Below are 72089 nucleotides of genomic sequence, written 5' to 3' on the forward strand. Positions count from 1 at the left end.
CTCCCATACCTTTTGATTTAAAGTAATAGAAATAGCACTTTTTAAAAAGTGGATACTGCTATAGGTTCTGTGTCATATCATATAGCATGTACAGTGTGCTTATCTAGACAAATGAGTAAAATATACACTGTGGCCCGGTTTGGGAGCTGTAGTTTACTTTCCATCCCTATACACAAAAAAGAAATGAGTGGAGTTGGCTCTTTTATCCTTTTTTAGTTTGAGTGTGCTGCCTGATAAAGGCTCCTTTGACGGAAAGATGATAGAGAACTGGACTGACACATTGTCTTTCAGTTTCCACATTTGCTGATAAGACACCCAAGAGATAGCCCAACGTGACAAGATCTAGTCCTTAATGGAATTACTGCTACTTTTTAAATTTATAGTCTAATAGCAAACAGTGTTTTAGCAGATTTGGGCATGAATATTTCGGAGGAATCGCTGATACTTAACATGCTTCTTAATACTAAGATTAGGGAAAATTTTGGGGCGCCTGGGTGGCTCAGTGGGTTAAAGCTTCTGCCTTCGGCTCAGGTCATGATCCGAGGGTCCTGGGATCGAGCCCTGTATTGGGCTCTCTGCTCCGCAGGGAGCCTGCTTCCTCCCCTCTCTCTCTCTGCCTGCCTATCTGCCTACTTGTGATCTCTCTCTCTCTCTCTGACAAATAAATAAAATCTTTATTAAAAAAAAAAAAAAGATTAGGGAAAAATTTGAAAATGACCACCTGGAAGAACACCATCCTTTGGTTTAGTTTTTGCCTAAAGTAAGGGATATTAGATTTGGTATTTTGTTACTTGTTCTATTTACCCAACTCTGAAACCTACATGTAATTGCTTTGGCATGTAAGCCTTATTTCCTTGGTGAAAAGACACAGTACTCTTTTGGGGTAAATGCACAGAATGCTTCAGTCATTTCACTGATCTTTTTAGTAAGAACTTAACTCTGGAAAACTTATTTTGGTGATTGTACAATTAAAAAAAAATAAAAGGTTCCATAGCAGATAAAATAATCTGAAGGAAAACGACCCTGATGTTTTGTTGAGTAGAACAAAAACTGTCAGGGGAGCTACTTGATAATATTTGTGAATTGTTCAGATAACTCGAAGTCTTACCTATATGTAACATATCAGGATGCATTTATTACCCTCACCTTGTTAAAGTCTCCCCTTTACTAAAGGAAGGTAAACCCCGGAAACTGTTTTTCTCTGACTTACTTGCCAGCAGTATTCTACCTGGATTTTGTTAACAAGAGACGTTTGGCATTTGAACAAGATGTAAAGATGAAATACAAAGGGAAGCTATTAATCTCTGATTTTTGCGTGGTAACAGATTTGATTAATGGGTCTGATTCTGGAATCCACAGCATCATGTAGGAATATGTGAATCAAGGGAGACTACATTCCTTTTCCTTGATATTTACATCACAGAAATAATGCATTTTCAAAAATTGGGAGCTTATGTTCTGAATATGTGGGTACATTTGTTCATTGTAAGATCTTTGGAAATATAAGTGAAACTCATGAGGGAAGGAGCCTCTAGAATTACCTAAAGTAATAAGAATCTTCCAAGTGCTGGAGGGAATCTGGCTCTCTACCTTGAGCTGAAGCTCTTCCACGAATGAAACTACAGCTGGAATATTGACTGGGTATGACTCCTGACAACTGTTCATGATCAAGAGTTAATTGACTTTAGTTTCCAGTAACAGAAACTGTGAAAGTATAGTGACAATGCTTTTGTTGGAGCTGCCGTTTGAAACTGAAGGGGATCTGAATATGCCACCTCGAAATATGACACTTTGGAATGTGGATTATTTTGTGCTAACGGCAGTTGAGAATTAACAGATTCAGAAAGGTCTTGGAGCTTCCCTTATCTGATGAAAAGCAGAAATTACTAAGAAATGAAGATTGCCGTAAATCCCCACCCTAGGGGAATTTTATGGCTGTGGAGAAGACAGAAAACAGTGAAATGATTCTGCACAAACAAAATGACCTTCATTTTCTCTGAGTTTCTCCATATACTTACCTTCCCACAATTTATTGTCCTTAGAAGTCCCAAACCCCTTCTCTCTTATCTAGTTACTTCTCCAGAAAGTATCACCCTTCATTAAAATGGTATATAAACTCTCAGGTCTAACCACCTCTTTAGATTTTCATTTCTTTTCTGTGAAATTCCCATAAATGAAAGAATATTAACATCAGTAAAATGTATATCCCCTTTCTCCTGTTAATCTGTCTTTTGTCAATTTAATTCTTAGGCCCCCGTCATTACAGTTAATAGGGTGGAGGAGAGGTTTTCCTTCCATATATTACCTCCATGGAAATAAGTGAGTAATAATATTTTCCTTTTGCATGATGAAAAATTATAAGATAAGACAGAATGATGTTACATTTTTACAGAGTTGGTAATAAAATTATGAAATGTAAAAAAAAAAATAACCTTATTTTCTAAGTCATTAGTTGATTCAAGAATCCAATCTTGCCCTTATAATCTTTATTCTTCCATATATTCTCATTCCTGGATTTTTATGGATTGAGATAAAAAACATGGGCATCTAATGCTTTTTCTGCTAACCAAATTCAAAGCAGACAATAGAGTAGAAGGAAAACACTGTTGGAAATATTTTTGTGCCAACTCAGAGCAGATTAAAAAATTTAACTTTGATTCTCATTATTTGGTATGTTTAATTTTACCATATTTTATTGGGTTTTGTTGTTGATTGTTTTAGCAAAACATAATTTAATAAAAGATTTGCCTCTATTATGTTCAGTTAGGAGTAACCAACTTGGAAAACAAAATCAACCCAAACTAACATACTACCTGGGTGAATTTTCCCCTTAAGATATATATCTGAAGTGTTCTATGATTATTGCTATCTAACAGGTAGAAGTAAGCTCTGTCTGCCCCAGATTACAAGATTTTTTTTTTCTTTCCTGCAAATTCTAATCTGAAGCTTCAGCTTTTAATCTTTTCCTTCACATCCAAAACAAAACAAAAACAAAAAGACCTATAACAGTGCTAAACACACAGCAGTGGTTCAATAAATGCTTTATGTTTGTCATTAATATAACATTTAAATTATTTCAATGCTGAGGTGGTACCTTCTTTTTAAATTTTTTTGCAACTGCCTTTATTGCTTTGATATGCTGGTTACTCATTCATTTTGAATTGGAATAAATTATGATTTCTTTAGCTAAGCACATTCTAATCTATTACTTAAGAAACATTTAATATATGAGGTACCTGGGTGGCTCAGTTGCTTAAGTGTTTGACTCTTGATTTCAGCTCAGAACCATGAGATTGAGCCCCAAGCCCTGTGTCAGGCTCATTCAATGCAGAGTCTGCATGAGATTCTCTCTATCCTTCTTCCTCTGTCCCTCCCCCCATCTCTGATAAATCTATAAGTAAGTAAATAAATAAATAAATAAGCATTAATAATCATATGAATATGTTTTTTGTGTGAATTTGCTGTTTTATATCTATTTTTTTCTTTTCTCATTTGAATGCATTGCTATATTCATCAGAACAACTGCTGATTTTTATAAGAGACCCACACTTTGCGTGTATAGTATTTGGCTCAAAAAGCTTTTAATTTGTTTTCTTGAAAAAGTTATCATTTTATTTTTTATTTTTTTTTAAGATTTTATTTATTTGACAGACAGAGATCACAAGTAGGCAGAGAGGCAGGCAGAGAGAGGAGGAAGCAGTCTCCCCACAGAGCAGAGAGCCTGATGTGGGGCTCGATCTCAGGACCCTGGGATCATGACCTGAGCCAAAGGCAGAGGCTTTAACCCACTGAGCTACTCAGGCACCCTGAAAAAGTTATCATTTTAAATAGGACCAGCCAAGTGAAGATGAACAAAATAATAGTAAAAAACACTTCCAGATGATCTCAGGGCCTTCAAGAAAATACAGTGACATTGCTTCACTATACCTATGTCAACACTGGATGAGATAATTGTTACAAATCTTATCTGATCTCTGTTCATGAAAAATCTCTGATTTCAAATATTTTCCATCCTTTGTACTTGTAAGGACAGATATCCAGAATATACGGCCTTTTGATTTCCATCTATGGGCTTTAGATGTTGAAGGATGTTTGGTTTGGGGAAATGGAGAACTAAAATGCTCTGATTAGGAAAGTGAGAGTTTCCAGCTGCCAGCCACAAAAGAGTCATCGAAAGATACAGAGAAGAATATAGAAAATAAGAACACTGTGGCCAGAGAGAATTCCCATATTAACAAATGGACAGTGAGTTTGAAAATAGTGAATTCCTTGAGTATAGGGGTTATGTCTTAATTATCTCTTTATCTCTGGCTCCTAACCAAGTGCTGGTCTTTGCCTAGGACCTAAGTAAATGTTGAAATGAGTTATCTGAATTAGCTTATTGCATTCATACAATGGTCCTATTAGGTCAGTAATATTTCCTGTTTACATATGATGATATCAAGGCTCAAATATTTAATTAACAGAGACAGAGCTGGAAGGGATTGGGATTTAAATGTAGTCTCCAGGAATCCAAAAACGCACAGTGTTTCCACTGTACCAAGATTTTTCAAAATATCTTCAATCCTACAGTAAAGTTGAGAAAAGAACAGTTCTGTTGGGGAATATATTTCCTTTTACCTAAGTTCTTCAGTTGGGTCTAATAATTAAATTGATATGAAGCAGATCAACAAGAAGAAAATAAATGAAAGTTTAATAACATGTATACATAGAAAGACCCAAGAACTGAGCAACACCTCAAAATGACTAAACCTAGCATCTTAAATACCATCTTCAGCTAAAGACAAAGGCAGGTATTAGAGATGAGGTGTTCATAATGGGAGGTTGCCAGGAAAAGCACAGTCAGCAGAGATAAGGCTGTTACACAGATTTCACTTATTGCTTTCTCCATAGATAAATTTCTAGAGATTGAGCCATTCCCTCTTCCAGGTATAGTGAGGGAGACACCCTTACAAATGGGTATTTCCATTATAAATGTAAAAGTTTCTTACAAAGGAGTAACTTCTACAGTTTTCAGACCTTCTCTGCAGTTTCTTAAAAATAACCATCTTAAGGTGGAATCTGAGTGGCTCAATGTTTGTAGAAGATGCAACTTTTGATTTTGGGGTCATGGATTCAAGCCCACATTGGGTGTAGAGCTTATTTAAAAAATAAATAAATAACCAGGGACACCTGGGTGGTCCAGTCAGTTAAGTGTCTGACTCTTGGTTTCAGCTCAGGTCATGATTTCAGAGTCTTGGGATCGAACACGGTATTGGGCTCCATGTTCAGCATGGAGTCTGCTTGAGATTCTCTCTGTCCCTCTCTCTCTGCCCCTCCTGCTTTTTGTCTCTCTTGCTCTAAAATTTAAAAACAAACAAACAAAAACAAAAACCCACCAAGAAACAAAAAAACCTAGCTGAAAATAATCAACATGCTGAAGAGCCATTTCTTGGGATGGAAGAATTTTTGGTCCTTCAGTCCCATGGTTACAAATTTTCAGGAAATCTTGTACAGAGTATTGTCCTTCTTGAAATTTCATATGGCATATTAAAATGTTAAAATCTTTGATACAATTTTTATTTATTTATTTAGACACAATTTATTCAGCATCATGATCAGACCATAGCATTTAACAATCAATAGCATGGGTGCAAAAAAAAAAAAAAAATTGGCATTAAAATCCCTTGAAATGCTTTAAAATTCCCACAGAACAGATAAACTAAAATAACCTTTTATATAATTAGTCACAAATACACTCCTTGAGCTTTTTGCCCATACACATATGTATTTTCTAAAATACATTTTCTTTGTAGCAGCTAGACCCTGCATTCACTGTGCTTGGCTAGGTTCACAAATCCTGTAACCTGTAGCTTTCTTTTCACTTCTCTGGATCTCTCTCCTGCTAAGCTCTGTTTCCTGGAAGTAATTAAAACTTTATGCTATTGTCACAGCTACTGCTGCTGCTGGAATCACCATAGCTGCTTTGGTTTCATGGTTTGGCAAAGTATTGGCCTCCACCATCATAAGGCCCAGGGCTTCTGCTTCCAAAATTCCCTCCTTTCATGGGTCCAAAATTTGAAGATTGACTTTTGTCATTGCCGAAGTCATTATCATTTCCATCACTTCTAAAATTGCTTCCTGCATTACCAAATCTGTTATAGCCATCCCCACGGCCACCATATCCACTGCCATCGTGACTGCCACCAAAGCCACCTCACCACTGAAGTCACCTCCACGATCAAACTTGTCTTTCCTACCAAAACCACCTCCATAACCACCAAAGTTTCCAGAAGCACTTCCACCTCTTTGGCTGGATGAAAGATTAGCCATATCTTGCTTAGATAGGACTTTCTTTATGTCACAGCTGTGGCCATTCACAGTATGGTATTTTTGAATGACAATCTTATGTACAAAGTCATGGTCATCAAGTGTTACAAAAGCAAATCCTCTCTTCTTGTCACTCCATTGGTAAGTCATGATTTCAATCACTTCAATTTTCCTATACTGTTCAAAATAATGATGTCCTTCAGTGGCTTTTTTAATGCCACCAAGGAAAATCCTTTTCTCACTTAAGTGGGCATTTGATCTTTGAGCCTCTTCTCTCTTTGGTTCCACAGCTCTTCCATCCACCTTGTGTGACCTTGCATTCATGACTGCATTCACCCCCTCCCCAGTGGCATACTTGACAAACCCAAAACCTCTGGGGCGCTTGGAGTTTGGGTCTCTCATCACCACACAGTCCATAAGTGTCCCCAATGGCTCATAATGGCTCCTCATCAGATTCTTCAAAGCTCAAACCTCCAGGGAAGAGCTTCTGCAGCTGTTCAGGCTCCTTAGGAGACTCTGACTTATATATGACAGTGGTGGGAAGGGAGTGTTTACGGATGCCTACACGGCGGCATCCATAGGCAGAAAGCTCTGATAAAACGTTCAGTTGAACTATTGTTTAAATTTTGTTTTTGTTGGAATTTCTCAAGAGTGACTTATTGCAGTTTTTATGTCTTTTTAATTTTTTAATTTTTGTTTTATTTTTTAAAAATACTTTATTTATTTGAGAGAGAGAGAACAAAAGAGAGCACAAGCAGGGAAGAGGAGCAGAGAGAGAAGGAGAAGCAGGCTCCCACTGAGCAGGGAGCCCCATGTGGGGCCCTGTCGTTGGTCTCTGAGATCACGACCTGAGCTGAAGGCAGACACTTAACCAACTGAGCCACACAGGTGCCACTTTATTTCTTTTTTAGATGATACATGTTTTGAAGGGTGGGAGGAAAAGGGCAGGAAATGGTAACTATCCATAATAGTAAAAAAAAATTATATCACTGGTAAAAAATATGATGAAATATCATAGTCAATACATTTTGGAAGAAATAGGCTTGGATTATAAGAAGCTGTTAAGAGTATAAACTGATAGCTTTTAAGTTTTCTGTACTCATAAGGGTATTTATATAGAGCTTAACTAGTTACCTATACCCATATTCCCTAGAATAATAGGACCTATAATTGGAAACATACTTTCAGTATTTTTTATCATCTACTACTTCCCTGAAATAAAATGGACAGAAGAAATGGATCATTTTCTCTTCACTTGTTCAAATACTTGTCATTCAAGTGCTTGGGTGGCTCAGTCGGTTAAATGTCCAACTCTTGGTTTCAGCTCGGGTCGTGATCTCAGGGTCCTGGAATCAAGCCTGGCATCTGGCTCTGCACTCAGTGCAGAGTTTGCTTGATATTATTTCTGTCTCCCTCTGCCCTACCTTCTCCCTCCCCACTGCTCTTTCTCAAATAAATAAATAAATCTTTTTAAAAATATATTTTATTTATTTATTTGACAGAGATCACAAGTAGGCAGAGAGGCAGGAAGAGAGAGAGGAGGAAGCAGGCTCCCCGCCGAGCAGAGAGCCTGATGTGGGGCTTGATCCCAGGACCTTGGGATCATGACCCGAGGTGAAGGCAGAGTCTTTAACCCACTGAGTCACCCTGGCACCCCATAAATAAATAAACCTTTAAAAATACTTGTCATTCAATTATAAATTACAAACATATATTTGGAATTACAAAATATGTTTCCATTTAGGGAGTTTATTGTAAGTGTTATATCATTAATGGATACTTCCTGTCTTTGTCAACCTGGAGTCAAAGAGCCACAATGAGAGGCAAATGAGTGTTTATTTGGGGTTAAAGCATTGCAATTTGGGGAACACAGATTCAGGGGGTTGCCCTCCTGAATTCAGGAGGTTACCCAAATAGTGTTCCTCCTTCTAGGGTGAAGGCACTGATTTTTGTTTTGTTGTTGTTTTTTGTTTGTTTGAGGAATAGGAAGGGGGTTGATTACATAAGTTGAAGAAAAGAAAAAAACAGTTTTCTCTAGACATTAACAAGTTAACTCAGTTAGACATCAACTGGTGACTTATTTTATCTTCAGAAACCCCACAACTATCAGTGTTGTGATCAAAATGTTCCTTCTCCTACTGACTCCTCAAGTAATTGCTTAAAACAATTGCTCTTTTAACCAGGCCAATGGTTTGAGCCCAGATCAGACAAAGGTGGGTAAGGCAGTCTCTCTGCAGTGGCTGCTCCGGCTCCATTTTGAAGTGGCTCCTGTCATGACAGTTTTCACAACTTAAAGTTCAAACAGATTAAGCTGTAGATGAAGTTAGAAATGCTGCAGTCTTTAAAGGAGGCAGTTGGAAGCAAATTAATTGACTCCTAGATTGGTAAGTGGACTGTAGAAATTGTACCTTATAAATGGTTAGTTATCTGTAAGATATTAAAGTAAAATATCCTCTTTTATAAATAAGGTGTTTGATAGTCATATATACTCATCACTGATAGGCTATGAGAGAGAAGTTAGTAATATATACTTATAATGAGGTATTAACATACCTCCACTTGATGTTAACAACGAAGTGTTCATGCTTTATTCTGAATTCTTATTCTGTTAAGTTGATTTGGAATAAGCAACTATAATAATAAAGATTAGGCAAATCACACAAAACCTATATGAAGATTCTGGCATTTTCATTACACTATATACAGATTTTTCCAGAGAAACACTATCATTTTTATAAAAACTTCCCGAGTTTGAAAGAGAAAATAATACTACATATTTTACCTTCAGGAGAGGTACATAATGCACATAAGTATGTTAAATAAACATTCAATGTTTAATGTGTGCACAATTGCTCTGTTACAGGAATTGAAGAGTAAATAAGGGAAATTAATAAACAAATATTGCTTGAGCAGCTAGTGCTTTTTAGGTTAACATGTTTTCTTTGGGAGATGCAAAAAGTCCCATTTGAAAAATACCAAAGAGGTTTGGTTGCAGAAACAATGTCAGGCCATATTACAAACTCAATCCATTATTGCCAACAGATGAAATAAAAAAACACAAAAACAGCACATTATATGGTTAGATTCTAATAGTATGAACATGTGAAGAATAAATACTAAGGAATTTAGGATTGTGAGCTATGAATGGGGGTTGAGTAGCAAGAGAAAACCTAAAATCAAAGTGGGGCTTAACTTGGATTTTGAAGGTGAGAGTATTGTTTTCTTTGTGGGAGGTATGGAAAACATTGGAAGACAGGGACAAATATGAAAGAAGCTTTCAGGGATATGAGTGAATGTGGCTTGTGGGGGTAAGGGGAGAGAGATGGCAAAGAGGCCTGCTGATTTGATAGGAAAGAAGGATACTAAGATGGAAAAACAGATTGTAAGTACGTATTACAGAAGCTCTTCTAGAGGAAGTTAAATGAGAGGCAAATGAGAGGCAGGGAAAATCTAATAGGATCTGAATTTTAGCCATTGAACATTTTTATTCGTGGATAAGGTACATTTCATTCATTCAGAGGTTTTCTGTAGTCTAGACTGGGGTTTGGTGGAGCATTAGACAATGGATTGGTTTGAGAAGCTATTCTGGAAATTGGGGCTTGATGTGATGGGGGGCTGCGGTAAGAAAGTGCTATTGTGTGCAAACCGATGGACATGAGGAAGGGACAGATGTGAGAACTCTTCCAAGAGGAATTCTGCGGGACTTATAAATTACTCACGTTAATAAAATAGCGAATTTACTGAAAGTAAGTGCAGGATTAGATAATGAAGTTCATTTCTCCTTATGTTATCCAAAGAAAATTTTTACCTAGCATAGCAATGACTATAGAGATTGGATGTCTGGGTGGCTCAGTCAGTTAAGCGTCTGCCTTCAGCTCAGGTCATGATCTTAGGGTTCTGGGATCGAGTCCCAGATCAGGCTCCCTGCTCAGTGGGGAGTCTGCTTCTCCCTCTGCCCCTTGCCCTCCTCACGTGTGCCCTCTCACTCTCTCAAATAAATAAATTAAATCTTAAAAAAAATAAAGTACCAAGGATTATGTCTGAATGCTATTAAAAGCATGTGAACATTCCTCAACAACAACAAAAAAATCCATTTTGCATAGCAGCAACAATAAGTACCTGCGTATATATAAATGACAAATTTATGTAAACCTTTATGGAGTAAACTGGAACTTTAATGAAAGATGTTAAATAAGATCAAAGTTGACTAGAGAGAGATAAAAGGCTCATTAGGTATCATAACATTATCAATTCTTCTGAAAACATTAGCTCTATTTTGTGTAATTCCAATGAGAATGCCAATAATATTTATTTTCCATTTGAAGAGTTGATTCCACAGTGTATATGTAAGAGTGGGGGGGGCACCTGGGTGACTCGGTGGGTTAAGCTTCTGCCTTTGGCTCGGGTCATGATCTCAGGGTCCTGGGATCGAGCCCCGCATCGGGCTCTCTGCTCAGCAGGGAACCCGCTTCCCCTTCTCTCTCTTTGCCTGCCTCTCTGCCTACTTGTGATCTCTGTCTGTCAAATAAATAAAATCTTAAACAAAAAAAAAGAGTGAGTAGGGGGGACATTTGTACTTGGAGTATGTGTATATACAAATATATACATTTGTAGCAACTAAGGGTGTATTCTTTTGGTTGAATAATAGGAAAAGTGAAAAATGAAACAGGGACGTCTGGATGGCTCAGTCAATTAAGTGTTCAACTCTTTATTTTTGCTCAGGTCATGAGTTCAGTGTCAAAAGATTCTCTTTCTCCTTTTCTTTCTGCTCCTACCCCATGTCTCTCTCTCTCTCTCTCTCAAAAAAAAAAAAAAAAAAAAAAGAAAGAAAGAAAAAGTAAAGAAAAAAAAGGAACAGAGTAAAGAACCCAAGATAAGATCCATGCATGTATATGAATGACGTGTATTACAGGTCAGTAGTGATTGGGCAGACTCTTCAAGAATCACACTTTAAAAGAATTAATAAGGTCTTTATTTCATACAATATGCAAGAACAAGTTCCAGATAGGTTAAGGACAAATGTGATAAACATAATTTAAAAAATCTTAGCAGAAAATTAGCCTTGGACTAGTGAAGGATTCTCTACACCAAATAAAGAAGGATACAAAATTAAGAGAAGCTTTGAAAAGTTAATAATATTCAGACTAAAACTTGTTTTCACTCAACCAAAAAAAAAAAAAAAACAACTATTAGAACTAACCAATGAATTCAGGAAAGTTGGTGGATTCAAATTAATATATAGAAATGAGATACATTTCTAATGAACTAGCAGAAAGAGAAAATAAACAACCCCTTTTGCAATTGCATCAAAAAGAATACGATATCCAGAAATAAATTTAAGCAAGGAGGGGAAGGACCTGTATCCTATAACCATAAGATGTTGGTGAAAGAAACTGAAGTTGACACAGAAAATGGAAAGATGCCATGCTCATGGATCAGAAGAATTCATATAGTTAGAATGTTTAATTTGATTCTACCGTAGTATTCTCAGATTATCATTTCATATTTGTGTTTGATTGTTTACACTATGTTATTTCTCTCGTCCTTCAGATAGTAAGCTCTAAGAAAGAATATGTCTGTTTCACCTGTGATTGAATACCTAAATCAAAGCCTGGTATAGTCATTTCTAAATATGTATATTTTTGAATAAATGAATGAGAACTGTGAGCCAACCAATATTGGAGAGAAAACAAACAACTTTCACCTCCATACATCAGCGAGAGCGAGTCCTGGCTAATTCCCTGAAGGCTGATATTTTTCTCAGTAAGCTAGATGAGTCTTTGTAGGGTGAGTGATCCAAGACTCAAGGCTTAAGGGCTTAGACACCAGCCACATAGGACTGCTTCCTTGCTTGTTGCAGTCCTTGTGGACTGAAGTTAGAGGTTCATTCTATGGGATCATGCAGGAACAATAGAGTCACTCAAAGTATTCTTTTGCCGTGACTCCACCAGAATTACTGCCACCCCTGTACCTTCTTTTTTTCAAGTATAGGGTCAGAACACTGGATTTCATATTGCCTGACTCTTGCTCTTTCCTTCCATTAATACATGTGCCTTCTGAGCACCCTGGGCCCTTAGGCCAAGTCAGTCCATTAGCCATGTCCCAGGCTGTGAGAAGACATTAATTTGTATCTGCGTTGTAGCCTTTGTGTCCATAGTCCTGAGCATCAAACTCATAATTTCCCCAAACTTAGCAAATTTGCCTTTCAAATAAAAAAGCAGACTATACTACTGCCACTCTATTTCTCACATCTATTTCACAGACAAAACCACCAACCTGAGGGAATTAGCGGGACTTGTTCTAATAGACAAGGGGATGTGAAAAATTCTCTCTTTGCAAAAAAGAAAAAAAAAAGTTACCTCTTTGCTCCGGGCATCGCTCATCTCATCACGGTCTCATCCGTGCGGTGGCTTATCCCCCCCCCCCCCCCGCCCCGAGCTTTCTTCACCCGCTACCTAGAGTTGCACCAGTTTATGGATCTGTTGTGTTGCACAAAGGAATAGAGGTACTAATAACCTGGGCTATTATAGTAAATAGCCTATATGACTAGAAAGATCAGGTCAGACACATTCAAACTCAAACTGTACCTTGAACATGGTAATAGAATCCACAGCCATATTGCACGGAGCACTGGGTGTGGTGTATAAACGATTTTGAAACACTGAAAGAAATAAAATTAAATTAAAAAAAAAAAGAATTCACAGCCCAACAATTATTTTAACTTTACCATCCTGTGGAGAGATCATACTATGTATTTTGAAAACAAACCTCCAAAGATTTTAGAAATTTAGAAAGTAGTACTTAAGGATGGTAAATGAGAACATTAGTTCTTTTTACTCCTTCCTCCCTCCCTCCTTTCCTCCCTCCTTTCTTTCCTTCCTCTGTCCTTCCTTCCTTCTTTCTGATTTTATTTATTTGTCAGAGAAAGGGAAAGAACACAAGCAGGGGGAGTGGTAGGCAGGGAGAGAAGTAGGCTTCCTCCTGAGCAGGGATCCCAATGTAGGGCTCAGTCACAGAACCCTGGGATCATAAACTGAGCCAAAGGCAGCTGCTTAACCAAGTGAGCCACTCAGATGCCCTGTATTTCTCTCTCCTTTCTCTCTTTCTCTCTCTCTCTCTCCTTCCCCCTCCCTCTTCTCTTCCTTCCTTTCTTCTTCCTCCCTCCCTTCTTTCTTTTCCCTTTCCTTTCCTCTTTCTTTCTTTCATTCCTTTTTTCCTTTTTCCCTTCTTTCTTTCCCTTCCTCCCTCCCTCCCACCCTCCCTCCCTCTCCCCTCCCTTTCTCTGTCTTTCCTTCCTTCCTCCCTCCTTCCCACCCTCCCTCCCTCTCCCCCTCCCTCTTTTTCTGTCTTTCCTTCCTTCCTTCCTTCCTCCCTCCCTCCTCCTTTCCCTCCCTCCTTCCTTCCCTCCCTTCTTTTTCTTTCTTTTCTTCACTAAACCAATCCCATAGAATGAAAATGGGTTGTTATGCTTTCCCTAAGCTTTCCAACCTGGAGATTGATGAGGAGCAATGAAATTATTTGCTATGCTGTATTTACTAATATTAGCAAATGGTTTGCACTTGTATGTGCATTTGATTATGCAAAAATACAAGTGACTTGTTTTGGTGATAAAGTCCAATTATTTATTATTTTTTCAACTTTTGCAATAGATACATAAAATTTGATATAACCCTATAAAATATTTTGGTTTGCATCCCATTCATTTAAGGTAAAACCAAGCAACAAAAGAAAAAAAATACCAAATATTTGCATTACTAGACAAAGCTGGGAAATTAACAATTGCTCAATAATCTTAATTGTCTATCTTTCTTTTTTTTAAAATTTTATTTATTTATTTGACAGAGAGAGGCCACAAGTAGGCAGAGCGGCAGGCAGAGAGAGAGGGGGAAGCAGGCTCCAACTGAGCAGGGAGCCCGATGCGGGGCTTGATCCCAGGACCCTGAGATCATGACCTGAGCTGAAGGCAGTGGCTTAACCCATTGAGCCACCCAGGCGCCCCAATTGTCTATTTTTCTAATAAAGACTTCATTTTCACTTGATTTTGATAGCTAGTTTCTACATTACTAAAGTTTTATCTCACGATATTATAATTATTTTATAAGTGAGGAGGTAGAATTGTATGGAGATGAACTAATGTGCCCCATATGTACAACATTAATTTTCATTTGAGCTACTATTCAAAGGCAGATCTGTAGGAGTTGGTGCTTTTACCCAATATATTATGTAACAATCAATAAATCTTTGCTTAGTTTAGTTTAAGTGAATTTTGCTACCTGAGAATCAAAGTACCAAATTAAAGACTGAGAGGATTAAATAAATGAATTCAGAACTTGAGGGAATGGCAGAATGATTATCATGAAACTTGAATCTCTTGGAAAAGGTTGGACCATGTTATCTGTGTATGTGGGATTGGTGTGTGTGTGTGTGTGTGTGTGTGTGTGTGTGTCTTTATATTTGGTGGTGCCTAATATTCAGAGACTTTTCAACAAATATCATAAAAGGCAATGATGAAAATTGTAAGTGGCAAGGCAAAAAGAATTTGGTGCTCCATAATTACAAAAAGGCAAAGAAACCAAATTACTTTGAAATGAAAATACTCACATCCTTTAAATCTGTTCTCACAGTTCCCAAACAGACTAATAATTTGCTTGATTTCTTTCTATTATGCTAAAGCTACTGGTGAATTGATTGAAAGTTGTGTATAATACAGCAGGTGTTTCTTGTTTTTGTTTGGGGATAATACTCCTAAGGAGGTAGTGAAAAGAAGTATGAACTGAGAGTAATGTGAGAATAGCAGGAGGAGCTCCTCTTCACCTAGCTAAGGGCTCTATTTTCACAAAGTCATTAGAGTTGTATGAACCACACACGGAGAAAACAAAAATCTGGGAATAAGCTAATATTAAAGTATGTATTTTAAAACACCAAAGTTGATGAAAACAATACACAATTTCTTTTATTTCCTTTACTTGAAATTTTCTTTCTGTTTTGGGGCTTTCATTTTCAAATTCCCTGTTCATCTTCATATTTCTGTGAAAATCATATTTTCCCATGTCAAAAAAATGTATCCTTACCTTACCCCAAAGCATACAAAACATTCTCATGTGCAAATTCGTGTGTAGACACACACACACACACACACACACTCATGCAGACAAACACATAAGCAGAGGTGTGCATTTATACATGCAGAAACTACAGAAACATACATGTAAAAACAACTCATACGCACTCACACATGCTCACTTAGATTAGAACAATCACCTTGATATATAATTTTTTAATAGCTTTGTATTTCAAAAGTTTCAACTACTGTGGCAAATGACAAAAAGAGGCTTTTAGAGTAAAAATTTTCAAAATGTTTTTCAGAATGTTTCTCTATATTCCTTTTTAAAATGAAAACTTTTGACACATCTACAGTAAAACAAATGAAATCCAAATGTAGGCTTTATTAATTAGTATAAGGGAGACATTTTTCTGAACTCCATCAAAGTCAAGAAATAGAATATTCCTAGAACCCCCAAAACCTTGATTCTTTCTTTCTCTCTGTCAGTAACAACACTCTTGAAATTTCTTTTTAGTTTTATCTCCTGTGAATATGTGGGTAATAATGATAATCTAATCTGTTTTTGGTGTTTTGTGAGTATACTCACAGAGTATGTATCCCCTTATGTATGTCTCCTTCTCCTTAGTTTTATGTTGGTATGATTCATCTGTGTTGTTGTATAGTTTCATTTTCATTAGTAATGTAGTAATCGATAGCAAACTATATTTAGTCATTGTTCCGGTTTTGAGCCCTGGGATTTTCCCCAGTTTTATTGAGAAATTACTGACATACCTCACCGTATAAGCTTAAGGCATATAGTGTGATGGTTTAATTTACATATATCATGAGGAGATTACCACAGTAAGTTCAGTCTACCTTCATCATCTCATATGGATAGAATTTAAAAGAAAGAAGAAAATAAAAAAGGGAAAAAAAAATTTCTCCTTGTGATGGGAACCCTTAGGATATACTCTCCTCATGACTTTTCTGTATATCACACAATTCAAGCAATTGGATTTTGATTTTAAGCTCATAATAGAGCTATGAACATTTTTGACTCTGTCACTTCTAGTTCCTGTTCTTTTAGGTAAATAATAAGAACAGTGTTAGTCATAGACAGGGTTACCATATAAGTTACTATAGACACTGGGATACTTGGACAGTTGAAGTGTTCTTAAAAAAAAAAAAAAGCATTGTGTAATTTTAAGATTTATTTTTTAATTTATTGACTGACAAATAGGTTATAATACATTGGTTGGCTAATTAAATAGTCCCGTTCTAAAACAGCTTTAACTAATACAATTAGTTCTGAAAAATAAGGATAATATCTGTGTACAATGAATATGAAGTTGAAAAAAGCCTTTATGCTTATTATTTAAGAATTTAAATAAATAAGCAAAATAATATTAGATTTGGATAAATAACTTTTATTAACCAGTTTATTAATTGGTCATTATTTGTATGTTGAATGTATTTTTTAATGTAGTCTTAATATTTTCAAATTTCTTCTGCAATTGCCATAAGTGTTCCTTGAATTTTATCTAGTGGATTAATAAATCTGAATTTTCCACTCTTCTCTGTAATTGAGCAAGATATTCTATGAAGGGCCTGACATAAATCTAAACTCAGAAAAGATTTTACTCACTGAAGAATACTTTTATTGAAAATTTTCATTATTTTACACCAAGTATTTTCACAGATACTATCTTTTAGGCTCTACTAAGAATATTTTTCTTCTTCCAAATAGTTTCATTAAGGAAAAAACCCTCTCAAATTGTTCAAGTTGCAAAATTATAGGCCTTTTTAATTTCACTCCATTCTAGTAAAAAAAAACCGACAAAAACACATATCCTATTAAAAATAGAAACTCCAGGGCGCCTGGGTGGCTCAGTGGGTTAAAGCCTCTGCCTTCAGCTCAGGTCATGATCCCAGGGTCCTGGGATCAAGCCCCGCATCAGGCTCTCTGCTCAGTGGGGAGCCTGCTTCCCTTCCTCTCTATCTCTGCCTGCCTCTCTGCCTACTTGTGATCTCTCTCCTTCTGTCAAAAAAAAACAAAAAAAAAACCTTAAAAAAAAAAAAATAGACACTCCATAAAAAAGTTCCTCCTGCAAGACAAGATTCTATAGAAAGGGATAATATAATTTAAAAATGAAGTTTTGTGAGAAGATTGATGGTCTTTATTTAATTTATTCAGTTCTTCTCTTGATCTTGTATTTTTATTTGTGTAGATCTTGACTTATGATGCAATTATGTCCCGATAAACCCATAATTTGAAAATACCATAAGCTGAAAGTACACCTAATACACTTAACTTACTAAACATCACAGCTTAGCTTAGCCTACCTTAAACATCTTCAGAAAACTTACATTAGTGTATAGTTAGACAAAATATGGAACACAAAGCTGATATACAACATTAAATACTGTTAGGGTACAGAGTCGACCACCCCTCAGTTAGACAGAGAACACTCGATAATGCAAGTCACACAGCGAGGTTTATTTCCAGCTAGCTGGGGTCCAAGTATCTGCCTGGAGCAGCGGGTTTCAACAAGGACCCCGAGCACTAAAAGCCAAGGGTTTATATAGCATTTTCAAGGCACTTTCCCATAGCTACATACATATCTTGCACCCCACTTTGACAGTTTAATTTTGTTTAACCTTTTGCCACCCTGGCATTACCTTGGCACCATCCTGGCGGTTAAGTGAGATTTAGGTTTAGAAGAAATTTAACTTTATTTCCATTTCCTTCTGCCTCAACCCCCTCAGTTTTATGGTGGGGAGGGCGACCTTAGGCCTTGAGGAACTGAGCCATTTGTCTCTGGAAATTGGACCATCTAAGAGATATCTCAAGTTACGTGCACCCTGTGGGCTGGTTAGGGACGCTCAGTAAAATGGCTTCCCGGCCTTCAGGATGGCCATTCTTATGGTAACCCACTCTTACAGTGCAAGGTGCCAGCTTTGGCTTTGACAAGATGGCTGTACTTATGTCAGGGCTAGACTTGAGTATGGGTACAGCCTTGTTTTTCTTGGCCTTCACACCTGGAGCTGGTTTTCCAGGACTTGTTTTTAAGTCCCCTGGGGGAAGGGGAGCAGGGACAGTTTAAGGGCTAAACAACGAAGTTATTGTTTAACCTCAATGGAAGCCTCTGGCTAAAATAAAAATATAAAATAGGTCCTTACAATACTATACTGCAAGAGAAAAACAGAATGGTTGAATGGGTAAAGAATGGTTAGTTGTATCCATTGTTTACCCTCATAATAGTGTGGCTGCCTGGGGGCTACCACCATTTAGCATCCCAAGAGAGCGTCCTACCACATGTCATACCTGGGAAAAGATCAAAATTCAAAATTTGAAGAATGTCTTCTACAAAATGCGTATCATTTCTACACCATTATAGAGACACAATATCCTAAGTCCAACTATCCTAATTTGGGGACTGACTGTATACTTTATTTTCAATTACTAATTCAGTGAAAGCTTCACAGATTTTTGATACTAAATTTATTAAATAATTTGAATATTTTTACTGGTGTTAGAAAAACAAGGTTCTCTTTGTAAATGTTCCATTTACAAAGAAAAAAAAATTAATACAGTTGTAGTTCCATTAGGTCGATTTTTGCCAAATAATTCTTCAAAGGCTTAGACATTTTTTTTTCTTTTTTCCTTTATTTATTTATGTTTTTAGAGAGGGAGGGAGACGAAATGGGGGGAGGGAGGGAGAGGAGGAGAGAAAATCTTAAATAGTTTCCACATTCGGCAGATGTGAGGTTCAATCTCACAACCCTGAGATCATGACCTGAGCCAAAATCAAGAGTCAGATGCTTAACCAGCTGAACCAACCAGGTGCTACAAAGACTCAGACATTTCTAAAATCCAGTGGGTAGTGCATACTAAGGTGGTGAAGAATTTTTTTTGGTTTTTTTTTTCAACGTCAACTTTATCATAAAAACTTTGTGGTTTATTTGCTCAGATCACGTATATTGTAAAACTTAACAACTACAGCTTCTGTCTAGGTCATTGGGATATTATAATTTGTTCAGACACACTTATGAATTTTTGTATGCACCACAGATCCAAGTTTATTTCTGTGGCCCAGGTTTGTTAATTTTGTAAGAACTTTGTGTTCACTGTGAAACATGGACATTCTCATGGTCCGTGAAAATTTGTATTTCTATTATTACCATGAACCAAGCAGTTTTATCTTCCAACATTTTAATAAATTCATCAAAGCATTTATTATAATGTCATGTCAGAATGAATTTCTAAACACTTTATTTTGACTCCTTAATTTCAATGAAAAAAAAAATGCTATTGGAATTAATTGATTTCTATTTCAAGCATCTGATGAAACTGCAGGAGTCACCATATTAACGGGTTGTTTAACCTCAGTGGAAGCCTCTGGGAGTCAATTCATTTTGTCATTATTCACAATAACTCATTGATATGAGAAAAATTTATTTAAGAGACTAGACATCTGATCTAAATGAAAAGTCGTGCTTCACAGACTTAAATGTTTCATGTGTAAATGCATCTTCTGGGGTGCCTGGGTGGCTCGGGTTGTTAAGCAACCAGCTTGATTTCCACTCAGGTTGTGATCTCAGGGTCCTGAGATCAAGCCTGATGCTGGGCTCCATGCTGGGTGAGGAACATGGTTAAGATTCTCTCTTTCCCTCTGCAACCCCACCCCCCCACACGTGTGTGCTCTCTCTCAAAACAAATGCATCTTCTTCAGTTTTGTGTGTGAGTGTGTGTGTGTGTTTAAAGATTTTATTTATTTATTCATGAGAGACAGAGAGAGAGAGAAAGGCAGAGGCAGAGGGAGAAGACAACTCCCCACTGAGCAGGGAACCCCATGAGGGACTCCATCCCAGGAGCCCAGGTTCATGACCTGAACCACTCAGGCACCCCAGTTTTGTGTGTTAAATCACCACTTTAGGGGTAGTTGTGTTTAATTTACTAACTTTTAAAGTGGATGTTGAGTATCCGTCCACAGGATTGTATCTTCTTTAGTTTTTTAAAAAGTATTGATGACAATATCACTTTAACACATAAGAAAATCATAAACATTGTTAATGTTAATGTTTATGATGTCATAAACATTGTTAATGTTTGTGAGATGTTTGTCCATTTCAGTTTTCTAAGAAATGGAAATGAAATGAAATGAAATGAAATGAAATGAAAATCCCATAGCTTATTTTTTCAGTTTATATCACTTACATTTTATATGTAACTTTTGACTTTTGAGCCATTTATTCTTAAAGAGGTTATTACAAAATAAAAAGAACATTATCAAACATCATAATAAGTAAAATAGTAATAAGTGTACAGCTTATAAATATCAAAGGTACTTTAGCAAAAGTATTCAGATTATTATTTAGAAATTCCTGGGGGCGCCTTGGTGACTCAGTCAGTTAAGCATCCAATTTTTTATTTTGGCTCAGGTCATGATCTCAGGGTCATGAGATCTAGGCCAGTGTCAGGCTTGGCACTTAGCAGAGAATCTGCTTGAGATTCTCTCTCTCTCCTTCTGCCCCTCTCCCTGCTTGCATGCATATGCTCTCTCTAAAATAAATAAATCTTAAAAAAAAAAAAAAAGAAATTTCATGGAAGGATGGCTCAGCTTTTAAAAAAATGTATATTTCACATCTATTTTAACTATAATTTCTTGCAAGATGTGGAAGATTCCACATCTTGCAGACTGCATGCTGGTATAGGAAGAGATGGCTGGTAAGCCAAGTGGCAGCCAAGGGCAACAATGGTACCCTAACCATTAGTACTAAATGGAACAGTATGCTGGCACAACAAGTAAATTAGGACTGTTGGGGGAAACTATGATTACATGTATCATCAGGTCAATAGATAATGCCACATTATTATTCCAAAGTGTATGTGTAAGTGTTTCCATTGTTTTATGTTTTCTTTGATGAAGTAGAATGGGGCTGTCTCACTTGGCGTTTTGTTTTTCAAGCTCATTAAATGATATATATTTTATTTTTATTCTCCCATCTCATCCCTCGAGAGTTTCATCCTCTTTAACAAAGAAAAGCACACATTTTAAAAATTCAAACTCATCAATATAGAATGCAAAGCATTAAGATATACCAATGAGTGCAATGTTTAAAAATGGGGGAAATGATTAATAATACCACTTATTTAAAAAGAGTATAAATTATAACAGTTTCTTTGGAGGATAATTTCACAATATATGCTCAGGTTAAAAATATGTATGTCTTTTATTCAAAGACTAGGGTTCTTGCTGTGCATCCTGAAGAAATATTTATCCATTAACAACAAGGCTTACAAGCATTTTGATTAAAACTACAATATGATGATTTAATACAAACATTAAATGCAATATTTAAAATAGACTATGTGAGCTATGTATTATTTTGCAATGAAAATAGATCCAATGTAAATGTCTCAGTGAAAAAAAAAGCAAGTGGATGTATATATGGATGGGCAAATTTATCACTCTCATGGGGCCTGTGCAATTCTTGGATCTGCCCCTGAAAATATGTACTTTATAATATCACATGTGTAAAAAAAGGCTTTCACAAAATAAAGATGTATTTTTATATATTCATGTATATATACATTTTCTAACAAGCAGATTAGGAATTCCGAATATACACTAAATGCACAAAAATGTTTATTTTTGGAGTTGGGAATTCACATTCAGCATCTGAGTAGAGACAGGAGAAGTCTAAAGAGTTAACACTATAGACATTTTAAGATTTCTGTAGAATGAGCATATATTATTGTGTGATTAATGTAATTGAAATAAAACTTATTTTTAGCTACCCAAAAGGAAGAAAAAATTACTTGCTAGAATGTCATTTTTCTTGTCAGGAATAAAAAAGGGATATACACTCAATAGAAAAAATTATGAAAAATAAAATTGAAACGTGGAGGATAGTTTGTCAGCCTGCAACACATGTTCTGAAGAAAGCTACAAAAGAAAACAGAGGGAATAGTTGGAAACAAATATTCTAAAGGATGAAGTTTGAGAATATTTATAATAAATTGGTAGGAGAGTTTTCAGCCTGGGACTGATTTACAGGATTATGGTAGAATGAATCTTAGCCCCCTTATGAAACACTCCCGTTGTCATGCGGGACAGTCCCTCCACTTAGCCGAAACGTCCCCTTCCCTCTCTCTTGACTCTGTATTTGGTCACATGTCTGACTTCAGCCAATCACATGTGAGCAGGGGTGAGAGTGTTCTGTCCAGGGCCAGCCTACAGCTGCGGGCTCCCTCTTGCCAAGTCACATTAGGTCACCTGATCCCAAGAGTAACTGTAGCTGCATGATTATCAGTGAGTGATGTTTTAAAAGCACTGAGTCGTTTTTATACAATGGTAACTGAGTAATACAAATGCTGTGAAGGGTAGATAAAATAAACCCACACGTAGATAAAATACAGTGAAACTTAACAATATCAAGGATAAAAAAAAGAAAATTCTTAAAAGCAACCAGAAAAAAAAGGATTATCTTAAGATCCACAGTAATTATCCTGTTAGTAGACTTGACATTAAAAGGCAACAGAATTATATCTTTAATCTAGAAATGTATACCCAGGTAAAATACCCTTTAATAATGCAGGGAGAGCAAAAGAGACCAACGAGCCCAAACACCATCACATTAAAACTAAATCTACTGCTAAAATAAAGGCATCATGTGTGAGATAATAATTTTACATCTTAAGCATCATGTAAAAGAAAATCTAACAACTTCAATCCTGATAGTAAAAGTACTTTATAACAACAGAAAAAAATTATTTGAGAAAATGCAATAATGCTGGCCTTAAGTAAATTGATATTTGCAAAGTTCTGGAAGAGTGTCTGGGCCATAATAAATACTGTATAAGTAAATTGTTTTAAAAGGAATCAACTTTGCAGACTTTTGAGAACATGTTTTCTTGCAGAAATTGATTTCAATGTTAGTCTCCTGGAGACTGATAAAGTAAATACAAAACATTAAGCATAGAGTTGAACTGAAAAACACAATTAAAAAGTTTGACTTAATAGCTAAACACAGAGCATCATACCCAATAAATAAAACTGTATATTCTTGGGGTGCTTGGGTGGCTTATTTGGTTAAGTGTCTACCTTCAGGTCAGGTCATGATCTCAGAATTCTGGGATCGAGCCCTGCACTGGTCCCCCTGTTCAGTGGGGAGTCTGCTTTTCCCTCTCCCTCTGTCCCTTCCCCCGTTCATGCTCTCTCTCTCTCTCTCTCAGATAAATAAAATCTTTTAAAAAACTGTATATTCTTTTCAAGAAATACAAGACATTTAAAAATTTAACTATATTAAGAGTTACCAAGATATATAAAATATAATGTATATCTTTACCTGTCATCTAAGATAATATATATCATATTTACTTAATATGCATATGTTCTCATATAAGTATGTATAATATATATGAGAGCACATATATATACATATTAATGTAGTATTCCTTTCAAGAAGTTAGAAAACCAAAAATAAACTCAACATTAAAATGGAAATGAGAAAGGAAAGAACATAAATGAAAAACAAAGCCAGGGGTTTCTGGGTGGCTCAGTCCATTAAGTGGCAGACTCTTGATTTGGGCTCAGGTCATGATCTCAGGGTCCTGGGATGGAGACCCAAGTCAGGCTCCATGCTCTGGGTGGAGTCTGCTTGAGATTCTCTCCCTCTCCCTCCACCCCTTCCCTGCTCATGCTTTCTCTCTTTCTCTCTCAAATAAATAAAATCTTTTTAAAAAAAACCAAATAGTATAAATGATAATTAAAAATTCTTTTGTTTTTAAAGATTTATTTATTTATTTGAGAGAGCGAGGGAGAGTGAGCATGAGTTGGGGGTGGGGCAGAGGGCGAGAATTTCAAGCCAACTCCCAGCTGAGAGTGGAGCCTAATCCGGGGCTCAGTCTCACCAGCAGTGAGATCATGACCTGAGCCCAAACCAGCAGTCAGACACTTGACCCACTGAGCCACCCAAGCACCCTGATAAATAAAAATTCTAGTGAAGGAAGAGGGAAAACAGATGGTACAATTAAACAAACAAACGTGATTAAGTGTTCCTAACTAAAGACCAAATGTAGCTTTAAATTTTCCAAAAACCTTACCCTTAGTACTCCTCGAAGATACCAGGGCTAGATCACTGTTTATAAATAATAAATAATCCTCTTTCTATTCTAGCAAACAGAAGAAGGAGCCTGGTGGTGTAGGAACCCTGGGCGGCTCTCCATAGTACCAGGTTGAGCAGGAGGGAAAGACCAGGGCCACTCCCAACTTGAGTGGATAAAAAGAGTTTGGGTTGTTTATCTACTGGATACTTAAGGGAGGTGGTACAGTGAGGATACAGAGTACAGCAATCACATTCACACATTCGCCCAGCTACCCACTATTTATTATCTACCAAAATGTCTGACATGTTTCTAGACATTGGTCTTAGAGCAGTTAAGTGTTGGAGACTCTACTCTTAGGAAGCTTACATTTTGGTGGGGGTGCCAAATGAGTCTAAATGAGTCTAAATGAATTCATCTACATTAAAAAAAAGAACATATGTATATATGCATTATGTATTTATATTTGTTAAATATAAATATGCATTCATCTATAATGATATATATGCATTAACCTATAATATACATGCACTTAATATACATATGTGCATTAAATATAAATTATATATGGATTAATCTATAATGATATAGAGAGAGCAATATATCAATACCTATATTAGAAAATTGAAAAGTTAGAAATACTCAGTTTATTAGAGAACTAAAACATTCTCTGAGGCATTGTAAACCAGGGTAAGAGAATAAAGTATAGGTAGCAGTCTTACTTCAAATCCCTTCTTAGGAGCCACTGAGCAGGGACCAAGTGACAGGGTGTGGGATGTGGTAGAACTCCTGGTCTACCAGCCCAGCTATGGAAAGATCCCTACACCCAACTGTGGCTGGCCTGTTGGAGGCCCCCAGAACCCCAGTACAGGGCCGATGGGAGGAGACAGGCCACAGAGCAAGGGCCTGATCCCCAAACATCTTTAAGTCATGATAAGGACCTAGAATTTTATTCTAGGTGTCATGGGAAGCAAAGAGACAGATTTGAGAGGAAGAACAAACTGATTTGTCATGATGCTTTTTAGAGAATTGCTGGTAAGAGACTGAAATGTAAGGGGTCAAGACTGGGAACTGGGTGCCTCGAACAGAGGCCAGGGCAAGAACCTGGGTCCATGGTGATCCCCATCCTTGTCTGTCCCTCCAGTTCGACCTCACAACCCTCTATCCTCAACTCGCTTGAATAAATAGGTATTATGTCAAAGCTATTGTTAAGATAGCCTCTTCCCCTTTATTTCAAAAGGCTAAATATTCCTAGCACTTTTATACTAATTTCATTCTCATTATTTAATCATTTAACTTGCCTTTGAAACCTCTCCAAATTATGCACATTTGTCTAAACTGGTGGGCTCTAAAAATAGAACCATGGTTCCCAGAGTGTCCCGTGTAAGATCAGGAAAATTAACTTCGGGATACAAATTTTTCTATTGGAGTTAAATGTATTCTGATGATTCATCCGGTTGTCCTTTTTTTTACTCAAAGGTTCTGTTGCTGGTGGTTTTATAACATCTATGAACGAATTGGTGATTTGAGAAGTTTGACCCTAGGAAAGCTGTTGTCTTAGGCCAGGTTTCCTGAAAAATAATGTGTGCAGGAGGTTTATTGTGGGTGTTCTGTGGGTGCTTTAACACCTGCAAAGCAGAAAGGACATAGGACTGAGCTGATGGAGAAGCTGACCTACTATAAACTGAGAGCACAGTTCCCAGCAATTTCAGAACTGCTCTAACTGGAGATCAGATGCGTTCCTCACACTGCATATCCACCAGTCAGTGGATGCTGGGTGTCCCTGGATGGAGTTACAACCTTGATCAAAGCAGCTCCCTTTGGCCTGAAGACCTTACCTAGAGAGGGATTCACCAGCTGGGGATCGAGCATCTTGGTCCTGAGGAGGGGATCTGGGCAGCACAACAGCCAACACAGCTGATCACTGATTCGTAGTTGAGGCAGAGCTGATAAGTAGTATTTATCCTTTTAGGTGCCTCCTCATTCCAGAGATGTCACTCTATATCCAGCTGTGAAGAACTGCCCTGCTTAATATTCCTTACAGTCTGCAAGGCTCCGTGCCATTCTCATCTCGGTATATGCTTGCGTTCTAACCCCATCTCATGTAGTCTGCTGAATTTAGTACTTCCTACATCTCTGAATTGTGCTGTGCTTTGGTTTTTTAATGACAACACAAGGGGACCAAAAGCCTGAAAATCAGTCAAAGGTCTTTCTGACCCTCTAAAAGCAATGCATCCTTGATATAGAGTGCCTATCCCATCACACTCAGGTTTCTCCTTCCCTGCTTCTAGTGATTTTCCTGAGGGTGGAAGACTTTAATTGTCCTGACCCTCCTGAGCTCTACAGTTTGGTATATTTGGTTGCTTGATGGTGGCAGGGGTGATAGGGAAGGGGTCAGACAACAGAGGCGTCCACACAGCAGCTTCCTGTGAGCTCCTACTCAGAGCAGCCAGTGACCATTCCTGAAAGCTGCAAGAGGGCTCTAACCTTTATTTCCATGGCTTTGAGCATAAATCGTTGATCCCTGAAGAAATGAAATGTCAACATTGTTTTTGGCTCATTTTGGACACTAAAAGCAAGATTCTTCCTGATCTCTACAAGTGAAAATGCAAAGAAGCAGAATTCTTTTTTTTTTTTTTAAAGATTTTATTTATTTATTTGACAGACAGAGATCACAAGTAGGCAGAGAGGCAGGCAGAGAGAGAGGAGGAAGCAGGCTCCCTGCTGAGCAGAGAGCCCGACGCGGGGCTCGATCCCAGGATCATGACCTGAGCCGAAGGCAGAGGCTTTAACCCACTGAGCCACCCAGGCGCCCCAAGAAGCAGAATTCTTAAATGAGGGACTTCAGGAAACGATAGTGTTGCTCCTCCATGAGTGTAAGTAGGAATAGGTTGTCTTGAAATTTTTATAGCTCGCTTGGTATTTGTTTGTTTCATACATGCCTTCAAGAAGGATATCTCATTACATGTTCGTGTCCAGAGTGTTAAGCTTGAGTTTTGTATTTTCCTAAGCATCTGCCCCATCACCTATCACCAGGAAAAAATCTCTCTCTACTTCATGTTCATGTGACAGTTGTGATTGTGAGTTAGTGTCCTATACCACTAAGATCGGCAGAAGATCTGACTGTGAGTTGGGGCTCTGCCAGTTCTTACCTGATTTGAGTAGGGTAATGTGGAAGGAGATGAACCAAGACACGTTAAACCTAAGCCTTTATTTGTAATACTCTGGCATGAGAACTCTGAAGTAGTGTTCTTCCTTGGGAAAGAAAGGTGGAGTTTTTACAGAGCATTAGCCAGAGAGGCATAAGAAAAATTCAGCTAGCTTAAGGAAGAATAGGTCAAAGAATCTTTGGAAAAGGGAAGAATTACTCTTGCAGTTGGCAGGGGCTGGTGGGATAGTTTAGGTTCAGCAAGAAGGTGGAATAGGAAATGTTGCAGGGGCTAAAGTCGTTTGTAAAAATGGGGAGGGGGGCGGAGAGAAAGCTCCGGGGGTCAAAGTAATGCAAGTGCCACAGTAGAAATTTTGTCTTTCAAGGTCTTTTTCTGGGCCGTCCTCTGGTCAGCAGAGAAACTGTTGCTGACTTCTGAAATAGCTACCTTGGGTGCCTGGGTCACTCAGTTGGTTAAGCAACTACCTTCAGCTCAGGTCATGATCCTGGAGTACCAGGAACAAGTCCCACATCAGGCTCCTTGCTGAGTGGGGAGCCTGCTTCTCCCTCTGACCCTCTCCACTCTCATACTCTCTCTCTCTCAATCTCTCTGTCTCTCTCTCTATCTCTCTCTCAAATAAGTAAACAAAAAACCAAGCATGGACAGGACGGGTATCAGAAATGTTGGGACCATGCCTCTTAGAACAAATTCTGCCCCAGCAGGAATCAGTCAGGAGAATAGATCCCACCCTTTTTGGAATTTTTAGATAAGGTAGGTTTGATACCCATGCCTCTGTGTTCATTCTCAAGATTTGCCCAGACAACCAGGGTTAGGAGAAGAAACTTTCAGAACTTCATTCTAGCAATCAAATACATTAAAGCAAGGCAGTGGGGGAAGACAATGGGAAGAGAATGGTGGAAAGACTAAGTAGACTGTCAGCCAGAGGCCTGGAGTATGGGGTTCTCAGTTTAAAGTTCACCTTTGATGCTACATTCGAAGTTCTTGGGAGAACTACCCCCTTCTAGATGAAGTTTGATTCTGGAGAATCCCAAGAGCTTGTGTGTTAGATCTCCTGTCCATACAGATACTTAGGAGGTCAGGGTAAAATGTCTCTTCAACTTAGAAATAAGCATCCAAACTTAAAAACAAAAAACAAACAAAAAAAACAACAGTAGAAACTACTTTTAAAAAAAAAGTGGGGGAAGGTGCCTGGGTGACTCAGTCGGTTTAGCAGCGAACTCTGAATTTCCACCCTGGTCATGATCTCAAGGTCATGAGATCGAGCCCATGCCCAGCGTGGAGCCTCCTTAAGAGTCTCTCTCCCTTTCCCTCCACCCTCGACCCCGTGCTTGTACTTTCCTTCTCTGTCTCTCTTCTAAAAAATAAATAAATAAATAAACAAACAAACAAACAAACAAATAAATCTACTTAAAAAATAAAATTGAATACCATATGATACTTTATTAAAGTAAAAAAAAAAAATTCCTAACTATTGGATTGAAGTAGTGGTGGGTCTGTGAAGAGTTATGCTATTGCTAGTTCTCTCCAGGCCTCTCTCTCTCCTAATAGTAACCCCTGTGCCCTCCAGTTAGATCCTATTAACAAAGCTTTAAAATGCTATTATGGAGAGGGGCGCCTGGGTGGCTCAGTGGGTTAAGCCTCTGCCTTTGGCTCATGTCATGATCTCAGGGTCCTGGGATCAAGCCCCACATCAGGCTCTCTGCTCAGCAGGGAGCCTGCTTTCCCTCTCTCTCTCTGCCTGCTTCTCTGCCTACTTGTGATTTCTCTCTCTCTGTCAAATAAATAAAATCTTTAAGAAAAATGCTATTATGGAGAACCTAACATAAATTTACGTGTGTGTGTGTGTGTGTGTGTGCAGTGTGTGTGTGCATGCTTGTGTGTAATGCATGCTAGAAGGCATAAGATGCAACAATATTTAGAAGCAAATTTTCTAGTCCTTTAAGTGGGAAGAATTATCACTACTATTGATATGCATCATGTAAACCAAAATAATCTCAAAATACCACTGATGATTGTCAGACCAATGGTGAGATCCTGTTTGGGAAGAATAGACAGTGAATGAAAAAGTATAGTGAAAGAGAGTTTGCAAACAGTTTTTGGAGAGTCTGGTATGTAAAGCTAATGAGTTATCTTGTAGGCATAGGAGAGTCTGTTGAAAGTATTTGATCAGGGACCAAAGGGAGTAAAGTTCCTATGACAACACTGTGTGGTTTGGCTTAAGTGGAGACAGCCTGAAGGCAATAGGGCAATTTAGAAGTTATTGGAATAGTCCAGATAAGGAAATAAGGATTGAACTAGTGAGATAACACGCATACACACACACACACACACACACACACACACACACACACACACATATAAAATACATACGCACACACACACACTATATATATGTATATATATATGTGTATATAATCAGAGATATCTTTGAAATAGTATATTTCAACCTATAGGGCTTTGGCCAACCAGATTTTGAAGGGATAAGGGAGAGAGGAATTTAAACACAATTTTGAGGTTTAAAGCGTGGCTATCTAGAAGGATAGTGGTTCTATTAACAGAAGTAAGAGGAAATGGAATATGGAATACAATTAGGTTTGGTGTGGCTGGCAGATATATCAAGGATTTGATTTTGGACATTGCAAGACTGTCATCTTGGTCACTAGTTCTCAATGATCATATTACCAAAGATTAATTCAGTCCTTTTGATGAAACCTACACATGTGAAATGACAGTTAGGCCTGAAGTATGTGTAACATTATCTTCTAACAGTTTATGATTTTAAAATAAATTTTGTAATAAGAGTTTTGATGACCATCAAGGTGATCTGCACTACACAGTAAGTATGCAAAGCCATTTATCCACATGAACTTTTAAACTCTGAAAGGTGTATTATTTATGTTAGGAAATAACTTGGTAGCATAGAAACAAGGTGTGGTACTGCTGGGTATTCGACAGCTTATTTTGGTGCAATAATGAAAGGACAATTTAGAGGCACTTGGGTGGCACAGTCGGTTAAGCTTCCGACTCTTGATTTCAGCTCAGGTCATGATCTCAGGGTCATGAGATAGAGCCCCACATTGGGCTCTGCCCTCAGCGGGGAGTCTGCTTAAGATTCTCTCCTTCCTTTCCCTCTGCCTCTCCCATGGCTCTCTCCCTTTCTAAAATAAATACATAAATAAATTTCCTCAGAAACAGAAATCTTCCTCAGATATTATCACAAATGTCCAACAGAGCAGCAAACATGGAAAGCTCTTCTCCAATTTAAGCCTACTTGTGCACTGATGGCATGGTTTCCTGGCTTCCTTATGTGCAATAAATCCCCTCAGAGCTGACCCCTGCTTTCGTGTGTGTTGAATCCTTCTCTATTGGTGCAAGGGAACATGGGGCAGAGACCCTCAGCTGCAGATTTGTTGTGGGTTCTGTGGCAGGGCACTTAGGAGAGGGGACTTGTACTTTTTCTAGGCCCAAAAGTAAGGCTGGGTGTTGTAAATGCCAAGGCAAACAAATTTTAAAAATCGCAATAATATTACTAATTTGCAAACTGAAAGTTCTCCCTGCCTTTCTGTAACTCATGAACTTGTTCAAAATGTATGTCTATTAAGAGAAAAGGTAGGATTTGCACACTTTATGGGGCAAAGCCCAAGCCATTATCCTAAAACACAGATGTGCATATAATAGTCTTCATTTAGGTGCCCCTAAGTGGCTCAGTCGTTAGGTGTCTGCCTTCTGCTCAGGTCACACAGGATCCTGGGATGGAGTCCCATATGGAGCCCTGCATTGGGCTCCCTGCTCAGTGGGGAGCCTGTTTCTCCCTCTCCTGCTCCCCGTTTGTGTTCCTTCTCTCACTGTCTCTCTCTCTGTCAAATAAATAAATAAAATTTAAAATAATAACAATAACAACAACAACAATAATAATTCTTAATTTAGGTACATGCTATCTAAAAGAGACAACTCCAGGTCAACACCCACATAATGTGACCCAAACAAAGCTTTAATCTCCCCAAATCACTGCATTCCCCCCAACCAAGAGTCTACCTCAATGACACTAATTTCATCTTTCCCCAGATCACCCTCCTTATCCTTTAGTTTTTGGACATGATGCTTCTTACATACAAATTTTTCTTTTGATTTACCTAGGAAATGTATTTATTCCTTGAGACTGAATTCAAGTATTATGTTTTCTCTGGTCTTTCTGGAATTTCTTTAGGCAGTGTTAGATTTAAATCAACTATTATCCTGTTATATTTCATTTTCCATTTGAACACTTAGCACATCTGTGTTTTCATATATTGATATTAATCATTTAGTTGGTCTGTCTATTCTGCTTCATTATATTCTTCTAATTCAGGGGTCCCCTAGAAAAATCTAATTACAAGGATGCCTGGGAGGTTCAGTCCATTAAGTGAGGGTCTGACTCTTGATTTCAGTGCAGACCTTGACCTCAGGGTCATGAGTTCAAGTTCAAGCCCCACATTGGGCTCCATGTTTATATATTAAAAAAAAAAATAGAACTCCAATGGCAGGCATACGTTGTTTTATTATGCTTTACTCTATTACAGTTTGCAGATATTGTATTTTCTATAAATTGAAGATTTGTGGCAACCCTGTGTTGAGCAAGTTTATCGGCATCATTTTCCCAACAGCATTTGCTCCCTTTGTGTCTCTGTCTTACACTTTGGTAATTCTCACCATATTTCAATTTTTTTCATATTATTATATTTGAATCTCTGCAATGTCATGATAAAACTATAACAGATGAGGGTCTGCTTCTTAAGGATGAGCAAAGAAAGTGATTTCTCGGGATGGAATCAACACCTGGTCTAGAGGCTGTGAAGATTGTTGAAATGACAACAAAAGATCTAGAATACGACATAAACTTAATTAATAAGGCAGTGGCAGGGTTTGAGAGGACTGACTCCAATTTTGAAAGAAGTTCTACCATGAGTAAAATGCTATCAAACAGCATCCCATGCTCCAGAGAAATCATTCATGAGAGGCAGAGTTGATGGATGTAGCGAACTTCATTGTTGCCTTATTTTATGAAATTGCCACAGCCACCCCAGCCTTCAGCAGCCACCGCCCTGATCAGTAGCACCATCAACGTCAAGGCAAGACCTTCCATCAGCCAAAAGATTACAACTTTCTGAAAGCTCAGATGATGCTTAGCAATTTTTAGCAATAATGTATTTTTTTAGAAGATTTTTATTATTTATTTGAGAGAGAGAGAGATCACAAGTAGGCAGAGAGAGAGAGAGGGGGGAAGCAGGCTCCCTGCCGAGCAGAGAGCCCGATGCGGGACTCGATCCCGGGACCCTGAGATCGGGACCTGAGCCGAAGGCAGAGGCTTAACCCACTGAGCCACTCAGGCGTCCCAATTATGTATTTTTTTTTTAAATCAAGGTATGCATATTATTTTTTAGACATAATGTTGTACACTTAATAGACTATACAGAATAGTTTAAACTTAAGTTTTTTTAAAAAAGATTTTATTTATTTATTTGAGAGAGAGCGATAACATGAGTCGGGTGGGGGACAGAGCAGCAGAGGGAGAGGGAGAAGCAGACTCCCTACTGAGCAGGGCTCGATCCCATGACCTGAGCTGAATGCAGACACTTAACCCACTGAGCCACCTGTGTGTCCCTGAACATAACTTTTATATGTACCAAGAAACCAAAAAATTCATTTGACTCACTTAATTGCAGTATTTGGTTTATTGTGGATGATCTGGAATTGAACCTGGCATATCTCCAAGGCATGTCTGTAATGGAAAAAAAAAAAAAGAATCTACATAACAATTATTACTGAGACATAATGATGTATCAGGGGTTGCACTTACATTTTCTCTTCTAACCTTAGAGCAACATTCTATGTGGTAAGATTTAGCCTTAATTTACAGGTGAAATGGAGTCCCAGAGAAGCCTAGTGACTTGTCCAGGTCACACTCCTGGAGAACAATTGATTAGTTCTTGGTTTTCCTGACTCCAAAGACCTTTCTTCTAAACCCAATATTAGATGTTTCCTTTAAGATGATCTTACTTCTGGAAAGTTATCAAATTATACATGTCTTTGGTCAGTTTCTAATATATCTTTCTTGAAACTACAAACATGTACAGCTTGAAATACAGCTGTATTTGAAAATACAGATATCGTATCCCAGCTTAGTATGGGAATATTCACACTAGAGATCAGGATGAAGCCTGCTCAACTACTAACTTTATTTCTAAAAGATTCCTGAAACATCTTCCACAAAAACATTCATTTTTAATTATTGTCTTACCACGGGAAGAACTCATTGAGATGGGTACTGAGTGAGTTACAAAACACATTACCTGTTATAAGCAGACTCTAAATAAATTACTGTTGAATTGAATGTAATGAATGAATTATGCACAGGTATATGAGTTAAAAATTTAGCTATTTTCCCCAAGTTACTTTTTATATATAAATATTACCTTTATATAGCTGAATCTGTAGTATGAACTTGATTTATATGTGTTATTGATTGCTTTAAGTACTTTACTGAGGGGGCACCTGGGTGACTCAGTGGGTTAACGCTCTGCCTTTAGCTCAGGTCATGATCCCAGCGTCCTGGGATCGAGCCCCGCATCGGGCTCCCTGCTCAGTGGGAAGCCTGCTTCTCCATCTCCCACTCCCCCTGCTTGTGTTCCCTCTCTCACTGTGTCTCTTCCTGTCAAATAAATAAATTAAAAAATTCTTTTAAAAAAAGGTACTTTATTTGGGCTTCTCTAGTAAAAACAAAGAGAATGACTTCAACAGATCATCCTCAAGCTCTCAATATTATTCGGCTAGCATATATGTCAGATCCTTGGGAGCTAAAAAAGAAAAAAAAAACTTCTACTAAATATAAGGATAAGAGAATAAATACATTATGCATGGGCTTTCTAAATTGCAAGAACTTTCTTCTTTCTTGTGTGATGTACTTTAGGCAGTGGGATTCCACTTGGAAGATGTTGGTATTGACAAAGATTTTCTCTTTGACCAAATTCTAGCCAGGCTTCTCTGAGCTCTTGTCTCCACTAGGTCTGAACTCTGCAGTGCAATGACTTGAACAAACTCTAACATAGTTTCCAGTAGCTCGAGGTCGCATCCCCAGACTGACCCCAGCCCCCTTGAAGTGTCTGCCTGAGAAAGCACCAGACCATCACAAGGATGGACTGTTCTACAGCACCTGAGAATACACCCCTGACCATGCTTTCGTGAAGCATTTATTCAAAAGACTTGCCAGTGGCGATATTTCATTTGACTGTTTGAGGTGTATGTGTATCTACTACCACATAGGAGGGTCTTCCTCAAGAATCTGAAAGCCATCCTTTCAAATGTAATCATCAGGAAGGACACAGCCTCTGTCTCCGGACCTCTGTGGGAGGATAGAATCCTAACTTTGATAACTACCGGCCAGCGGACATAGCTGGCCGAATCACATCTACACTGACCAACCCTTGGCAATTTCTTCACTTCACTGAGTCTCCTGAGCCCCCACCTGCCTGCCTCCCTTTCTACTCCATCATTCCTCCTTCAACACGTCCAGTCGTCTGCAAATCGAGGTGGGGTTCTGTGCAAGGTGCATTCTTTTCCAAATTGCAATAGTTATTACTGATTAAAATCTGTCCTTATCACTTTAACTCGTGTCAGACTTTGTTCATTGTTGATGGTAGTTTTGCAAACGAGTGATCATCTTTAAATTTAGGTATTGGGAAACTGAATCTAGATGAGTCAGTACTATGAGGTGAAATGTCAACTCTCATGCCAAGTAATAGATTGCTGAAAGAAAGAATGCTTTGCACTTTATTGAAATTGAGATAAAATAAAGTAGACCAGCAATGTTCTTCACTTTGACTTAAAAGGATAGACACAGTCTAAAACACATTCATTACATCATATGTTATCTTGGAGAGAGCACGCATTTTTTTTTTCTGCAACTCCACTGCATATAAAATTGCTCAATTTTCTATATAAATAATCTTTTGTTTATGATGAACTTGATATTTATCCTTTGGAAAATACAGAACATATTATAAATGGAAAATCTTACAAATATTCACCACCCTTAGCCCCTGTTACTGTATTGTAGCATTTCTGCTATGCATTTTCTGTTTTCTTACAATTAACATTACATCATAGAAGAGTCTCCTGTGTCATTAATAATCCTCGAAAGCCTGTATTTATTGCCTACATATACCAGTATATGCATGTATGTAGCACAATTAATGTGATACCCTTAATCTGTGCTAGAGAATAGTGCAGGAAAGAGTATCTGGATTGACAAATAATTTTGTACTGTTGGACAAAATTGGAAACATTGGACTGTTCTTTAAGCTTCATTTGTGGAAATGACACTATGGATTCAATGTGCAGGAACATGGCATGCTTTCGACATGTATTGCCAATTTTATTTCCTTCCCACAACTCTGTTCCAATTTAGAACCTCTTTGGAAATATAAGAAATTGTTGTCTATACACATCCTTTAGAAAATTTCTCCTTTTGAGGTTTTTTTTTTTCCCCCTCATCGGATAGGTGAAAAATGGTCTTTTATAGGGGCATTCATTTATTTCTTTGATTACTGGTGAAGCCGAACTAAATCCCCCAAAGAGAAGTTCAGGAGGAAAGTAAGGCTGAGGAATATAGCACAAAAGCCATAATGAAGTCTTCTTTCCTGGACACCTCTTAAAATAGACAGATGTTTATATCCCTTGGGAGGTTTCATCTAATGCCACCCGACAAAAAGAAAACATCACATTCCTAGGGCATCACCTTTTGTAGTTCACTAAACCAGTGTTTCTGAAATTGTTCTTGGGCTCAGCCGTCCTTGGCTCCGGGGGACTCTGACGTAGACTCCCCAGGGAGAATGACCGCACAGGCTGAAGCAGAGTGAGGGTCACGAGCCTCACAGTTTGGGGTGCTCTCATCAGAGAAATGCCTGACTGGGCTAGAGGCAGACAGTTTTACATCACTGATATGGTTAAAGATCAAACAAAATGGAGGAACAGAGATATTTTACAGTTTGTCGAATGTCACACACCTCTTAGTGATATAAACACCAACATCTCATAATGCTTCACAGACGTACATACATTGTGTATATTTTCTCGCTTTCCCCCTCTTCTACACCCCTATAGCCCCCATCCTATTTGGCAAGGGGACAAATGTCCTAAAAATGTGTCATCCTAGATGTTGACAGTATTTGCCTTAAGCGTTACTCATGCTGAACCTCACAGCTGTGGGTTTCATGCTTTTCTTACAATCCAGGTCTTGTTTTTTTCCTAAAACATACTCATGCAAATCCTGAAGAATACAGAAATAAAAAGCCAGACTGAAGAAATGAGTGGAAATTGACAGAATTTTAATGTTCCAGAAGCTGCTGCATTACAAATATAAATGTAGTTACATGAAAGAAAGAAGCATGGAAAATGTCGGTTTCCTTCTAGCCAATTATGGAACACTGGTGGCTTTCTGGTGGAGTTCAGGTCAGGGGCTCTCTTTTTTTTTTTTCTTCCACATCGAACTAATAGTTTTTAGTACAGATTTGGAAACTTCAGCCTCTTAAAACACTGAGATTGCTGTTATGGTAAAAACAATCTTTCTTTCACATGAAAATAATGAAATTTCAGTTTTTTTTTCTTCTTTTCAATTAATCTTATTTCCCCTCTTTTAAAATGGTATCACTTAGAATTTGCAATAAGACATATTTCAGAAATGCATAATTTATTGTTTTTTGAGTCTTTAATTGGGTCTCTGTCAGCTAAATAACTACACTGTGACATCCTGGGTCAACTCATTTAGCTGAACTGGGTTAAAGTTCTGGGCCGTTGCATATAATTCTCTCACTTAGTCCTGTATGTTTGTATCTCAATTCCACGGCTCAAAAAAACAGTCCTGACTCAGGGTGACCTCCGGGTCTTTGTGTGCCCAATTAGCCATTAAACATTTAACAATCTTGTTCCTTTTTCAATATTGCCTCTTACATAATAGGGCCTAGAATCGTGTAACTACATTTCTCAGAACCTCTGCCAGCACTCGGAGGCATCAGTTAGAGACACTTGTATGAAATTTGGGAGGTGGAAAACAAACAGAAGTCATGATGCCTCTTGGCAGGTTGGGGCAGGAGTGTGGGCCTTGGCCTTGGAAGCCGGGAGGCATTTCCAGTGATTCCGGGCATCCCCCTGAGAGTCATCCCTCATGCCTAGTGGCAGGTCGCTGTGAGCTCACTGGCTGTTGTCTCCTGCAGTTCCTAATTTCTTGAACATCAGTAGATTTTTCCTGACCTTGCTTGCGAGGTCTCCAAATCATTTTGAGAGCTGCTATTTTTTCTGTATCGAATGAATACCTTCCTTCTTGGAAGAGCTGCTGTAATGTCTGTTTCCCTAATGAAACACTGATACACTAATTTTCTTCATTTCTGAAAAAAACGGATCTCAAATTTCATTCCAGAGTAAATCCTTCTATGTTTGCCAAGTCAGACGAGGCCTCATCGTATTCACCTCTCAATTTAGTGTGACATACATACTTCTCAAGTTGCCACAGTGTGTGTGTACTATTTATGAGGAGCATTGCCCAGGGTACTGATCAAGCATGGAGATAAATACGATTCAGGAGCTCAAAGGACACGTGCTGGAAGAGAGAAAGCACACAGCTTATGTAAGACACCCTGCGACATGATCTGAGAGGCATAATAGAGGGAACACAAAGGGAAATTAAAAATATTTGAACAGGGGAGGTTTGGGGAAACTTCATAGGGAATTTATTTGTTAAAAAGCTGACAAAGGGATACAGCTAGAATTCAAGAAAAGGAAGGGGGCACCTGGGTGGCTCAGTCAGTTGAGCATCCAACTCATTCTCAGCTCAGGCAGGACTCGATCTCAGGGTCATGAGTTCAAGCTCCATGTGGGAGCCCATGCTGGGCATAGAGACTCCTTAAAAAAAAAAAAAAATTCAATAGAAGTTTAGTGTCCTACAGGTGTTTGAAATACTTGAAAAGTAATGTGAATTTCCGTGGTGGGTTGAGGGTATATTGGCAGACAGAAAGACGTTGGAACCAGTTTGTAGATGGCTTTGGGTGCTATGCCAGTGACTTTGTTCTGTATCTTATGGTGAGCAGACTTCCATTGCCTTGAGCATGGCAATGATATAATCCTATCGGTCCTTACTACGTGGAACTGTTTAGAAGAAAATAGTGAGCAGTACCTACACTTAGGTAAGTAGAGGCATAGTCGTCATCAACAGAAAGATAGCTTGAGAGTTTGAGACCTACCTCTGGGGTGTTCCGAGTGTCTAGAGGAGAGATTAAAGAGTTGAGAGTGAACACAGATTCTCTATGTTATTTCTTACTGCTCAATTCAGGTGGAAGGAATCCAGAAATTGTACTATTTATGCCAGCTTCCATGTATCTTTGATAAATGGGAAGTACGTGAAAGGAACTGCTTGCTTTTTAATCCTTGCCATTCTGCTCTCAGATGTTATTACCAAATCTCATTTATCAGGAGAAGAAAGGAGGGAAAGAGAGCTGCTGCAGGGGACCGTCACTCACGGGCAAGATGGGAATAGATCTCAAATGCAATGTTTCATCCAGTAGACGGCTTTCTTGTTCAATTAGCCTAAACTCAAACCCTGGCACTTAACCTCTACCCTCCTGTCAGCTTTTGTACTAGGCTTAGTGTAGGGCTACTTCTGAGGGAATAAAAACAGGATTTTATCAGCTCTCGCAAATATACTAGTGCAAGCATGATAGAGTGGGTTGACAAACTGGAGATACAGAACTCTCGTATTTAAAGAATTATTTACAAGAAGGGAGACTGACCTTCCAAGAATCACGGTGAAAAAAACACACAGTGATTCTAGTTGATGTCATGAAGGCAAAGCCTGGGGAGATAATTTGATTTTTATAGCCAGCAATGTTTGATTCAGGGCACTGGGAGTTTGGGAAAAATTTCATTCATTTTCTTGCAGCAATGCATAGCAAGCCACTGTATCTCAGTCCTAAAGAGGCAAGATGTAGAAGAGCCAATGAATCGTGGATGAGACAATCAGGAGGCTGAGGGCCAGGGCTGCCTCTGAAACAGGATTATTATGTGATTTGAGAACTTGATCTAACTCTGCTGGTCATGTATTTCCCACTTATTTAAACTGATGAAACTGAACTGAAGGGGCTTGCCTTGAATTTTAAGCTCTCAAAAATTCTATCACCCTCATGGAAAATAAAAAATAGTATAAAATACTTTAAAAACTCGTGTGTTTTCCTTGAAACTTACCCTGATTTTTTTCTTAGGGATTTCTTTTATTATTTGCTTTTTTTTTTTTTCTTCTGGGATTCCATTTTTTTTTTTCTTCAAGGATTTCAAGAGTTATGTGCCATTGTTCCTTTGTTTTGTAAAATTCATTTTCAGTAGACTTAACATTAATTTCTGAAGATTTAATTGCTAAATTTCTGGTGGGGAGAAGCTCTTCATGTGGAAAATCTTCCTGAAAAAGTTATACTTAACCACTTTTGCTTTTGAAGGAGACTTCAAATTATTGGATAGCTTGTGCAGATAATGGACATCAGGGCAACTTTTTCTTTTGTGTGCCTGTGTGTGAGTTTCCCTTTCTCCACCACAGGTAATTCACATGCAAATTGGAAGACATTTTACTTAGACAGAAATAGCATTGCCATTTGGTTTTTACTATGGATTGCCTACATTTTAATATTTTATCCTATTTATCAACTTTAAAGTAGACAAAAATTCATGTGATTCCCATTTGTGTGGAAAATCTGCTATGTCAGTTTCACAAAGGGAAAGTCCCTTTGGCTTTTTTCTATTTATAGGAACCATTGTATTTGGTTAATATGTTTTCATTAGGTTTTTCAAGCTCATACAACTTGCATGCCCTTTTCATTTATTTGCAATGATCTCTCACTTTTCATGAATAAGATTCTGAGTTTTCTCTTCATAACATCATGCAAATGACTCAATTGAAGGCAGATTTTTTTCTCTTTGTTTCTCTAACATATAAGGTATTTTATCTCCTTCTGAATTTGAAAGACATTCTCTTTCAGACCTTTTCCTCCAGGTTTTGCCAGCCTCTTATAGAAAGGAAACTTCAACTTGAAAAAAAATGTGATAAGGAATTGAAAACACTTTGCACAAAGAGACAAGCAGATGTTTGTTTGTATTTCACACGATGTTACTGGCTATCAAGGGAGAGCCATTCCTGTACTATCTCTCATTGTCAGCCATCTGATACTAACGTGGACATCTTCAGTATTTGCAGTGTGAAGATCGAGAGATCTTTTAGTTTTTAGGACCAACTTAAAATGGGAGCAAAATAAGTGATGTTGTTCAATTAGCTAATAGATCTCTGAGGAAGTTGGGATGAGTATCTAGAAAACTGCTCTTCATACCTCCATAAATAATGCTTCTCTGTGTAGCTTGAACAACAGCATTGAATAGTTTTGCCTGTTTTTTGATATTTTTAGGAATTGGAATTTAACACTATGTACTCCTTTTTTATCTAGATTCTTCCTCCTTCCTTCCTTCCTTCCTTCCTTTCTTTTTTTAAGGTTTTACTTATTTATTTGAGAGAGAGAGAGAGAGGAAGCACAAGCGGTGGGAGAGGCAGAAGGAGAGAGAGCCAGGCCCAGGGCTCCATCCCAGGACCCTGAGATCATGAGCTGAAGGCAGACACTTAAACCACTGAGCCACACAGGTACCCCCTGATTGGATTCTTTCACTCAACATGGAGTTTATGATATCATTGCATATAGTTGCAGATCATTCTCACTGTTAAAGAAGTAATAGTAACTAATAGTAAAGGCAATTTTCTTTCTTAACTATTGATGAACAATTTTTTTTTTTTTTGGCATGTCTTCTGGTAAATGCAAATGCATATGTATCAGATATATACCTATGGGTGGAATTGCTGAATCATAGCACTCTACCTACTGCGCTAACGAGGCACCTCATACTCAGATTTATTAGTCACTCTCAGATGGTTTTCCAAAGTGAATACATCAATATAAACACTACTGACAATATATGAGAGTCATAGTTTTACTACATTCTCACTGAAACTTAGTATATATTTTCTTCTCCCTTTCCTTCATCTTCTTTACACATTGTATCCATTCTCATAGGAATATAATTATATGGCATGATTCCTGCATTTTCCTCATATCGAAGAGGTTGAGCACATATTATATGCGTTTTGGCCAGTGGAATATACTTGCACAAATTTCCTGAGTAAGTTTTTGCCAATATTTAAATTTTATCTTGACTTCTTAGCACCTTGTAAAAATTCTTTATATTACAGATGCAAGCCTTTGTTCAGATATCACAAGTATCTTCTCCCACTCCATGACCTTCCTTTTTCTCTCTATTCATGATAGTCCTTAACTATAGTATGTTCTGACCCATTGAAGTTTTTGTTATTATTTATGATTATTTATTTTCATGCCCTGTGAAAGAAATCTGTGCCTCCTCCAAAGTCCCGAAGATATTATATGTTTTACCTTTTTCAGTTAGATCTGCAATGAATATGGTATTAATTTTGATATGCTGTGTGAGGTTAGGATCAAGAGTCACTTTTTCCAAACGCATATCCAATTGACACAGTAATATTTATTAAAAAAAAAAAAAAGTTCTTCCTGCATTGCAGTGACATCTTTATCAAAATACCCATGTGGGTATTTTGTGTGGTTGGTGTGTGTGGTTGGTCTCTCTTTTGAAAAATACAAAACTCGGGTAAACTAAGTCATATATAGTGGTTTGGTATCTGTGTGTATGTGTGTTCATGTTTCTTTTAGTTATATTGAAATATACTTTATTTTTTCAGATATTTTATTTATTTATTTGAGAGAGAGAGAGAGGACGAGAGAGAGCATGAGAAGGGGGAGGGTCAGAGGGGGAAGCAGACTCCCCGCTGAGCAGGGAGCCTGATATGGGCCTCTATCCTGGCACTCCAGGATCATGATCCGAGCCGAAGGTAGTGGTTCAACCAACTGAGCCACGCAGGGACCCCTATTGAAATATACTCTCTATATTAAAAAAACCACTGATATTAGATATGGATTTCACTAATTATATACGATCAGAGGAGCCCCGTCAATTCAAGATATAGAGTACTGTCACTCTATAATATTTCCTCAGTCCCCTTTGCAGGAATATCCCTCCAGACTACCAGCCAGGCATGACTACTGACAGAAAGACAGGCTTTCTGTCACTAATGTTGCATTTTCAAGAATTTCATGTACATATGTTCATACTGTATGAACGTACTGTACTGCATGAATTTAGTATTAGACTGATTTCTCTGGCGTTTTTCTGAGAGTCATCCCTACTGTTGTGTCTATTAATATTTGGTTCTTTTGTATTGTTCACTGGCATTCCATATGACGAATATACCACATTTTGCTTATCCATTTTTCAGTTAATGAACAATTGGGTTGCTTCTAATTTGATGTTATTATGAATAATGCTGCTAGTGAATATCACTAGACAAGTCTTTGTGGAGATATATGTTTTCTTGGGTTTCTCTCAGATAATATCTTTAATGAAGTACGATGTAGTACAATGTTCTGTGATAATAGATATGTTCCTATAGCCACACTGTATGACCCGGTAGTCCCTAGCCGTATGTGACTCTTTGGAACTTGAAGTGCGACAGATGTGACTGAAAAAGCTAAATTTGGATATTATTTATTTGGATATTATTTATTATTTAATTTTAATTTATTTCAATTGAATTTAATTAAATTAATTAACTTACATTTAAATTTAAATAGTCACGTGTGGCCAGTGGCTATTGTATTGCACAATGCCGTGAGTGGGATTGCTAGGTCAAATGGTAAAATTATGTTTAAACTTAGACTGTGTTGACATAGTATTTTTAAAGTGGTTGTACCATTTGTCATTCCCATTGACAGGGCATGATTCTTCCAATTGCTCCACATTCTTGCCAACATAATGTTAGTTCTTTCAGCTTCAAACAAGTACGTAGCCTGTTTTTTATTGGATTATTTGTCGTATTAATATAGTGTTGTAAATATTTTGGATGCAAGCTCTTTTCCTGATTTATGCTCTGCAAACATTTTCTGCCAAATGTAGCTTGTCTTTTGTTAACTTGGAGACATGATAGCTAGTTTTATGTGACAACTTTGCAATGCTAGACAGTGGTACTCAGATATTTGGTAAGACATTATTCTGGATGTTTCAGTAAAGGTGTTTTTTAGATTGAACTGACATTTAACTAGATTAAAATTGGTGGCCCAGAGGCTTGAACTGTAGCTTCCTTGGGTCTCCAGTCTGCTGGCCTACCCTGCAGATTTTGGGTTTGCCAAGTCTCCACAAAATTATATGAGCCAATTTCTTAAAATTCCCCTTCTGTCATTCTTTCCTCCCTCCTTCCCTCCTTCTTTTTTCTTTCTTCTTTTTCATCTAAATATCTATCATCATCTACCTATCTATCATCTACCTATTATCTATTTATATAATCTATTTTTTTAAAGACATTATTTATTTGACAGAGAGAGAGAGAGAGAGATCACAAGCAGGAATAAAGGCAGGCAGAAAGAGAGGGGGAAGCAGGCTCCCTGCTGAGCAGAGAGCCCGATGCGGGCTCCATCCCAGGATCCTGAGATCATGACCTGAGCCTCCTGAGATCATGACCTGAGCCGAAGGCAGAGGCTTAACCCACCCAGGTGCCCCTCTATATAATCTATTTAATCATCTATCTGTTGTCTGTCTATATTTGTCCTCTATCTATCCATATTCTGATGCTTCTGTTTCTCTAGAAAACCCTAATACAAAGAAGATATAGTGTTAATTTTCGTGAAGTTTATCTTATTATTTGCTTTATTCTTTTCCAGATTTTTTTGTGTGTTCTTCATAAGAAATCTTTCCTTACCCAGTTTCAGAAAGATTTTGTTATTTAGTGTCTTCTAGAAGTTTTATGGGTTTAGCTGACATATTTAAGTTTATGATTCATTTTTGAGTTAAATTTTATTTCTGGTGTGAGGTTAGGGAGCATTATTATTTTCCAAGTAGATATCCTATTGTTCTAATAGCATTTGTTGTAAACATTGCCTTCACTTATTAAATTACATTTAAACTTTTGGAGAAAATCAGTTGATCATGTAAGTATAGGTTTATTATTGACTCTATTCTGTTCCACTGATCTGTATTTCTCTCATTAAGCTAATAGCTCTCTGACTTGATTAATGTAGTTTGTAATAACCGTAGGAATTAGGGAGTGCAAATTCTTCAAATCTGGTCCTCTTTTCCTTTTAGTTCTTTGAGTCCTTTGTATTTGCATGTAAATTTTAAAATCAACATGTCTATTTCTTTAAAAATAAAATCCTGCTGGTATTTTAATTGGAATTGTGTGGACTCTTTGCATTGGTTTGGGGAGAATTGCCATTTTAACTACCTTGAGTTTTCCAAAACATGCAATATTTTATATTTTTCAGTATATTTATTGTGTATTTTTCATTAATTTCGAGTATTTTGATGTTATTATAAATGGAATTGTTTTATAATTTTATTTTCCAATTTTTCATTGCTACTGCATGTGAATACTAATTATCTTTGTGCATTTATCTTGTATCCTGTGAATTTGCCCAACTTATTTTTTTAATTCTAGTAATTTTATTTTATTTTTTTTTTTGGTAGAGTCATTAAGAACTTCTACCTGTTTGAGCATATCACTTCAAATTAAGAGTTTTCTTTTTCCCTTCAAATTTGTATGTCTTTTTCTTGTCTTACTGCACTGGTTAGGACCTTCAGTATAATACTGAATAGAAGTTTCAAAAGCAGACATTTTTGCCTTGATCCTGGTCTTAGCTAGAAAGCCAAACCTTGGTATTTTTTTTTTTTAAAAGATTGTGTTTATTTATTTGACAGAGAGAGAGAGAGAGAGAGATCACAAGTAGGCAGAGAGAGAGGCAGAGAGAGAGGAAGGGAAGCAGGCTCCCCGCCTAGCAGAGAGCCCAATGTGGGGCTCGATCCCAGGACCCTGGGATCATAACCTGAGCCGAAGGCAGAGGCTTTAACCCACTGAGCCACCCAGGTGCCCCCAAACCTTGGTATTTTAATGCTAGTTGCAAATTTTATCACAGATGACTTTAATTTGGTTAAGTTCCCTTTTATTCCTTGTTTCCTGAGAGGTTTGATCTTAAATGGGAGTTGAATTTTGTCAAGTGCTTTTTTTCCTTGCATCTTTTGCAATGATTATGTGTTCTTTTCTCTTTATTCCATTAACATGGAGAATTACATTTGATGATTTTATTCTTTAAATTTATTTTTGCAAGATTTTATTCATTAATTTGACTGAGAGAGAGTACAAGCAAGGGGGAGCTGCAGGTAGAAGGAGAAACAAGCTCCCACTGAGCAGAGAGCCCAACACAGGGTTCGATCCCAGGACCCTGGGATGATTTTAATTCTTATAAAATCTGTAATTTCTGAAAGAAACCTTATATGGTCATGCAATATTTTTCTTTTTACATATCATTGAATTCATTTTACTAAAATTCTCTTAAATTTTTAATATAATTTTAATTTTTTTCAGTGTTCCAAAATTCATTGTTTATGCACCACACCCGGTGCTCCATGCAATATGTGCCTCCTTAGTACTCACCACCAGGCTCACCCAACCCTCCACTCCCCCCCAAAACCCCTCAGTTTGTCTCTCAGAGTCCATAGTCTCTCATGGTTTGTCTCCCCCTCCAATTTCCCCCAACTCCCTTCTCCTTTCCTTCTCCCAATGTCCTCAGTCTCCCAATGTCCTTATGCTCCACAAGTAAGGGAAACCATATAATTGATTCTCTCTGTTTGACTTATTTCACTCAGCATAATCTCCATTCCCATCCATGCTGATACAAAAGTTGGGTGGGTATTCATCCTTTCGGATGGAGGCGTAATACTCCATTGTATATATGGACCGTATCTTCTTTATCCATTCGTCCGTTGAAGGGCATCTTGGTTCTTTCCACAGTTTGGCGACTGTGGCCATTGCTGCTATGAACATTAGGGTACAGGTGGCCTTTATTTGTGTTCATGAGGGATAATTATCTGTAGCTTTCTTTTTTTTCTCTTTGACTGGTTTGGTGTCATGGTAGTAATGGCCTCATAAAGTGAGCTGTGAACCATTCCCTCTTCTATTTTCTGTAAGTTTGTGTTAAAAGAGTAATGATTCTGCCTAAAATATTTGGAAGAACATACCAGTGTAGCCATATCCTCATTTTCTTTGAAGAAGGTTTATATATCTAATTGATTATTTTTTATTGATATAGAGCTTTTATAAGTTTTCTAATTTTTACAAGTCAATTTCAAATAATTTTTGCCTTTTGAAGATTATGTCCATTGTATCTACATTGTCAAACTTACTGATATTATGTTGTTGATAATAATCCCTTATTATCACTTTAATGTATGTAAGATAGCTATGTCTCACTTTTATTCCTAAAATTGTCAGTTTTTTCTCTTTTTCTTTTTAGATTGTCTTGCTAGAGGTTTATCAATTTTAATAAACTTCTCAAATAACCAGTTTTGGGTTCATTGATTTTCTCTATTTTTCTATATTCTCTTTGATGGAATTCTGCTCTTAAATTTATTTTCCCCTTCCTTCAACATACTTTGGGAATACTTTCTCTTCTCTTTCTAATTCCTTAGGGTAGGTGACAGATCATATTGCTGTTCGATTTTTTTTTTCCTAGGGAAAAGCAAGCCTGAGTTCTTCCTCCTTTGTGTAGGTGGGAAACCAAAAGCTCACAAGAGCTTCCTGAACTCAGTGACTCCCACTCCAGCCCCAACCCCAGCCCCAACCCCAGACCCAACCCCATCTCCTACCGCAGCCCTTGACTATACTAAAGACACAGATCATCCTTATTGGACCTGTGTTAGTGGTTTGCCCTGGAGTCACCTGCTTCCCACAGGTGACTTTAGCAACTACTAATTTAGCCACTGCAGCCTTCCTGTCCTTACTGTTTGCATGGCAAGTGTTTTCCATATATTCCCTTTCATGTCACCTCTCTTTATATTTGTAACTCTTATAAACATCCTATAGTTGGGACTAGTTTTTAATTCTATCCGATAACCTCTTTCAGTCTTTGTCCATTATATCTGATATAATTCTTCATATGTTTGAATTCGGGGTTACCATTTTATTATTTATTGCCCACTTCTCTCTTCTATTTATTTTTTTGTTCCTCAGTTTCTCCTTTACTGACTTTTATTTGAATATTTTCAGAATTTCATTTTAATTTTTCTATTGGGTCTTCAGCTAAATTCTTTTTTAAAAAGAGGTTGCTCTCCTGTATAAAACATATGCCCTTAACTTTTAAGTCTATTGTTAATACTGTATCAGTTCATGTAAAATATAGCAAACCTTGTGACTGTATATTGCCATGACTACCCCTAACTTTTCATGTTGTAATTATTATATATCATATCTACAGAGATTATAAACCCCAAGGAAATGTTATAATATTTGCTTGAAACAGTTATGTGTTTTATACAGAAATGAAGAAGAATAAAAAAGAATTATTTCACTTTTTAAATTTACTTTGACACAACATTTTTAGTATGCTTTGGCTTATTCTGTGGATCTGAGTTTTTGTCTGATATAATTTCCATTAATCCTGAAGAAATTCTTTTATCATCTCATATGAAGCAGATATGCTGGCAAAGAATTCTGCTAGTTTTCTTTCCTCTGAAAATTTATTTTGCCTTCATTTTTTAAGAGTATTTTCATTAAGATACAGAATTCTGGGTAGATTTCTTTAGCATTTAAAAAATTAATTAATTTGTTAATTAATTTTAAGTAGGATCCAAGCTCAGTGTGGGGTTTGAACTCATGACCCTGAGATAAAGAATTGTGTGCTCTACCAACTGAGCCAGCCAGTTACCCCTCTCAACATTTTATAGTTGTTGTTCCACTCTAAACTGACATCCATGGTTTCTTTTTTTTTTTCTTCTTCTTTCAATTTCTGCTTTCTTTTTTCCAATTTAAATTCAGTTAATTAACATATAATATATTATTAGTTTCAAAGGTAGAGTTCAGTGATTCATGGGTCCTATATAATAGCCAGTGCTCATTACTTCACCTGCCCTCCTTAATGTCCATCACCCAGTTACCCCATCCCTCCATCCCCTCCCTTCCAGCAACCCTGAGTTTTTTTCCTATGACTAAGAGTCTCTCATGATTTGTCTCACATTCTGATTTCATCTTGTTTCATTTTTCCCTCCCTTCCCCATGAGCCTGTTTTGTTTCTTAAATTACACATATGAGTGAGATCATATGATAATTGTCTTTCTCTGATTGACTTATTTCACTTAGCATGATACCCTCTAGTTCCATCTTCATTTTTGCAAATGGCAAGATTTTATTTGTTTTGATGGCTGAGTAATATTCCATGGTGTGTGTGTGTGTGTGTGTGTATCACATCTTTTTTTAATCTATTCATCTGTTGATGGACATCTGGACTCTTTCCATAGTTTGGCTATTGTGGACATTGCTGCTATAAACATTGGGGTGCAGTTGCCCCTTTGAATCACTACATTTGTTTCTTTGGGGTAAATACCTACTAGTACAATTGCTGGGTCATGGGGTAGGTCTATTTTCAACTTGTGGGGAACTTTTATATTGTTTTCCAGAATGGCTGCCCAGCTTGTATTCCCAGCAACAGTGTAGGAGGGTTCCCCTTTCTCTGCATTCTCGCTAACATCTGTCATTTCCTGACTTGTTAATTTTAGTCATTTTAACTAGTGTGGGGTGGTATCTCATTGTGGTTTTGATTTATATTTCTGTGATGCCAAGTAATATTGAGTGTTTTCTCATATATCTGTTGGCCCTTTGGATGTCTTCCATGCAGAAATGTCTTCTGCCATTTCTTGATTGGATTGTTTGTTCTTTGGGTGTTGAGTTTGATAAATACTTTATAGATTTTGGATACTAGCCCTTTATCTTATAAGACATTTGCAGCTATCTTCTCCCATTCTGTGGGTTGTCTTTTGGTTGTGTCAACTGTATCCTTTGCTGTGTGAAAGCTTTTTATCTCAATGAAGTCCTAATGTTCAGTTTGCCTTTGTTTCCCTTGCCTTTGGAGACATGTCTAAGAAGAAGTTGCTGTGGCTGAGGTCAAAGAGTTTGCTGCCTGTGTTCTTCTCTGGGATTTTGATGGATTCCTGTTTCGCATTTAGGTTTTTCATCTATTTTGTGTCTATTTTTATGTATGGCATGAGAAAAAGGTCCAGTTACATTCTTCTGCATGTGACTGTCCAATTTTCCCAACAACATTTGTTGAAGAGACTCTTTTTTTCATTGGATCTTCTTTCCTGCTTAGTTGGAGATTAGTTGACCATAGAGTTGAGGGTCCATTTCTGGGCTCTCTATTCTGTTCCATTGATATGTCCGTTTTTGTGCCAGTACCATACTGTCTTGATGATGACAGCTTTGTAATAGAGCTTGAAGTCCAGCACTGTGATGCCACCAGCTATGGTTTTCTTTTTCCACATTCCTTTGGCTAGTCGGGGTCTTTTCTGGTTCCATACAAATTTTAGGATTATTTGTTCCAGCTGATGGTATTTTGATAAGGATTACATTGCATGTCTAGATTGCTCTATGTAGCATAGACACTTCAACATTTATTCTTCTAATCCATGAGTATGGACCATTTTTCCATTTCTTTGTATCTTCCTCAATTTCTTTCATGAGTGTTTCTGTACACTAACAATGAGACAGAAGAAAGATAAATTAAGAAGTTGATCCTATTTACAATTACACCAAAAACCATAAGATACCTAGGAATAAACCTAACCAACGAGGCAAATGGCTTCTTGTCAGAAAAAAGCTACTTATTTGCTCATCATTCCCCTGTTCATCATCTTTCATTTTTCTCTTGTTGATTTTAAGATTTGCCTTTTTTTTTTTTTTTTTTTTTTTTGTCTTTTAGTAGTTGAATAATGGGAAAATATGAGAAGTCAACCTGGTCCAACCACTGTAGATGGGACAAAAAAAGGAAGATTGGAGGGAGGGTTATGGGAACCCATTGTCTCTGTGTAGCTGCTTCTCCTATAGGTACACATCCAAGGACCTGGGGCTGTTCTTGGTCAATAGGACCAGAAGGTGGTTAAAATGTACATGAAACAGAGAAGAGAGCATGATCTGAGGCCTGCTAGACACCTTTGCTTTTGTTTGTCACCTGATCTGACCGACCATGACTTTTGAGAGAATGACTCATATCCTCCAGATCTCACTCAAGATTAATTAGAAGCAGTTCAGGTTTTCAAGCACTCATGAGGGCATTGTATCATGAGGTATTTTTCTGGCTTAATTGTGGAGAATGGCTTGGAAAGGAGGAGGAGGGCTGCATCACACCTGTGTGGCCAAATGCTGATAATAGCTCAAACAAGGAATGTCATCATGGAGGTGGTATGAAGAAAATGTCATCGAGGTACATCCTGGAGGTAGATCTGAAAGACCCTGGCAGTAGATTACATGTGAAGGGAAAATAGGGGGTATATGTCAAAGATGATTCAAGAATAAATGAGTAGATGGCAGGATGGGAGCACTGAAGGCAGAAATGGTTGGGAAATGGTGGAGGGGGGACTTGGGGGCAGAAAGGCTTAAGGTGTTTGTATCAAAAGCAGATGGAAACATGCACTGAGCCATTGGACGTATGCTCCAGGATCTCAGGGCATGGAGATGGGGATCTTGATGTGAGAGCCAACGGAAAACTGACGGCAGTTGAAAGCATTATAGGAGTGACGTCCCAGAAGAGTGAGAACACAAGACTAGGATAGAAGTGATGGGATTGGGAGAAGAGTCCATTAACGAGCCTCATATGGAGTTATCTTTCACACACAACATATAACAGTTAATTGTTGTGATAAGGTTAACAGTTTGGAAATCGTACCCTGACTGTTACTTGTTAGGTTAAAGAACAGATGTAATGCAATATGGAGGTTCACCTTTCTGTGGGTTTAAGTTATCTGTTCCACTTTTTATTTAGTTCCAATACAAATGATATAAATAAAACATCTTACTAATAACCCGTATCATGCAAAATTCACTCCTCTATATGACCATCAACCTAACACAGACAGATGACCTGTCAGCATTTCTCTCTGGGTATCTCTAATTACATGTTTTCTATCTATGATGCACATTGTACTCAACAGCTTTTCCCCAACTGCAATCATAGTTTAAATTGCTATCGTTTTTTTCAGTGGAAAGGAGAGACTACATTAAAAAAAAAAAATACAAATGCCTAGCAATTTTTGACTTCCACATTTCTGGTAACTTGGGTGGCAAACATGTACAGTTAGATACTTACTATATTTAAATAATCTTATTCCAACATTTGAAGATTAAGTTGCTTAAATTTCTACTTCATTGAATCAAAGTATCCCTTCAGCAGTTGCTTAAGATTTCAATTTGTATCTCGTGTATTACAATTATAGTTCAAACTTTAAAGATAAGCAATTATCAGGATTCACTAAATTAAATATCAGTTGTCTCTGTAGAATTTTCCTTCAGAGAATTTCATTTTATTGGGATATTCTATCTTTTCTCCTTTTCAAAAATTATTTTATTATGAAACAAAAGGTCTCAAACGCAGCCATCCAGTGGCTTTGTCTGGATCTGTAGCATCCTTGTATAAAAAATAATATTCAGAGAAGCAGGTTTTAATTACCTTTGAGCAGCAAATTTTCACTGGCAAAATCATTAAGGATACAACTGTGAACTTAAAATTTGTTGAAATACAAAATGCTGTTGTCATCAAAAATCTGTGCAAGATAAATCTTTAAATCTGTAGTCTCTTGCAGGTACTGAGGTGGCTGTCTTTTATGAAGGAAACACCTTGTTGATGCTGTTTATTTTATTATGTAAACCCCCTAAATTAGCATAGAAATAGGAAAGAAAGTACTTTTCTTTGGCGTGTTTAGCTTCTTCTTCTTCTTCTTCTTCTTTTTTTTTGTATTGCTTTCTTTAAAGAAATGTGTATGCTGCCTGGCTTTCACCCTTGTTCAGCATTTGGATTTGTAATTTTTGTGATTATTTCCTTATATAAGACCTTCTCAGTGGCTGTTTGAAAAAGCAGTCTCATTTCTCAGATTAGTTATTACTACTATTATTAATATGTAAACACAACATAAGAGGCCTATTAACAGGGCCTCTCCCGGAATAAATTAGTTGAAATGGAGTATGATATGCTAATGTCAGCTGTAGCAAATCCACAGGGAAGAAGCCTGGCCAATTTCACAATCTTTAAAGAGAAGTGTTTATTTTGTCTGCACACTCCATGCGTGAGAATGCTTATTGAGATAACTATTTGTGATCATTTAAATCCAGTTTTCAATCGTAGTCATAAATACTCATCATAAATAAAAGAAGTTGAAAACACCTATACAAACGAATGCTGCCACTGGAATGAAAATTGGATATGGTTTATTTTATGGCTAAATGTGATTTTGTACAAACATATAAAATATTATAGAGATAGGCCAGTCTTAACATAATGTTTTCTGCTAAGAACTGACCCACTGTGGCTAAAGGGATATTCTCTAGTGTGCTATAGTGTGCTAGTGTGCTAGTGTGCTAGTGTTATATTTTATATGTTATATATTTAACATAAAGTTGTTCCTCTTTGGGGTGTTGTATGTTGTTTCGGACCCTTGTCAGACTGCCCAGTACTGTATTTTCTTGGTAAAAGGAGCATTATTTACTGGTTATAGAGATGTCTCTCTCTGCACATCATTATTTAAAGTTAAGGTTTTTCAACGTTACTTCTTCTTGAATTGTGTTATTCAAAGTCACAGCATTTGTCAAATCCCTGATGCTATCTCCTCAGCCCTCAAAGGTGTTTCTCTTGCAGGCCTCACCCTCTGGCCTTTCTCCTCCTCCCCATCACACCCCCTGCTGCTGTGCCTTGATCTTGGCAGTGGGTGAAATTTATAAATTTGCTCTTCTAGTAAGAAAAGTAAGCTCAAAGCTGAGTTAAAGCTAAAAAAGATTCCCCCACCGAGGAGCAGAGTAAATTCTATGCCACATTTCTATATCATTTTGGCTATAGCCATTTGGTTTTACACTGGCCTGAATTATATAAAATTCAGTTACTGTGTTTGAGGAGGCATTAAACTAGTCTTCTAATGTGTTAATTAATACTGTCATCTAAAATGTCAGCTAATACTTCCATTAGATGAAACTTGATGTAGGAAAGATGTTAGAGTTCAAAGCTGACAGCCTAAAAATAATTCTTGAGGAGTCTTTGGTGCAAAAAGGTGATTATTAAAGCATGGAGACAGGACCCATGGGTAGAAAGAGCTGCACTGGGGTCATGACATGAGGAGTGGCCTGTTGTATACTTTCAAGTCAGGAGGGGCTTGGGGAGAGCTAAGGAGTTTTGGATCCAAGGTTTCCAGGACCTTGAGGGGGCAAGCCATTATTGGGAAAAAGTCATTTATTACTGTCTAATAAAACCTGAGTCATGAGACCCTTCAGATGTATATCTGTGGGCCATATGCTTGGGGGATGATTGCCAACATGTATCTTGGTAGAGATAAAAGAAGTTTCCAAAGATATTTTTATATGTTAATGTAGACTTACATGGTCCTAGGGGTCAGGCTAGGACTGACCTTAGGCTAGGCCTTTTGCCCTTAGCGAAGTGTCAACATCAAGGCAGTTGATATCAACATCAAGGCAGTTGAGTCCCTAGAGGAATGTCACTCTGCCTGTTTCAAGACCTTGTCAGTGGGCTCTAAGTAGTAAGGAAATTTCATAATTTTTCTTCTGCCTTTGTTTCCCACATCAAAACTCATTCAGTGGCAAAATTAAAATAGTTTTCAAACTTAGACAAATGTACTTAACACATAGTGGGTCTGAAAGGAAGTGCTACAGATTGACTTTGGATTTAGCTGACTTGGTTTATGGGCTTGAGACATATATACTTTGAATATTGGACTATCGTATGTGGGCCGCTATCTGTACGTTTGTTCTGGGTCACTCAGATATTTGGGCTGGGACTGATAGGGAAAGGAGCAGGGCATGAGCCCCAGTGCCCCAGTGAAGGTAGCAGGCCGCAGGTGTCAGAGAGGAAACACATCTACAGAATTAATGGGCCAAAGCACACTTGTTATCACACTGAGTTTAGATATGACAAATTGGGGGACTTGGTTGAGGTCATGGATGAATGGAAGACAGGCTACTATAGGAGGAAAGTATGCAGCTGAAGTCTAGCTGTCGGTTGCTGCTTTGAACTATGTGGCTTGAGGTCACCCAACATCAGTGCAGAGGGACCTGATGTGAAAAGAGGACTGTCTGGGGTTGCTAGTTCTTGGCTCATTGCCATTGGTCTAGATTACTTCTACGGTGCTCCTTGGATTCTCCACTAGTGGGTGATGGAGCAAGGTCCTTTTGGTGCCTGTTATTTCCTTTGTGGTTAAGGCACATATGATATACTCCTGGACACGGATTCTGTACAGACACTTATACAGCAAATGCACACGAACTCTTTCTGAATAGCCAACTAATTGGCTATCTAACTAACTAAATATTATGACACATGACAGTGAAGTAGATAGACTGTGGTATCAGACTGACAAAGTCAAATGGTGTTTCTTCCACAAGCTGCTCTACAACTTAGGACAAGTTAATCTTCTGAGTCATAAAGTTATTTTCTCTGGAAGAATTTTCCACAGTCCCTGAATAAAATCAGGTCATCTTTGTATCTGCTTTTGTCATATTTTTTATTAACATTGTCATAATATGGCTGGATGATGGTCAGTAGAGAGGGCATATACATGGTGAGAAAAAAATAAATAAAATAAAAAATGTTTTTATAATTTAAAAAATTGTCATAGTATGCAAAGCTGTTATTTAAAAAAAAAGTTTAAAACAACAACAATTTATATGATGTATTTCTTCACTGACAGGTGTAAACCCCATGAGGCCAAGAGACTGTACCCATACTACTCACCACATGATCCTTAGAAGTTAGCTCCATGCCCAGTACGTAAGACTTCTTGGAGAATTGGCTTAGTAAGAGATGGAATAAGTGATGCCTACTTCCTGATCTTTGGAGAGAATATAATATTTACCTATAAGGTTTCTTTAGAGAGTCAAGTGACAGATTATGTGAAGCACCTAACAGTTTCCGGTTCTTAGTAGATGTTCCATATGTGCTAATTAACTTCCTTTCTCTGAACAAACTGTACACAGAAGAGAAAAAAACTACCTTGACTGTATTTATAAGGTCTTTTAAAAATATGGTTATTTATTTTACAGAAGTGTTTTGGTAATGTGCTTTCTAGAAAGGGCTCTAATGAACCCCTGACTCTGACTTTTACCTGTCTGGGTTTGACAATCCCACTAGCTACATCAAACAGCAAATTATTTTTTTCCCTACTAATGCAGCATTCACAAACCTAGTTGAGAAGTGTATACAAGGAAACAGTATCTTCTCTTCATAACAAAATCTATTACTTATCGCTTAGCTTCTGTCAGCCTGATGTATTTTTCTATCACCTCAGGCAGATTACCCTTCAACACAGAGCAGGGTTCCCATTCTTGTATAGGTACCATCTGTAAAAGCACAGCACTCCTGTCCGCTCTCATTTAAACTCAGTGCACAGACTTTAATCCATAACACAATTTTTCATTTTAACAGGAAGGCATTAACATTTTATAGAAATAGTTGTGTCATATAGAAACCCTACCAAAGGAATGGTAGTATTAATAGTATTCATAGCCCCGAAGAAATGTAGAGTTGGGGCATTGGACCTATGAGTTCAGTACTCTGATAGTGGGCCCAAACCCCATGCTATAGAATTATTGCAGGTGTTTTGGCATAACTCACACCTGGAATTATTTCTAAATCATCCTACTTGAAAAAAAGGGAGGTCTATTCGTTGGAAGGAGAGGTGAATTTTTTTCTCCTAGGCACTTTGACCTTAAAAATGGCAAACATCAGGAATTGAATTTTAATGACTTCACTCTCGGGTAGTGACTGATGCTTTCCTTTAAGTTACTGGATCTTTTTTTAGAATTTTAGAATTTTTGAAGAATGCCTGTTTGAGGGGTGCCTGGATGGCTCAGTGGGTTAAAGCCTCTGTCTTCAGCTTGGGTCGTGACCCCAGGGTCCTGGGATCGAGCCCCGCATCGGGCTCTCTGCTCGGCAGGGAGCCTGCTTCCTCCTCTCTCTCTCTCTGCCTGCCTCTCTGCCTACTTGTGATCTGTCTCTCTGTCAAATAAATAAATAAAATCTTAAAAAAAAAAAAAGAATGACTGTTTGAAATATTTCAACAATTTCTTAGGTGAGCCTTTGTTAACTGTATTCCTAATTTTTATACATCACTATTTACCTTAAAAACTTTATCTTTGTGGATTGAAAGGTCTTGCCATTGTTGTTTTTCGTGTGGCAAATATCCCGATACTTGATCATTGTAGGTTCCTTTGCATGCCTGCTGGCTCCATTCAGTTTTCCTGGATGTTTGGCAATAAGCTTGGCTCATGGTATTCCATTTCTAAGTGTTAAGTGAGCAGTGGGCGTGCCTGGGTGCCTCGGTCAGTTAAAGGTCTGTCTTTGGCTCAGATCATGATCCCAGGGTCCTGGGATTGAGCCCCTTTCAGGTTCCCTGCTCAGCAGTGGGCCTGCTTCTCCCTGTGCCTGTGCCTCTCCCCTCTGCTCAAGCTCTTTTTCTCGCTCTCTCTCAAATACATAAATAAAATCTTTAAAATAAAATAAAGTAGGTGATAGTTTTCTTTGATACTCCCTTGTCAGAGCATTCTAAGTGGTGGTAAATTTGTTCTGATGGGCTATCTTTACTTTCAAAAGACAATCTTGTACTGTGATCAACTGGTCTTAGAAAATTTTGAGCTAAGCGTTGTACTTCAATTCAGGAAGTACGTTTCTGAAGGGTTTGCACTTAAGGCAATTTCTCATCCATACCTTAGTATATAGGGAAATTTATTGAAAAAGAGTGTGGAACTGAATTTGAGTATCTATTATCACTCTTTTTTCTATTCCATACTCTAGTAATTTGCTGTTCATTACTGAAGAGTCTTCCAGAACAAGTGCCTCTTTTTTTTTTAAATTTATTTTATTTTTTTTTCAGTGTTCCAAAATTCATTGTTTATGCACCACACCCAGTGCTCCATGCAATACGTACCCTCCACAATACCCACCACCAGGGTCCCCCAATCCCCTCCCTCTCTCCCCTCCAAAACCCTTAGTTTGTTTCTCGGAGTCCGCAGTCTCTCATGATTCATCTCCCCCTCCAATTTCCCCCCAACTCCCTTCTCCTTTTCTTCTCCCAATGTCCTCCATGTTATTCCTTATGCTCCACAAGTAAGTGAAACCATATGACAATTGACTCTCTGCTTGACTGATTTCATTCAGCATAATCTCCTCCAGTCCCGTCCATGTTGATACAAAAGTTGAGTATTCATCCTTTCTGATGGAGGCATAATACTCCACTGTATATACGGACCACATCTTCCTATCCATTTGTCTGTTGAAGGGCATCTTGGTTCCTTCCACAGTTTGGCAACCAAGTGTCTCTTTAGGATACCTGTCAATGTTCAAACAGGACATGAATCTGATTATAGTCTGAAATATTTCTAGTTTTTTTTTTTTCTCAGTTAAAGGCCATTTGTTTTTGTTTGTTTTGTATTTTTACGTTTAAAAACTGGCTTCCTAACTGTGCTCAAGAAGCAAACAAAAAGAAGGTCTTTGTATTGGTTTCCATGCAGGGTTACCCAGACTTTAAAGGAAAACTAATTGGTTAGTATATAGAAAACAAGTGTACTTGAAGTGAATATACATATATATGAATATATATAGTGAATATATATAGATATACATATATAATGAATACACAAACATTTATGTCTACATTTTTATATATATCTATTTATACATATATACCTTAACTATTGCTAAGGTAGATAATATAATTTCCTTCAGTTATTATGCCAGTTTTATGGTTGCATTCTTCAAAATTTAAATTCATGCTGATGATATATTGAAGATTATACTGAATTAAGAGACAAAAAATTTTAAGAGCCATTTATTTTGTGCTAATATTTATGCTAGATTTTTAAATGTTCTCATTTTATTAATTACTGTTTTTCTTAGAGCTTCTTAAGACTGATTTCTGAATATTCAAAATAATACAGGCAAATGTAGATTTTTACTCTCTTCAAAAGTTATTATAAGCTATCTTTTCCTCCAGTGAATTATTTATTTTAAAGATTTTATTTATGTATTTGAAAGAGAGAACACAAGCATGGGGAGCAATAGAGGAAGAGGGAGAAGCAGGCTTCCTGCCGAGCAGGGAGCCTGATGTGGGGCTTGATCCCAGGACCCTGAGATCAAGACCTGAACTGAGGGCAGGTGCTCAACTGACTGAGCCACCCAGGCACCCCCACCCCACATTGAATTATTAATTGGAATTTGGAGAGGCAAGAAAGAACATTTTCTAAATTTTAAAATTTTAGTAGTATTTTTCATTGATCTCTTGTAACCAAGCGCCTACTCATATATTTGTGATGGTTAAACTTTGTTTTCTCCCTATTTTTACTCTGGGATTGACAATCCTACCTACAAGTAATTATATAGTAATTAAAGTAAAGTTAAAAATAATATTTCAACTCAATTAAAAGCTCTCAAAACTAACTCATAACTTTTATTTAATTTTGTCATGCCCGATTCCATTTTCTCTCTTTTCTCTCCTTTTTTTGTTAAGGTGTGTATGACTCATCTTTCTGTATTCAGAGTGAATGTAACCTCCTCAGGAGACCGTTCTTGGACCCTAGATTCCATATTTATAAGCTCTGATTATAGGCATTTGATTATTATTTGTTCTTTTTTTTCCCTTGGGATAGTTTGTAAGTTCTATGAAAAGGAGATTCCTGGGACGCCTGGGTGGCTCAGTTGGCTAAGCAGCTGCCTTTGGCTCAGGTCATGATCCCAGCCTAGTGATCTCTCTCTGTCAAATAAATAAATAAAATCTTAAAAAAAAAAAAAAAAGTTAAAAAAAAATTTAGATGAACGATGGTGATTTTTTTGTCATTTTTAATATGTAAGTAAACCAATGAAAGATTGTTGTCAGATTGTCATGGAATGTTGACAAAAAATATATAACCAAACAATGAACAGCCGTCAAAGAAAAAAAGGTACAACAACCCTGGTTAGAACTTTTGGTTTGTTTTAGGCAGGAAGGTAAATTGGTCTCTGTTATTCCATCTTGACTGTAGACACAGATTCCTTCCTCAAAAAGTGTTTTTTTTATTTTTTTAAGAGTTTTGTTTTATTTTATTTTATTTATCTATTTGACACACAGAGAGAGAGAGAGAGATCACAAGTAGGCAGAGAGGCAGGCAGAGAGAGAGAGGAGGAAGCAGGCTCCCTGCTGAGCAGAGAGCCCAATACGGGGCTTGAACCTAGGAGCCTGGGATCATGACCTGAGCTGAAGGCAGAGGCTTTAACACACTGAGCCACCCAGGCAACCCCTTCCTCAAAAAGTGTTAACACCAAATTTCCGCAGAGCCTTTCTGTTTTAGAATTATCAATGAAGGATTGTGGATCACTATAATCTTCACTTGGTCTAATGCATAGGCTACAAACCCCTAAGGCACACAGTCAAATCTCATGCTGGAGAATATTTGTACTCTGATGTATTTATTTCTTATAATCACAATTTTACATCATAGGATCAGCACAAACTACATCTGTTACCATTTTCACTCTAAGAAAATATCATACTCATTTTTATATAAACTATATATTTTTCCCTGAAAACATTTATAAAAAATTGATGCCATTTCCCAATCATCTCCCAATCGTATTTTATAATCTTGTTGTGTGTTTCTGTAAGGGAAATATCTTAAAGGGTTATTACATCTATTTCTTGAGCTGAAGGTAGTTCAGGGAATCATTAGAAACTCTTTTCAAAATGTAGGAGTAAGTCATGGAATTTTCAGGATTATTGCTTGTCAAACATTTATATTATGTGGCAAAATCTTAAAGTAACATTCTTTGTTTCTAAAACACTTTTTTTTTTTTTCCAGTGTGGCAGCCTTGTTTCTGGTTTGCAGTTCTCCTAATTGCTCTAAGTCTCATGAAAATAAAAAAACTATATTTTATTCATTCTCTCTTTGGGGCAATTACTAACTCATTAATTACTAATTTCTCAGTCTAATACTTGTTCATATGTTACATATTTTCTCATACTAATTCCAGAGAATGTTCCTTCAATTTGTACTTTATAATCAGAAGTTTTTATTATTTTATTTTTATTGATATGCACAATCCCCCAAGCTGTTTGACAAAGTGCCAAAAGCCATGATGGCAAACTCATGGGGCACCGTGATATCTTTTTAAATTATAAAGAATCACAGTAATACCAGCATGTTGAACACTGTGTAGGCTGCTGGCTTGAGGTATTTCATAATTTCAACATTAGACTGTGCAACATTCTTTTGATTAGAGTATATCTTTACAAAGCTGAATTTTGGTAGTTGCTATGCACAAATTGATGTGAACTAGGAAATAGGGACAATGTTGTACAGTCTGTTTCTGAGGTTTGAGAAGTTGCAAATGCCCACATCTCATATTTCAGTTATTGGGATTTTTTTCAGAGTGAAAGTGAATTATTATTTTGTGTTTAATTCATCTCTATTATATATATTTTTAAAGATTTTATTTATTTATTTGAGAGAGAGCGAGAGAGCAAGGACAAGTGGGGGTAAGGGGTGGGGGATGGAGGGAGAGGGAGAAGCAGACTTCCCGCTGAGCAGGGAGCCCAAGGTGAGGCTCGATCCCAGGACCCTGGAATCACAACCTGAGTGGAAGGTAGATGCTTAACTGCCTGAGCCACCAGGCATCCCTCATCTGTATTATATTTTAAAATACTAAATGTTATGACATGAATATTATTAAGTTGTTTAGTGTCATCTACTTAATGAAGAAACAGATGTTTGCTTTGCTGTAGGGCTTCTGAGATGCTCAGGGGGCCATGAAATGAGTATGTGTGGGACCCTCTGTATTGTGTCCTCCTCTGGATGGGCCATAACAGTGAAAGTAATAAGAATGAAAAGTTTTATATTTATGTAGTTACATATGTACAGGCCTCTTTGTCAGGCACCTGTATTATACATAGTATTTCTCATGCATTCTATAAAATTATAATGTTAAAATACTTTTTTAAAGATTTTATTTATTTGTCATAGAGAGAGAGAACATGTAGTGGGAGCCACGGGCAATGGAGAAGCTCTCCGTTGAGCAGGGAGCCCAATGTGAGGCTTCATCCCAGGACCCTGGGATCATAACCTGAGCCGAAGGCAGAGGCTTTAGTGACTGAGCCACCCAGGTGTCCCTAAAATCTTTTCAACAAAATATCTTTTCAAGATTCAGAAAACTGAACCTTTTCCCCCTTAACTGGTGTAGTTATTAAGTGACAGGCAGTTCTATGTTTTCAACCTCTCTGGACATGATAAAGATATTTTACTATCTTTTTCATGACTAAAAGGAAATAGCATGTAATTTAATCATTACCTGAATCTCATGAGTTAAATGTATCTAGAACTAATTTTAAGTTGAGTTTCTTTCTTTCTTCCCTTTTATTTTTAAAAAGATTTATTTATTTATTTGAGACAGAGAGAGTGTGTGTGCATGCATGCGTGTGGCGTGGGGCAGAAGGAGAGAGAGAGAGCGACTCTAGCAGATGCCTCACTGAGCTTAGAGTCCCAGGTGGGGCTCCATCTCAAGACCCTGAGATCATGACCTGAATCAAAATCGAGAGTCCGAGGCTTAACTGGCTGTACCACCCAGGGGCCCTGAATTTTTCTTTTTTAAAAAAGTTATCTCCATGTTAAAAGTTAAAAAAGAGTGGAAAAGGAAATATTGTTGGGGTGCCTGCGTGGCTCAGTCATTAAGTGCATCCCTTCAGCTCAGGTCATGGTCCCAGGGTCCTGGGATCAAGCCCGCTTCAGGCTCCCTGCTCTGCCAGGAGTCTGCTTGTCCCTCTCCCACTCCCCTGCTTGTGTTCCCTCTCTCACTGTGTCTGTCAAGTAAATAAAAATTAAAAAAAAAAAAAAAAAGAAAATATTGTTGAGGGCTGCACTTCCATAGTACACAGATCCCTATTCATCTACTTGAAATTAACAACATCTTTGGTGATCTTACATTTAATATTACCTCCACTTTTTATTCAGCACCATACTTTGTGTTATGTAAGTACACAAATGAAACAGCATTAAGACAAGTGCCTACTTATTTAGATCTATGTAACATGTCTAGAAAAGGTTCGAGGTAGTGAAATGTGATAGGAATTAAAATATAATAAATCCTTGTTATACCAATCAAAAAGCATTACCTTATTAACCTGAGCTATGTAACTAATGCAATCATCTAAATTAATAGAAAACAGAAATACAGGTTTTATTTAAGAAAATTTATTTTCATTACCTTCAAATATATTAGTGGCTTACAATAGACTATTACATCATTATGGAGCAGAGACCCTTTACTTCCTTATTTAAACTGAGGATTTGTGAAGCCCGTTAACTATAAAGATGTATCTAACTTAAATTTTGCCAAATACAAAAAATGATTCACTTTGAGATTATTATAATCACTTGAGATTATTCAAAAATACTCTGATTTCCTATAGTTTCTAATCTCAATGTTTTAATAATTAAAGAAAGTGACTAATGGAACCAAAAAATAGTTCATGCAATTTAATTTTCCTAAGAAGAAATAAATAAAAAGAAATATCACAAATGTTCCTTAATTTCTGGAATTTAAAAAAATAATGTAAAACTATAGAGTAAAATGCAGAGATCATAACTGAGTAATTCGATGAATTTGGCAAATAATTACACTTGTTTCACCCTTATTCTTTTCAAGGTATCACCATAGAAATACCCTGTGCTTAATTCTAAACAATCCCCTTCACCTTGAGAGCTAACAGTTACCCTAATTTTTACCCACGTAGATTTCTTCTGCCACCTAGAACTTCATAGATGGAATTATATGGTGCATTCATTTTTATATGGGTATTCTTTTATTTAATATGATACTTAGGAGATTTGGCTGTCTTCTTGCACAAATAATTCATTCATTTTTTTACATCTAAGTAGTATATTTTATAAGTATACCACAATTAATCAGTTCCATTGGTGGTGATTAATATTGTTTCAATTATTTTATTATTATGAATATAGCTGCAAAGTACATTCTTGTGCAAATCTTTTTGTGGGCATATGTTTGAATTTCTTTTGGGTTTATATGTCAGCATTGACTTGTAGGTAGATAAGTAAGTATATTTTATAAGAAACTTCTAAACAGATAATTGAAGTAGCTATTATATATCCTAATCAATGATATATGAGTTGGACCACTTGCTATAGTATTGCAGATTTTTAAGGCTTTATTCGTTCATTCAGTCTTATTTTTTGTCTTTTTTTTTTTTTTTTTTTTTTTTTTTAGGGGGGAGTGGGAGGATGCGAGAGGAAATAGATCATTCCTCTGATCTGTCTTCAAGTTCATCGATTCTTTATTCTGGCATCTCAAATCTGCTCTTCATCTTTTCTAGTGATTTTTTTATTTCAGAGATTATACTTTCAAGTTCTTGAATATCCATTTTGATGTTTTAAAAAATATTTTCATTTTTCTTTTGGCATTGTTTGAATACCAAATATATTTCCTTTAATTTATGTTAATAATGGCTGCTTTGAAAACTTTGGCAACTAAATCCATCATCTGAAACTGTTCAGTGTCTAATCCTATTCCAATGCTATTCTTACCTAAATATGGTTCACATTTTCCTCCTTTTTCCATATCTTGTGATTTGGGTGTAAAAACCAGACATTATAAATGATATAGAAATCTCTGGAATTTGTTTTGCTTATTTGACAATTATTGTTTTCAGTTCTAGGAGGCAGTGAAATCTGTGTCCCCTGCAATGTATAGCAGCTGTTTCAATTGCTGTGTAACAAATTATCCTAAAATTTTAAATGGTTTAAAATTATCATTTTATTATGACTATGAATTCTGTGGGTTAGTAATTTAAGAAAATCATTTCAGCAAACTTGTATCTGCTCCCCTGGGACTGCCTCATCATCTGTGAAGACTAAAATATCACTGTGACTTGTTAGCTAAAAGCTGGATTCAGACCATTTATTGCACTGGGCCTGGGATATCTCAGACACTATGGCTGCTGATAAAATGCCAGTATGTGGACTTTCCAGGAGACTTGGTCTTGTGACACTACAGAAGTCTCAGGGTAGTGAGCCTATTTCTTTAGTGACTTTGAATTCCAAAAATGAGTGTCCCAGGCAACATGGCAGAAGCTCCTGCTTTCTCTGTCCCACCTTTAGAAGTCATGCAGCATCACTGCTGTCACATTCCATTAAACATGTGTCACTGGCTTGCCAAGATTCAAGTGAAAAGGGCAGAGATTCTACCTTTGGATGGGAAGAGTGTCAAGGTCAGGTCATAGAAAATGATAATGGAAGATATTGCTCTGTCTAGGTTACTTATTTGGATTTGTGATTTTTTTGTGTGTGCATTCTTTTTTTTTTTTAGCATATTTGTATTCTTTGTATATTTCATCATATTTGATAGTATATAGTACTTTGTATAAAAATTAGTAGAGTTTGAAGTAGACTATTATCTTTTGTTTTTTGCAAAGAATGTGATTTTTTTTTCTTATGTGTGCAAGATGAAGGGAGGTGATGATCTTTCAGATTTTTACCAATTTTTATTCTCTTGGGGCCTGATGGCAGCTTTAAAAACACTGAGCTATGTGGGTTCATTTTGCTTTACAATCTCAAGTTACTTACTTTTTTTCTCAGCAAAATTCAGACATGGTTGTAGGGGAGAATAATTGTAATGCTATACCAAAAAAAAAAAAAAAATGCATTTAGGAGTCTTTCAGACTCTAATCTATTACCTCCTGTCCTTCCCTTTGCCAGTGGCACATCTGACTCTGTCTTTTATAAGGCTTCTCTTTTACCTGACATAATGTTTGCCTACTGAGTTTGCCTTAAGTTAAAGATAACCTATGAAAGTCTCTTCTCTCTGGAAACCAGTTAATCAATAATTGTTTTGTGTGTGTGTCCACTGCTTTTGACAGTCTTATTCATAAGATTTTTAAAAAAATTTTATCTGGATTTTTCTTGGTGTTACCACATGAGTGAAGGTCTTTTATACCCTTCTCCATTTGAGTCATAAGAAAAACCTGTTTACTCAGTTTCAATGTGACAAAATTTTGAAAAGATAGATTCAAACTTGCAGAAAAGATATTTTTTTTTCTTGTCACACCCCCTCTCATTTTTTAAATCTCCAGAATTTTTCTTACTGTTTTAGACAGAAAGAATAATCTATATTTATTTTCCCACAAATGAATCAATTAACTTATTTTAATTGCTTCTCATATAATTAAACATGCAGAGTAATCTCTGCTTGGTCATGACATTGAAGATTAAAATCTATTTCATAAGATGACTTACCAGAACAAAGATAAAATAACATGTGAGCAGTTGACTTGGGTTAATGTTATATAACCATAAGGGTGCCTGAAGAATACTCTTTCAATAATAAAAAGATTTAAGAAATACTAGGTTGCACCCCGAATAGATTTAACTTACAGGATTTCTAGTTTATTTGATTCCAGGACCCAATTGTAGAGTTTTGGGAAACCAGTATTTTCAAAGAACACTTTGAAAAATATTCTGTAAGAATTCTGAGAATGGAAAAACACTTTTCAGATAAAGTCATTAGCAAGAATTCCCAAACAAAGTAGAACTTCAGGTAAACCTTAAGAAGGTGGAGAGATTGGAAGAGATGGAAGAGACAAGTGATGACAATTCCAGATAAATTTTGTGGGAGATGGAGCACCTGAGGAAGAGAGAGCAGATGTAGTGGTAAGCGCCTGGGCTTGGGAATTGGATTCAGCTGGATGGGATGCAAGTTTTGTCACTTTGTTGGTTTGATGACCCAAGCAATTTAAATTCACTGAAACTGAGTTTTTGTTCTGTGAAATTGGCAGTGCCCTTCTTCTCCTAGGTTGTCATATGGTTTAAATTAGATCTCAGTGTTAGGGTAGAGCAAATGTTAGCATGTAGGGACACTCAAAAATGTTAGTTTCCTTCTTCTCCCAGTGAAGCAAAAGAAGAAAAATATGAAAAAGTGGAAATTAAACAAGAGGTGAAATTAGTTTAAGAATTTTTTTATTCCTTTCTTTAAAAGTGTTTTGCTATTGTTACTTATGTCTGAGTCCTTATGACTATTGGCATATTACAGTAAGAACAAGCCATGCTTTTTCTCAAATCTGCAACATTGCTTTAATTATGTCATTTCTTTGTCCAGTGTTCTTCCAGAACAAATATTGATGATGCTTAAATTCCGGTATTTACCCTGAATTGAACCCCATGTACTCCATAAGGAGTACATACCTCAAACCAAACCTAGAGCTTTGGTTAATTCCTGATCACTTTCACATAACCTGTACTTCCTGTTTATTCTCCTCATTACTGAAGTCTTATTATTTATACCCCCTGATTCTCCATCTCCTCTCATATTCTTAACCTATCTTAGTTGATCCTTTTCCTCCACTGGGTGACTTTACCCACTCTTTTGATTTCAGCCATACAATGATGGCTTGAAATTTCATGTTTCAGTCATCACCTTTTAAGTTTCATACCTAACTTTCTAATTTATATGAGAAATCTCCAGCTGCAAAACAGAGCGGACACCTCACATGTGCATGTTTTAAATTTATGATCCACCATCTTCCTTCCTTTCCCTCTGTATCCAAGTCAAGACCTGATTCTATTCCACTTTAGTGAATAACAATATTACTCACCAGTAGCTCAAGCTAGAATGCTGGAAGTTATTCAAAAGTTTCTTCTTTTATTCCCATCTTTGCAATCCACACACTTCTTTCCAGATAAGTATGAATTCCTTTTGACCCTACTATCTCAACATTTCTTGAATTTAGCCATTTGAAGAAGGATGTGAAATTGCATGAAGGAAAAGATTTACTGGTAGTAAAGTTCTTCACTACATTGAAGATCCTAGTTTTCCATTTTGAGGGCTCCATTTTGAGAGATGTTATCTTGTTAGTAATCCATCAGCAAACCATGAGAAACTGACTTGGTTTATAATATAATATAATTTACAATGAGAAAACACTTAGGCCTTCCCCCCACCCCCTTGTGCTCTTTGGTTATCTTCTTTTGTTATTTATTTTTTCCTTTAGGGGTATTCATAACATTATTTATAATGATGAACTCATATCAGAAGAAAGCTGAACATGCAGTAAGGGCAGGCTGCCTAATGCCACAGCCCTATTGGCAGACTCAGGAGTGATTATTTTGTTACACTCAAATTATTATTCAAGCTAGTGGGGTTTGAACAAATTCTTCCACTATCTGTTACCTTCATAATTTAAATATCAAAGAGCAATCTATTTTTCCTCATTTAATAGGATTTGTCAGACAACACGCCATGTACTTATATTGTGTGATAAGTTTATGACGCTGCTGCTATAGGATTTCTAAACAACATCCAATCATATCTCCCTATGAAAAATCTTGCCTCTCTCCAACTATTTTTATCCTCTGCCACCAGGGTGAACTTTCTAAAATGCAAATCTGCCCATGTGATATCCTACTGAAACCTCTTTAATTGCTTCCTGCCACCTTCATGATAAAGTCTTTCCTTTTTAGAATGCCACAGGGGCCCTTTGGAATCAGCCCTTTGTCATCTCTCCCATCCCCACTCATAGATGTGTGTTTTTCCTCATTAAAACATGTACAGGCAGCCACAAATGTTTCATTTTCTCTTTGCCTCTGGTCCTTTCAATGCAATAACTATTTTTGGTTTAAATGCCCTGATCTATTAAGGGAGATAGTTCAGCTCATCCTTCAGGACTCCTTTCAGAGGTTTCTCTTACAGAAAATTCTTCTTGAGCCCTGATTGCCTGATACTCCTGGACCTCATGTGTGATACTGTGTATAGGTCTGTTGACTTATTTCTCTCTCATGTAGTCCTGTCATTAATACCTGACTCCCTGGCTAGACTGTTGAGAGCACAGACTTAGTCTTCGGGCTTGTGGTCACTCTACTGTTCATGCAAAGCCCAACATACAGTAAGCATGTGATAAATTTTTGCTAAATTAATGACTTTGGTACCTGGTTAATCATTCAACCCATAAATAAAATAAATCACTTATATCACATATAAATAAATCACTTCCTTCCAAGTAGGAATGTGTTTTCCCTGACTATGGTTCTGCCTCCAGAAATAATGTCTTATATCCCTTTGACAGTGCCTAGCAGAGTGTTGGCCAGATAGTAAATGCACAATAAATCATTTCCGGTGGATAGATTATCATGTAACATTGTATAGTTTACTTAGTTAACATTGTTTTTTTAGTTGTGCATATATATTTAATTTATACTGTGTTTCTAAGATTAATAATAAAAACAGAAACCTATCCAAAATGAATACAAACCTGTTCTTTTTTTTTTTTTTCTTTTTAAGATTTTCTTTATTTATTTAAAGAGAGAGCACAAGCAGGATTCTCTCACAAGAGAGAATCCCACGCAGACTTCCCATGGAGCACTGAGCTCAGCTCGTGTCTGGATCTCATGACCCTGAGATCATGACCTGAGCCCAAATCAAGAGTAAGATGTTTAACTGACTGAACCACCCACGTGCCCCAAGATGTTCTTAATTAAGTAGTGGCTATTTTTCATAATCGAGGCCCCTGAAGTGCATTGAGTATTCTACAACCATTTCATACATATTCTCTGTGTTCATTAGGGAAGAACAATTACCAAACTTATAAATGATTTTTATTGATAGTAAAATCCCCTGAGTAAATATTACTTCAAGTTAAGCTTTATTTTTTTAAAGATTTTATGTATTTATTTCACAGAGAGAGATTACAAGTAGGCAGAGAGGCAGGCAGAGAGAGAAAGAGAGAGAGAGAGAGAGAGGGAAGCAGGCTCTCTGCAGAACAGAGACCCCGATGCGGAGCTCGATACCAGGACTCTGGGATCATGACCTGAGCCGAAGGCAGAAGCTTTAACCCACTGAGCCACCCAAGCGCCCCAGGCTTTATATTTTGATGGAAGGTGAGACATATGAGATACTTGTGTAAGATGGAAACTGCAGGATGAAAGCGTGCTTGCAAAATTCAAACGCACTTTATCAGTGAATTCTAATGGATTTATTTAAAAGTGAAACTCTAAGAAAGCAAGATTAAATTGTAAATGGTTGTTTCTGATTTTGCAGTAGATATAAAACAGGACAAGATAAGTGGTTTTAGATCAAATACACAAAAACCTGCCTGCTGCGATGGAATGCTCCTTCGATAACTTTTTTTTTTTTTCTATTCATGCCATATTACTACAAATTTGATGGCTTAAAACAACATATTATCTCACAGTTTATGTAAGTCAAGAGTCTGGGTGGGTTGGATTGGGTTCTCTGCTTTAGGTCTCTGTAGGCTGAAATTAAGGTGCTGTCAGGCATTCCTTACTGAAGACTCTGGAATAGAATTCATTTGCAGGCTCCTTCTGGGAGTTGGTTGAACTCCCATCTTGGCAGTTGTAGGACCAAGGTCCTGTTTCCTTGCTGGTTGTCAGCCAGGCTTTGTTTATGGAGGATGCCCATATTCCTTCTTAAGCTTTCCATATCTCCTACAATGGTGGTTCAAGTCCCCTCACATTTTGTAACTCTGTGACTTCCCTTCTGTCACATGTGTCTTGCCTACAGCTAGAGAAAGTTCTCTGCTTTGAAGAGTCATGCGATTAGATTCAGCCCACCTGGATAATCTAGGATGATCTCTTGATTTTTAAGATCCACATACTTAATTATATTTACAAATCCCCTTTTGCACTGTAATGGGACATTTACAGATTCCAGAGATTAAGGTGTGGACATCTTCAGGCAGCTATTTTTCTTACCAAATAATCTGTGATTTTTGAATGGGAATAGAAAGCTTTACCTCAAGCCGAACTCTCTTAGGGCTTGGGAGGTCTGGTGATAGAGCCAGGGTGGTTTTTTTTTTTTTAATCTCAATTAATTTTTTTTTGAGGAATATATATTTAACTTTAATACATCATTTTCATTAACATTTCCACTGAAGTACTTAGGTTTATAGATTTTTTTTAAAAAAAGATTTCATTTCATTTATTTATTTGAGAGGGAGAGAGCACGAGTGTTAAGGGGAAGGGGCAGAAGAAGGCTTCCTGCTTAACATGGGGCTTGATCCCAGAAACCTGGGATCATGACATGAGCTAAAAGCAGACAAGTAATGTACTGAGCCATCTGGAATTTGTAAATTGTCCCATTACAGTGCAGAAGGGGATTTGTAAATGTAATTAAGTAGGTGGATCTTAAAAATCGAGAGATCATCTTGGATTACCCAGGTGGGCTGAATCTAATCGCATGACCTCTTCAAAGCAGAGAACTTTCTCTAGCTGTAGGCAAGACACATGTGACAGAAGGGAAGTCACAGAGTTACAAAGTGTGAGGGGAACTTGAACCACCATTGTAGGAGATATGGAAAGCTTAAGAAGGAATATGGCCATACAAATATAGGCACCCTTAGATTTGTAGATTTTTAATGCTGACACCAAGAATTTCAATAAGTTATATCCATATGTACTTGTTTTCAATAAAAATATTAAAACTTCAATATTGAAAGTTTAATGGGATGAACTGAATCAGTCTAAAATATAGTTCACTGAAACTCACTTTGTGTTAACCAGCCTCACTTTTGAGAAACGCACCGTAATGCTGAAGTAGCCAAAAAAAGGAGCTAGCACCAAAACATGTGGAGAGATAGGGATCTGAACATCCTATGACTCAATAGACTGTATTCACATCATTGAGAACTGGTATGAGTTCTTCTAAGAAACTTGTGGGTTTCTGGAGAAGAGATGGATTGTATGACAAATCTCTCTTTGAGATAAGTTTCTCTAAAGCAACAAAAGTTCAAAGATCTCTGAAGGGAGCAATTGATCTAAATTTTTTTGATATATGTTTTTCACAAGTTGTAAGTTAAAGCACTTAGCAGTATTTGAATATAGGAAAATGGTAACCTACAGATTTTTACAATGTTGTCTTTTTTTTTTTTAAGATTTTATTTATTTATTTGACAGGGAGAGCGAGAGAGCAAGAGAACACATGCAGGGTGAGCAGCAGAGGGAGAGGGAGAAGCAGGAGCTTGGCTGAGCAGGGAGCCCAACTTGAGGCTCGATCCCAGGACTCTGGGATCATGACGCTTAACTGACTGAGCCACCCAGGCACTCCCTGCAACATTCAGTCTTAAGGGAATCAAAGATAGGTGATAAATTTATGTTTTAATTTGGTGGGAATCGTATATGTGAAAATAATCCAGTAGTAACTGCTAATATCCTTCTCTTGCCATTTGTCCATTCTTCTAAGTA

At 37.2% G+C, this 72089-nt stretch overlaps 1 pseudogene; it reads right to left on the minus strand.

Moving 5' to 3' along the window:
• Positions 1-5908: 5908 nt before the first annotated feature.
• Positions 5909-42223, minus strand: LOC116882598 (annotated as a pseudogene).
• Between the last annotated feature and the right edge of the window lie 29866 nt (positions 42224-72089).

Source organism: Lontra canadensis, unplaced genomic scaffold (genome assembly GCF_010015895.1).
Source record: "Lontra canadensis isolate GAN:19392208 unplaced genomic scaffold, GSC_riverotter_1.0 scaffold85, whole genome shotgun sequence".
In the NCBI taxonomy this organism is placed as follows: Eukaryota; Metazoa; Chordata; class Mammalia; order Carnivora; family Mustelidae; genus Lontra; species Lontra canadensis.